At 41.8% G+C, this 72,089-nt stretch overlaps 1 protein-coding gene and 1 long non-coding RNA gene across 2 annotated transcripts; one reads left to right on the forward strand and one right to left on the reverse strand.

The window, feature by feature from the left end:
- The first annotated feature begins 9,474 nt into the window (after positions 1-9,474).
- On the forward strand, positions 9,475-53,549 carry KCTD8 (potassium channel tetramerization domain containing 8). Its single transcript, XM_083630646.1, has 2 exons — positions 9,475-10,411; positions 51,624-53,549. Exons 1-2 carry the CDS (start codon positions 9,517-9,519, stop codon positions 52,082-52,084), a joined length of 1,356 nt encoding a protein of 451 aa, XP_083486772.1. The 5' UTR covers positions 9,475-9,516; the 3' UTR covers positions 52,085-53,549.
- Positions 41,496-42,156, reverse strand: LOC310770378. The gene is made up of 2 exons (XR_014552126.1): positions 42,037-42,156; positions 41,496-41,870 (listed from the first exon to the last, which is right to left on the reverse strand). It is a non-coding gene; the product is annotated as an uncharacterized lncRNA (long non-coding RNA).
- Positions 53,550-72,089: the final 18,540 nt, after the last annotated feature.

Raw genomic sequence — 72,089 nt, forward strand, 5'->3', positions numbered from 1 at the left:
TGCTGCTGATCCCAGTCTTTGGAAGTGGCTTTTATCGGTCAAGATGGTCTGTCATTCTGCAGCTCGTCAGCGTATTTGCATGTAGCCCAAAGTTTTGTCAAGGCCAATAGCTAGCATCGTAAATCCGTTGAGGGAACAGCAAGATCAGGACAGTGTAACGTGTCGTTTGGGGCATCCTTTATTTACAGCCATTTACCGGCTTATCATCTTCAACTGGATTTCACCCTCCATGATATCCATCCTCCCATTTGATCGGCCCATTTGACTGGGGTGGCTGCATCAGGTTGCCTTTTAATTGTGGCTCTTCCATCTTAATTTATTTCTCCCGTCTGAAACCTTAGACCGAAGTAATCTCTGCATTCTGCCCTCCATGCATGTTTTGTTTGTAGGGGGTTTGTCGCTCGCTCGACAATTACTCTTGCTCAGATTAGGATGAAACCTGAGCCGAAATGCAGCTCTGTGCCATATCTGTGTGCAGCCACACGGAGCCAGCTTCATTCTTGCCAGTTAATACTAGCACATCCATCACCAGGTGAAGAAATGCTCCCATTTACTGCTGTGACACCTCCGACCTTTTCATATGCCTTTCTCATTTATGCACTCATTTCACAGTTCAGCTGCTCCCTTTGAAGAAAGCGGGATACAAAATGCTCCCATGCCACGAAGTCCCTTTCAAATCCGGCCCATTACCGAATCAGCAATTATCACTTTCTCCACTGTCTTCCCCAGCAAAGAGCAAGGAAGCTGATGCTCACTCAAGGTGATTAAGGCCCAAGATATAGTCAAACCTGGTGCTCAAATGCCACCACATTCAGCTGTGCAATTTTAAGGATGCCCCTGAATATCCCACACAATAATAATAATAATAATAATAATAATAATAATAATAATAAAATTTTTTATTTATACCCGAGATGAGAGTCACCATTGGCACTGAGTGTCTCAGTGACTTGGGCTATTTCTGGCTAACCATTTTCGAATTGACAGCTCTGCCATATCAATAAAGTAGAAGGACCAGTGGAAAACAATGGCAGTGGATTTTATGTTCTCACCTTGATGGACAGTGCATCAAGAATGACTGCCAAGATTCCATCAGCATGTTAAGGAATAATGCATAGATGTGCATCTAATAAATTTCCAAAAATTCTTAATATTGCTGACACATTTATTAAAATATTGTCTTATTTTTCATCTACTGCTAGTGACTGCTTCATCTATGGCTAAATGACCATCTGATTATAGTTAGCTCATGCATGTGCATCAGGTTTTAATAATAATAATAATAATAATAATAATAATAATAATAATAATAATAATAATATTTATATCCCGCCCATCTGGCTGGGTTTCCCCAGCACCCTGGGTGGCTCCCAACTGAATATTAAAAACATGATAAAACATCAAACATTAAAAACTTCCCCAAACAGGGCTGCTTTCAGATGTCTTCTAAAAGTCAGATAGTTGTGGCTTCAACACATCCAGAGAAGTCTTGATTGACCGTCAGGCGTTAAAAGCTTGAAAATGTGCTACCACAGTGCATTTTCACCAAATATCAATCTATAGAGTGTTGTGAGTTTGAAGTTGGTTGCTCTGGATGACCTCCTCGGATCCTTACCATCACTGACTTTAAGATTTCTGTGAATGAGTCCTCTGTCATTGTAGGTTACTGAAGGAAACTTGATCAGAGCACTGGAGTTCTTAATAACTGGTGACTGGGAGTGGCCGCCAAGGCCATATAACACTGGTTCTGAAAGACCTACATTGGCTCCCAGTATGTTTCCAAGCATAATTCAAGATGTTGGTGCTGACCTTTAAAGCCCTAAACAGCCTCGGCCCAGTATACCTGAAGGAACGTCTCTACCCACATCGTTCAGCCTGGACTGAGGTCCAGCTCTGAGGGCCTTCTGGCAGTTCCCTCACTGCAAGATGTGAGGTTACAGACAACCAGGCAGAGGGCCTTCTCGGCAGTGGCATCCACCCTGTGGAACACCCTCTCACCAGATGTCAAGGAAATCAACAACTATCTGACTTTTAGAAGACATCTGAAGGCAGCCCTGTTTAGGGAAGTTTTTAATGTTTGATCTTTTATTGTGTTTTTAATATCCTGTTGGAAGCCACCCAGAGTGGCTGGGGAGGCCACTGGGGATATAAATAATAAGTTGTTGTTGTTGTTGTTTGTTAGGCTTTGTTAGGGAAATACATTGTTGATTTTATATAGTTGGCTCACAAGGACTAAAGAATGGGCAGAGAGACCGGGTGGGATTTCACGAAGTCTTATTCAGAGTAGACCTATTGAAATTAATGGACCTTAGAATTGTTCAGTGCCTAGCCTTGTATTTCAATGGGTCTGTTCTGAGTAAAACTTAGTTAAATATCATTCATGGTTCAGGAAAGGAGGATGGCTCTTCTCCTCACTGAGGAATGTGGTAATCCAGGGAAAGGACCGCATAGGAGGCAGCGAAGAACCTTAGGTGCCACTAGCAACAGGAGCCACATAGAGGTTATCCAACTGCGTCCAACCCAACAAGAGAGGTTATTGCCCTTAGGGGCATGTATGACCAAGATGGTACATTGCCTGATTGCTTTATCCATCAAACAATTGATCTGATCCTTTCACAGCTAGGATCCCCTAAATATTTTTCCCCCATCAGCATTTTAATTATTCATCTAATTTGTCCAACCCTTCGCCCCCGCCCTGCTTTTTTTAGTTTACTAAATTTATCCCACTTTTCCTTGAGACATATTGCCAACTGACCTTTTGCCACTTGTCTTATTTCATTAGGATTGTTACTTATAGCTTTCGCCAACACGACTTTGTCTTGTGCTATTCTGACTTCATTCAGAACGTTATTTCACATCCACTTCACTCATAATATTATTTTCCGCCTCCAAAGCATCATTGCTGAGGTAATGTGTATGTGTTACTTGATTCGCTTTGCACACTCTAAAGTGTTGATAACGCTGATAATAATAATTCCAGTAAATTAAATGATGTGGTTGATATCACAACTAGTCTAGTCCACTCAATCCAAACAAATGGGATTTCTTATTCTACAGTATATACAGCCACTCCCAGTATCTAATGAGTAAACTCATCTACAATCTTTTTCTGGCTGTAATCTGATCATTTAATAGCCAAATTTATGTAATCTTCTAGCATGTTTTAAGTATAACCATACTACTTTTCTTTTTATTACAAATCAGCTGCAACTTCTTTTCATTTTTTTATGTAGCATTTTAACAGTGTTCCGTTACAGAGCTTGGAATCTTGGATATTAATGTTTATAAACCCCATATGAATCAATTATACGGCACGTTTTCACTTTTAAGATTGCATTTCCTTTTAATGTCTCCTTCACAAGCTCTTTTACATTTCCATTATTTTTATGTATCTATTTATAGAGATGCCACTCCATAAAGATTTGAGAATCCTTGGTAGGAGAGGGGGAGTCCTACTATGCCAATACATAGGTAAACAGCCTTATTTATCATGGAACGAGTTAGCTTTCTAAAAATGAAGTGATCTCATAGTGCAGGAAAAACGCTGAGCCGCTCATTGATTGATGTGGGTTCTAAAAATACATTTCCCCCCACTAAACATGCCAAACTTTGAAAGGTTGGCAAGAATCAAAGAAGTCATTCAGAACACAGAGCGAGAGAGCATTGTTGGGTGATTGGAAGTGTTTCTCGCATATTTTATCCTCACCTATGAATGGTTTCCCACTACTTTTTTTTTTTAATACTTTGGAAATCAGTTCTCATGATTCCTTGGGGGAAGACCAGTATAAGCTAAACAAGTTATAGCTTAGGGCCCTACTCTCTTGGGGGCTCCCCCCCCAAAAAAGGAAAAAAACAACTGGATGTAGATTTCCAAAATATATGATAAAAAACAAATAAAATAAAACCTACATACAGCAACAGTGTTTTGTTTTGTGTAGGCTCCTATGATGTAAGTAATGGGCCCCGCCTGCTAGCCTATTAGGTCCATAAATTAAAGGTAAAGGGACCCCTGACCTTTAGGTCCAGTCGTGGCCGACTCTGGAGTTGCGGCGCTCATCTCGCTTTATTGGCCGAGGGAGCCAGCATACAACTTCCAGGTCATGTGGCCAGCATGACTAAGCCGCTTCTGGCGAAGCAGAGCAGCGTACGGAAACACCGTTTACCTTCCCGCCGGAGCGGTACCTATTTATCTACTTGCACTTTGACGTGCTTTCGAACTGCTAGGTTGCCAGGAGCAGGGATCGAGCAACAGGAGCTCACCCCGTCGCGGGGATTAGCCTATGGACCTAATAGGCTAGCAGGCGGGGCCCATTACCATATAGCATATATTCAACACAAAAACCAGTGACAATTGGTTGTTGACAAAGGACAGCTGGACATATAAAGGGCCCCATTACCTTCAGTAGCTTAGGGCCTCATCAAACCTAAATCCAGCCCTGGGCAAGACATGTGCTTTAAATGCCAGTTCCCAGCCCATGACGTCCACACACGCTGCCCAGGCTTGCATTCCAGTGGAGGTCACTTTGGTGCTGCTAATTAATTGCTTTTGCTAACAATTTTCTTGGGTTACAAAAGTACATACATCACCTCTATTTTCAGATCATAAAGTCCTTTCTATGGATCAGTTATATTTGGTGTGACACTTTAATGTGCAGCGGTTTGACTCCACCTCCAGAGCCGCACTCCGTAGCCTCTTGAGACAGACAGATGCCAACGACTCCCTCCAACTTAAGATGTTAGGGACTGAAGCTGGAATGTGCGATATAACAAGCTTCTTTCACCTCCTCCCTATGCCAGGAGGACCACTGATCCCAAGGAAGGACACATACATGCAGACAGAAGTCACTAGACACTGACATCTCCAGTTGAATTAGGAAGTGAGGAATCCATGACCTTCTAGATATCGCAAGACTACAGCTCCCAGCATCCCTGACCACTGGCAATGCTGGTTGTGACCTATGGAAGCTGGAGTCCATGACATCTGAATAATGACAGGTTCCTCACCACTGAGTTAAGAATCTCAGGCGAAGACAAAAGATCCTGAGGTGCAATTGCAAGTTATTACTGAGCTAAATTGACCAATAGTTTGACTCATTCCGAGTGTCATGTTCACAAGACTCTGGGGTAAATCTCCTCTTGCAAATTTCTCTGTATTGCCTTTTCCTGTCATGTTTCTGATGCCAGTTTCCTCACTGGCAACCATGGACTGGATGCTAAAGTTAGATTTGCATTATTATGAGGAAGACGCCACTGAATTCTGCATTTACATATGTTAGCTTATTAAGCTGCTCCGTAGAGCTTGTCACCTTTAACCTTATTCATGTATTGCAGCACTAACGTTAATTTATCCTTATGATGCATTTGGGAGACTGCTGCTTTTAAATGCAGCACCTTGCAATATGAAGATGTTTTACATTCTGATTACATTGCTTCACTGCAGTATTACGATGGGGGGGAGTAGTCATTGCTTACAATTCCTTTTCATACATAACTGTACTTGGACAAAACCTATTGTGTTTATAATACCCATTTTTTATAAAATCTCTGTGTGTGTGTGTGTTTGTGTGTAAGAGAGAGAAAGAGAGTATACATATAAATATAAACACATAATCTTCTAAAGGACAGTTCTAGTTGGTATCATTTGTAATAATGGGGTCTTCCTACCAATAGCATTTCACTATGAAGCAGCCCGGTGGACAGTTGCCCATTTCCCCTTCTTGGGCAAGGGTCTTGACTGGGTGCATCCAGGCACTCTTGGAGGAAACGGGTTTTCTAAATCCATTTCAATTGGTGTAGAGGTGGAGGTTTTTGCACAGAAACTGCTTTGGTAGCCCTGTACGATGACCTCTGTCAGAAGAGAGGAGAAACGCATCCCTGTTAATTCTCTTTGACCTCCTAGATGCTTGCAATAGCATCACAGGTATCCTTCTGGAGCAGCTATCCGAATTGTGGGTGGGTGGCACTGCTTTGCGGTGGTTCCGGTCCTACTTGGATTATATCGTTTCCAGAGGGTGATGCTGGCGGGAGTGCTTTTCAACCCCATGGAGCCTTCTCAGGAGTTTTGGGATACATTGTCAGCAATATGCTGATGACACACCGCCTCCTTGGACTGGATGAGAGTCAACAAACTGAAGTTCAATCCAGTTAAGAATGAGGCTCTGTTAGTGGCTGGTTCCCTAAACTGGATCGATGGAAAGTTGCCTGCTCTTGATGAGGTTACACTCCCTCTGAAGGAGCACGTGCATAGCTTGGGCATTCTTCTGGATCCTTTGCTCTCACTTGAGGCTTCCACCAGCTCTGACTGTTGGCCACGTTGTGCCCCTATCTGGAAATGGATAGCCTAACTTCTGTTGTCTATGTTCTGGCAAACCTCTAGGTTAGATTACTGCAATGCATTGTATGTAGCGCTGCCTCTGGAGATAGTTCGTAAACTTTGGATAGCGCAGAATTTGGTGGCGAGGTTGCTCATCAGCGCAAGATGGTTTGTGCATATTACAGCGGTCCTGGCCCGACTGCAATGGCTCCCAATTAGTTTCCTGGCCCAATTCAAAGTGCCAGTTTTGACCTATAAAGCTTTACACCAATATAGCTGACTCTTGCAATAACAGTAGCCGTATAATACCTTATCTTACACATAAGTGAATGGGAATAATTTGTGCTCCATTGTTGCATGGAGTGTGGGCAGTACAGGAAAGAGTAAATTATTTCTGTTTTAGAATGCAGCTATAAATGCAGGGCACCCAGAGCCAAGGCAGATAAATGGCTGGGAGAGCTATAGAATGCAGCTTTGTGGAAAATATAATAATAGATTCTGCAAGTATAGCCCCCTGTGGAGAAATATACAACCTGAATAATATATTTTTGAGGAAAGAAAAAGTTTTGAATGGGGATATGTTGATACTTGGAAGCCACTGAAGATACAAGTTCTACTATGTGCAAACTCAAGATAAATCAAGATAAACTGGAACTTAAAGTTCTAAAAGCAATGGTTCTACACCACCTCAAAGGGTATAAAATCACCCAGTAACGCAATATCTCCCTTGAGTATTGATATATTGCAATGAAATTTGATATACACTTTTACATTTTTTTGGTTTGCAGTTCCGTCTTCAGCTTGAACTCCACACCTATATTTAAAAGAGGGGGAAGGAATATGCAGAAGATACCACAGTGTGATATCTGCCTTGATGAATGAGCTATCAGAATTAAAGTTGCCATGAAGTCAGTATAAAAGTTTTCACTTCAAGTTTGGATATCACGTCAATCATGCCTTTGGGTCAGGAAAACTGTAAAACATTTTAAAACAGTACTTTCCCTTGAACACTGAAAAATACCAGTGAAAATTCCAATGTATATAATTGCAACATAATCAAATGAAATTCCTCCAGCACCTCCCTGCCTCTATTTTCCAGTGTGGGGAAAATATGCAAAAATCGGTGTCATGTTATTATACGAGATTTAGCCTATACTTTAATTGCCACAGAAATAAAACTTAGCTACCTCTGCATCCTTATTGGTTTTGTGTTGCAACTGTGCCCAACTCTATCAATGAACTTCCAGAAGGCAGTGCATCCATCTTCAGTCACTTGGTTCTCATGCATCAGCTAGTTCTGGCCATTAAGATTTATATACTGATTCATTCATTAACATAACCAAATGGACGGCAACTTTTTATTCCATGGACAGAAACTGTTCCAGTGTCTGCAAGTATAAGGCCTGTACTTGCAGGGCTATATATCTGCTGAGAATCTAATATGGTAATATGTATCACTTTCTCAAAGATGCATTTGTACTTGGCACAACACTCCTCCGATGTCCTTCCATGACGTCGTCATCATTGTCAACTCCTAGACACTGGCAAAATTCTATTGTGGCTGAAGGGAGGTATTAATGTTTCAATTTCAGTTCAAATTTCCTGCCAATAACTGAATGGGATTCCCCCTCCCCAAAACCAGCAAATGCCAACACTGCATGACTATTGAGGGGGTGGGGCAAGTATCTGCACAGAATTGCACCCAACATCAAATACCACTTGATGCCCCAGCTCTGGTCGGAAACCTTAGTTTAATAGTTCTTCTTCCTTGCAAAGTGCTCTAAATATTGTATACCAGTTGCATCCTAAGTGGTGCGTTTAACCCTCCCCTCGCCGGCCACTTTCACGCCCTGAAACATTTTCCCCAGCTGCTATTGGCTAAACCCTGGTCCAAAGCATGGACAGAGTCAAAACACTCAGGGGTGCGCGCGCATGCGCAGTAAGAGGTTGCCATCCTAAACCTTCCATTCTTACTAACATGGGGCTCAGCGGACCTTATATTTCCGTGTAAACATGCTTAGATTCGGGTTGCAGGTGAACCCTCCTGGGCCCGGCCCCTGATCTGGAGGAGCAGCTCCGCAATGTGTTTCTCCTTCACCTCTCACTCATAAACCGAGAGGTGGGGTGGGGGGACCCTAAACAAGCCCCCAAAGCCACCTCTTTCCCCTTCCCAGCGCCCCGCTCCCTCATCCCAGCAACGAACCGCGCCTGCCCACTCCTCCCGCCACTCCGCGCTTCCCAAGAAACACGACAGCTGTTCTCTTCGCAACGTCCCGGCCGCTTCTTTCGCGTGTGTTTTTTTGCAGGCTGGGCTTGACGTCAGCGCGCCTTTCTCGAGTTGCCGTCGCGGCGGGTTGGGAGTTGGTGAGGCAGAGAGCGAGAGAGAGAGAGCGGACGACGCTGTTGCCTCACAAGAAGCTGCTTCCCGCGCTGCGCTCTCTCTCTCCCCCCCCCCCCCACGCCGCCCCGCGCTGCTGCTCGGTCCGGAAGGCGCCGCTGGTGGCACGCCGCTGCGCCAGAACCCGCGGAGTGGTGCATTTAGCTGACGGCAGAGGAGCGGGAGGAGTCCTTCTCCTCCTGCTCCTCCTCAGAGGGAGCCGAGGCGCCGGCAAGAGGGGAGAGCGGGGCGCGGGATGTCCGGGAGTGAGGCGCTCCCTCCTGAGGAGAAGATTCTCCTCAAGAGAAGATTCGAGCCCTCTAAGTGGGAAGTGGGGGGATAAAGGGGTCTTCTTCCTCCTCCTCCTCCACCACTCCTTCAGCGCTGAACGAAACGGGACCTGTCTTGTTGTGGGGAGCCAACGAAGGAACCCGCTTCTCTCAGAAAGGAAGAAGCCGCTTCTCCAAGAAAGGCGTCCCTGTGAGGAGCAAAAAGGCGGGATAAGCGCTCGAGAAGCCCCTTTCGTGAGAGGGAATCGCCCGAGGCGCATAGAGAGAGCAGGGGGGAGGCGCGCGCGCGCGCGCAATCGAGGTTGTGCCACCGAGTGGCCTCTTGGCCAACTGAGGAGAAAGCAGCCCGGCCGCTCGGGCGCGCGAAGGGGGAGACGAGCGCGCACGTGGCCCCGGAGGAAGGCGAGTGGGTTGGGCGAGCCCGCCCGCCTTCCGCGGCTGCTGCGCGCGCGGCGTCCGGAGGCACTCGCGGAGCGGCGGGCGCCGCCGTCCCTTCCCGCTCTGCGCGCGGCTCGCTGAGGTAAAGCGCCTCAGCCATGGCCCTCAAGGACGGCGGCGGAGGGGTGAGCGGCGGCGGCGGCGGCGCCACCATCCTGCCCATCAGCGACATGGTGTCGTCGTGCTCCTCTCCGTCGGCGCCGGGGTCGGTGGGCGCCTTCCCTGAGGTGGTGGAGCTGAACGTGGGCGGGCAGGTGTACGTGACCAAGCACGCGACGCTGCTGAGCGTGCCGGACAGCACCTTGGCGCGCATGTTCTCGCCGCGGCGGAGCGCCCCGCGGGAGCTGCCCCGGGACAGCCGCGCGCGCTTCTTCATCGACCGCGACGGCTTCCTCTTCAGGTACGTGCTGGATTACCTGCGCGACAAGCAGCTGGCGCTGCCCGAGCACTTCCCGGAGAAGGAGCGGCTGCTCCGCGAAGCCGAGTACTTCCAGCTGGCCGAGCTGGTCAAGCTGCTGTCGCCCAAGGTGGCCAAGCAGAGCTCGCTCAACGACGAGGGCTGCCAGAGCGACCTGGAGGAGGCCAACTCGCCCGGCAGCGGCGAGCTCCTGGTGGCGCAGCAGCAGCGCAGCGCCGGGGAGAAGCGCGCCGGCTTCATCACCGTGGGCTACCGCGGCTCGTACACCACGGTGCGCGAGAACCAGGCCGACGCCAAGTTCCGCCGCGTGGCGCGCATCATGGTGTGCGGCCGCATCGCCCTGGCCAAGGAGATCTTCGGCGAGACGCTCAACGAGAGCCGAGACCCGGACCGCCCGCCCGAGAAGTACACGTCGCGCTTCTACCTGAAGTTCACCTACCTGGAGCAGGCCTTCGACCGCCTCTCCGAAGCCGGCTTCCACATGGTGGCTTGCAACTCCACCGGCACCGCCGCCTTCATCAACCAGTACCGAGAGGACAAGATCTGGAGCAGCTACACCGAGTACATCTTCTACAGTAAGTCCCCCATGCTCTTCCTTCCCCGGTGGTGAGAAGCTGAAGGTGGAGGCTTAACGCTTAATAATAATAATAATAATAATTTTATTATTAAGACTTGCCTGGAGAGCTCAGTTGGTTAGAGCATGGTGCTGATCACCAAGGTTGCAGTTTTGATCCCCTTATGGGGCAGCTGCGTTTTCCTGCATTGCAGGGGGTCGGACTAGATGATGCTTAGAGCCCCTTCCAACTCTACAATTGTTGTTGTTTAGTCATTTAGTTGTGTCCAATTCTTCATGACCCCCTGGACCAGAGCACGCCAGGCACTCCTGTCTTCCACTGCCTCCCGCAGTTTGGTCAAACTCATGCTGGTAGCTTCGAGAACACTGTCCAACCATCTCGTCCTCTGTTGTCCCCTTCTCCTTGTGCCCTCCATCTTTCCCAACATCAGGGTCTTTTCCAGGGAGTCTTCTCTTCTCATGAGGTGGCCAAAGTATTGGAGCCTCAGCTTCACGATCTGTCCTTCCAGTGAGCACTCAGGGCTGATTTCCTTCAGAATGGAGAGGTTTGATCTTCTTGCAGTCCATGGGACTCTCAAGTGTCTCCTCCAACACCATAATTCAAAAGCATCAATTCTTCGGCGATCAGCCTTCTTTATGGTCCAGCTCTCTTCCATACATCACTACTGGGAAAACCATAGCTTTAACACTCCACAATTATATGACTCTATTTATACCTTGCCCATCTGGCTGGGTTTCCCCAGCCACTCCAGGGTTCACAAAAGTGATTTATAAACTTTTTTTTTAAGGCTCCACAGTGAGAGATGGAGCTAAATCGGTCTCTAAACATGTGCAGAGTGCATTTTCGTCTCCCTCCTAAAGGACAAGGGGCAAGGATGGAAGAACAGGGGGAACCTGCCAGCTTTCCATGCAGTCCTGCATTCTCTTTCGAAGAGTTTCCAACCAGATGCTGCTGGGAACCCCCAAAGCCAGGTTCGATCCCTGACAGTGCTGGCTTTAGTTGCTGGGATATGCAGGTTAGGGTGTTGCTAGGTAATTGAAAATATTTTCTTTATTTCATCGCTTCAAAGATGTAGTTGGTCCCTTTTAGAATTCTGCATTAATTTTCCCAGTGCTGCGGGCACTCGTGTAGAAATGTCTCATTGCAAAGAATCTCATCTTGTAAAGCCCACTTAGGCTCATACATACTGCAGAGGAAGAGAAATTTCCATGTGGAAAGTAGCTAAATAAGTTACAACTTATCCATTAACTACCACTGCACCAAGTATACCACAAATCTTTATCCCTATACGTAGTATTTAAATGTGTGTGGCAGGAAAAAGTAGAGCCCCTAAGCCCTCAGTTTCCAATGTGTAATCTATTTCGACTTGAAACAGAACATAGTCCTGGAAACCCAGCCAGATGGGTGGGGTATAAATCATAAAATTATTATTATTATTATTATTATTATTATTATTATTATTAACACTTTTTGAACAAATTCATTGAGATTTGCATACCATTTATACATTGGGCGCCTGTGCAGTGAAATACCAGTAGGAGGGCAAATTTGACTTTTTCAGGATGAGAAAGCTCTTCCCTGATGAGTTTAAGGACTCCTGACATTGTTTCATCCCAAGGCAGATACACATATTCATGTTCATCACCCACCAGCTCGCTATTCTTGATAACTCAAAGCCAAATATGTGAACTGTTTTCCTGGGAAAGTATTCCTTAACTTGAAACTGGGTGATACAAAAAAGTTCCACATGTGGTGATATATACCATCACTTTGTACTTGAGTGTGTGAATATGCATGTGTGAAGTGGAACTCAACCCGTATTTTTAGTACTCCAAGAAGTTGTCTTCTTGATGCAAGTTGTTCTTGATCATTTTACTTAGAACCAGTAACTTAAATCAAGAGGATCAAGTTGAAACTTACTGTGGTGGCACCAAGTCACTATCAGCTTATTAATATTATGGTTGTTGCAGTTGTCAGTCTTTGGAAATGGGTGAATGGGTTCTTAAATTTAAGGTTCTAATATTTTTCCATGCAAAAAGTTTGGAGCTCCCCGTCTCTGCCTGTCGAAACTATTTGAAGCCCCCCAAAACCACAGCCTTTCTCGCTTTTTAAAGAAAGGTTTAGAGAGTGATGCTGTTTGACTTTGAAGGTTTCACAGAGTTTGTTGAAGGAAGCTTTGCACAAGATTAAAGCAGGCAATGCTAGAAGTAAGGAAGGGTTTTTAATATTTCATCACTACATTTCCTTCCATTCTCATTAACTACAAAGTAAACAGACTCCATCTGGACACATTTCAGTGGAGGACAGAACAGCAAGAAGAGTCTCAGTTTTCCAAAGGCTACTGAAAAGATAAACCTCAAAAAGAAAAAAAAAAGCAAGAAGCTTCTCAGTAGGAAAAATTCTTTAAATAACTCTCTCTTAGGTTCGGTGTGCATAAGCGTACTGTACAAACTTCAAGACATCTGGAAATGAAAAAAATAAACTGTAGCTGCATACTGCTGGACGGCATCCTTAAATCTCACAAAGTACATGTGTTGAACGATAAGTAGGAAGTGATTTGAACTAAAGAAAAGCATAACTGGATTCCATATGCGAACGTCTGTTTGGCAGATTTTCCCTTCCCAAGTCTCAGTAAGCTTTAGATCTTTAAAAAAATGTTTGAAAGGGTTTGAGTTAAGTCCTGTATATGAGAGACAGAGTGGAGTGAGTGTAATTTTTCCTATTCACTGGCTTTTGTGGAGGTGCCTGTGTGTTTATGCTTTTGCAAAGGAGGGAACTACGGATAGAGGAAATTGGAGCACTCTAGTGCAGTGGCTTTGTGACTAGGAAATGACTGCAATTTAGCACTTTTAAACAAATCAAACAAAATATAATGGGAAGTCATTTATGGATTTTTACTGATTGGCATATTAAGCAGCAGCTGAGGACAACTCATGCACCCATTAGGCTTTTTGAAATTGCTGCCAGCTTCCTACCTGTGACCATGTGCAGGAGAAAACATGTTGCAGGTCATTACACATCTGCCCCTTTTTTTGCAGTGATATTGAAAAGGCTCCTCACATTTCATGTGGCGGCAGCTGCTGGTTGCAGTGATTTAAGGATACCACCCTGAGCATGGTGGTCATGCGAATCAACTTTGAGGGCCAAACTAGACACAAAGTTAATTGTATGAATGTAGTTAACATGCACTTTAAAATATTAGTATGTAAACAGCAGTCACAGGGAACTTGAGGTAGCATTGCAACCACAGGGAGTGGACAGGGAGAGTTTAACCCTTTCACGGTTCCCACAAAATACCCCCAGCTGCTACTTGTACTGGAAGGTAAAGGTAAAGGGACCCCTGACCATTAGGTCCAGTCATGGCTGACTCTGGGGTTGCAGCGCTCATCTTGCTTTATTGGCCGAGGGAGCCGGCATACAGCTTCCAGGTCATGTGGCCAGCATGACTAAGCCGCTTCTGGCGAACCAGAACAGCTCAAGGAAACATCATTTACCTTCCCGCCAGAGCGGTACCTATTTATCTACTTGCACTTTGACATGCTTTCGAACTGCTAGGTTGGCAGGAGCAGGGACCAAGCAACGGGAGCTCATCTGGTTCCATCTCCTTGATGTCCAAAGGGTTCCCTGCAAATATGGACTGCAAACATTAAACGAGCAGACTCTCCCTGTTACCTCCAATTATTATCAGTTTGCTTTGTGTCTCATGAAAACAGCTCCACAGAGGTAGGCCAATGGAAGATGGTGGCACGATGATGCTATTTGTTTTTTGCCACTTGTTCCCAAAATCTGCATGCTTACAAATCAGTCTCCAAATCTATTATTCCAGCTTTTTTTATAGGTGTAAAAATAACTATCAGAATAATCTTTGTGTTTCAGAGTCCTGTTGAACACTGAGAGTGCAATTACTAAGTTTTTTCTCAACTTTGACTTCTGCTCTAACATACTATCTAGACTTAATTAATCTCTTCCTTACTACCTCCTGTATCAGGAACAATATTTACAAGGACTTCTACCTGCCATATTAAGCTACTTGTAAATCCTGGCAAGTCAGAGTCTCTGTGGGTGATTGGTTCTTGCATCTGAGAACTTGGCCAACAGCCTGCCCTGGAGGGAATTGTACTCACTATGAAGGAGTAGGCTGGCAGCCTGGGTTTGCTCCTGGATCCAGCTTTGTAACGGAGGCCCAAGAGATTTCAGTGAGGCTGGTTTACTAGCTTCAGTTAGTACCACAGCTGTAATCATTCCTGAATCAGGAAAGGTTAACCACAGTAATTCAGACATTGGTAACTTCAAGATTGGATTACTGAAGTGCAGTCTGATGATGATGATGATGATGATGATGATGATGATTATATTTATTCCCCGCCCATTTGGCTGGGTTTCTCCAGCCACTCTGGGCGGCTTCCAACAGAATATTAAAATACAATAACCTATTAAACATTAAAAGCTTTCCTAAACAGGGCTGCCTTCAGATGTCTTCTAAAAGTCTGGTAGTTGTTTTTCTCTTTGACATCTGGCGGGAGGGCGTTCCACAGGGCGGGTGCCACTACTGAGAAGGCGCTCTGCCTGGTTCCCTGTAACTTGGCTTCTCGCAGCGATGGAACCACCAGGAGGCCCTTGGCGCTGGACCTCGGTGTCCGGGCAGAACGATGGGGGTGGAGACGCTCCTTCAGAATGTTCTACTGATTTTATCTATGTTTTGTTGATAATTTATTTTTGTCAGTATTTTTATTCATTTTCAAATTTGTGGCTACTGTTCTATTTACTAAAATGGTTCAGTTTTATTTTGTATAGCACTTTGAGTTGGGGGCGGTGGTGGTCTGTAAGTCTTTCTAAATAAATAATCAATGGGGAAAGCCCTGCTGGGTAGCTCACTGATATCAGAGACTCTTTTGGTGGGAACATTGGACATAGCCATCTTTGTTGTGGTGCCTTAGCTCTGGGTTACCCTCCCTCAACAGATTGGTCTTATGGTTCTGCTTATGGCATTCTGTTCTGCGCTGGAGACTTAAAAAAATAAAAATCCAACAGGGTTTTGGATATGTGGCTTTGCTGACCCTAATATTACTTTGTGTACCCAGAGTCCTTCTGCTGTAATATTTGTATGTGTTTGCTTTTTGTTTCTTTGATTATTTTTGTACTTTGGGGTTGTCTTAGACTTGTGAACCACCTTGAGTGTCTCATATTGAGGCAGAAGTTTGGGATAGAAATGGTTTTAATAAATAAAATTCTCCCAGCAACTATAGTGCCTTTGGTTACCACTCTGTGTTTCATGGGCAGTTGTTTTAAACCGAGCCTCTGTCTATGACTAGCAACCTTTTGGATGCTATGCTGGAGTCTGCAGGGGACGGGACAGGACACGTATCTAACACTGAGGCAGCTTACTGAACCAGACTTGCTTAGTTTCAGTTGCAGGCCTGCATTATGGGCAGTGAAACCATTATCTGAGTTACATGCTCTGTATTAATGTGTCAGTTAAGGACATAAGAAGAGCTTGCTGCCAATGTCCCATCTAATTCAGCATCCCATTCTCACAGTTGTTGACACAGCTCTTCAGCTAATGTGTTTACAAGGTCAGGGTTTCTTTTTTTAATGGTAAGAGGGGTGGTCAAATTCAGTTTGCTTCTCCACAAAAGATTATTTGCACATGGCTATTAATGTCCTTCTTCATTTGAAAAACCCACTAGATCTTAATGGAGTTCACATTTAACACGTGAAAGATTCTTGGGGTATCTGTTCTGCGCTACTGTGCTAAGCTTAGGTTTATTCTTGCAATAAATGCATTAAAAATATAACTTTTTAAAAAAAATCTGTCCAAATAATGTTGCTTAGTTTTCCATCTGGAGTTACAATTCTCTGCTCTCTCTGCATTGGTGGTTGCGGAAATTGTCACAGCCAAGCAAAAGTATTTTATCATCAGCCCTTTTGGGACATGAGCTCATCATATTCTTTTCTTAATATATACCTATAAAACATATGACACCTGTCCCAAAACTGTTGGAGGGCAGACTGTTAACATAAATGCATCACTGGAAGAGATGAAATATTTTCTTTCTGAATCTGTTGACTTTATAATACCGCTGAATATCCTGAAGAAGTGAATCACATTGATAGCACATTGATTATTGGATGTAACTTAAAGTTTATTTAAAAATTAAAAGAGAAAGTGTCAGGACAGACTTTTCATAAGTCTACCTTTGTCAAACAGTAGCATCAAAACTGTTCTATAATCACAAAGTTTGTTTGTTTGTTTATAACCTGATATTAAGGGACAAACCCTCTGAAGGTGGCCAGCAAAAATATAATCAAGCAACCATATATATATAAAAGTTCAAGTTACCTGCAAACAAGTTGTAAAGCAAGTTACTTATGCATGGCTTAGAGAGAACTGCATTTAAGCAGTATATAAATTATCAAAATAAATAAAAAATAAAACAGCAGCAATTAAAACATGAAAGCCAGCATAAGGCCAGAAGTCAAATGCCAAATCAAATAAAAGAGTGTTTACAATCCAATTAAAAGTCATTAGTGAGAGTGCCATAAGAACTCCCTCTCCAGGTAACTATGAGGCCACTACTGAAAAGTTCTTGTCCATGGTACCTGGCAACCTGATAGCTCTTAGCATTGGGGACAGAGTCTCTGAGTTCATCTCCAGGCCTGTGCTGGAGGCAATCCTTCTGGACCCCAACTATTTAAGGCCATTAAGAACTATAAACTAGCAGTTGAAAGTGAGCCCAGAAGCAAACACAGCCCAGAAGCAACTGGTACATTAGTATTACATAGTTCAAACTCTCATCTGCCACAAGCATCTTGGCTGCTGCAATCTGTACCAGTGGAAGTTTTCAAATTGACTTGCATGATCTAAAGTATTATAGGAATCTAGCATGGATGTAACCAGGGTGTGTATGACTGAAGCTAATAGTTAATCGTAGGAAGTCCTGAAGATACATATCTGAACTCTGCTCTATCCTCGGCATCTTACTACTTAGGGAAGTTGCTTTCTTACAATACGGTTTGTGAAAAAAGTATTCAGCTGTTTGGACTGCTCTTGCATTCATTCTAGAACAGGAGCCTTCAACTTGTTCAGACCAGGGAGCTTCCCTAAGACAAAACATGCAGCATGGGAACTATTTTGTACCATACTTGTCTCAGGGCTCAGCAACACTTCCACTTGTCTCATGCCTAGAAAGCATGGGTGTGAGTGGTTTTATGCTGGACCCACACTTTCTAGGCATGAAAAACCCACACTTTAGCTTTAAACAAGGGCACATGCCAATCCAGACAAAACCTGATTGATGTTCTGATAGAGCTTATGAGGCAAGCAAAGTCTAGATGAGCCCTCAGTTCCTCTGCTCTTTTCTTCTGTTCTTTCCGACTTTCTCCTCTCTCTGTATTCTTTCATTCTCTTTCTTTTATGGCAACTCCCCCTGGGAGGGGGGGAAGCGAACATGAAACTCCCCTAGGTTGCATCATGTCCATGTTGTATTCCTGATCCACTTGTTTAAAACCAGGGTTCTAGACATTCATGGACAGGCTTGCAGGGTCTACTTTTTTTACTAGAAGCCAGGTGCAGAACAGTGTTGAAGGAGGCAGAGCCAGATGCAAAATGGCGCCTCAACTCATGTATTGAACCATGTGTTCCTTCCAATCAGGGATTCTAACTGCCTAAATTGGGTGGACCAGTTTTGCGCGTTATTTACCTAGGGGCTGCCTCTGTCGTGTGTGCAATTTGAATACAAATTGCCTTTCTGAGGGGATAGGCACTGCAGTTAGGGAGTTATGGTGAATGAAAATAGTTTTGAGTCTCCTTGGAAACTAGAGTTGTTAGGCACAAAACTACAGATCATCGCCCCTTTTCATTTATATTGTGAGCTTGGGGGGAACGTAACATTTTGAATAGGCAACTTGCTCAAGTCTGCCTGGCACTTCTGGAAGTCTGAAGCGGCCCTGAGGCTTCAGGAGCAGCTTAATTTTGTTTGGGGTGCTTCAATGCATACCTGTTTAGCACCTTGGAAGACCCCCAAAATCTCTCTGAAGTGGCTTGATTCAGCTCAGGGGTTTGTATGAGCACAATGCACTTTCTAATGCATATACTTACAGGCCTCACCTAAGGTGACTATAGACAAGTAAAGATGGGGAGGTTGGTTTGTTGATTAAATGTGTGCCAAAATGGAGGCAATAAAGTTTGCCTTGTACTATTCTGGTTTTTTTTTTGTTGGTTGGTCTACTCTTAATTACTGATTCACTCTGTTCCTACAGAGTAAAGCATTAGTTCTACCTAACTCTTTATATAATACTGCAGCATTTTGTAAAAACTTCTAGTTTTGTTTTATGGTTCATATTTTGACTGTCAAAAGTCAAGTCATATCAATAACATATAGGTTTCCAAATAAATATATGCAACGTTATCCATAAAACAATTAGCATTCTTTTGGGGGGTGAGTTGGAGCATGTTGTTTCCAAATGGTGTTGTTGTTGTTTTTAATTTTAGTGATAGTGTCACCTGTATTCTAGTGGAAAAGCGTGTGCATGTTTACACACTTTAGCTAATGGGGTCTAAACCACTGAGCCTAGGGCTTGCCGATCAGAAGGTCGGCGGTTCAAATCCCCGTGACAGGGTGAGCTCCCGTTGCTTGGTCCCTGCTCCTGCCAACCAAGCAGTTTGAAAGCATGTCAAAGTTGAAGTAGATAAATAGGTACCGCTCCAGCGGGAAGGTTTCCGTGTGCTGCTCTGGTTCACCAGAAGCAGCTTAGTCATGTTGGCCACATGACCTGGAAGCTGTATGCCGGCTCCCTTGGCCAATAAAGCAAGATGAGTGCCACAACCCCAGAGTCGTCCGCGACTGGACCTAACGGTCAGGGGTCCCTTTACCTTTTAACAATATATCACTATAATAGCACAAAGTCTCATTTCTTGGCTCCAAGGAACAGAAGAACATGGGGCTTCTCTCATCACCCTCTGCCAAAGGGCAATAACTCATTTGACATGACAAGGGTGGTGTTGACCCCATTACTATTCCACTGTTAATACAGTACTGGATACCTTCAGACAGCAATACATTGCCATGGGTTTATCACTTCTGTTTTTGCACAGAGCAGGAAGTAACGCTGAACTACAGTTCAGAAGTGGAAACAAAGTAAAATTTCAGTGCATCTTTTCAGAATTATCTGCAGGGTAAAATATCATGCACATTTCTAAGTGCTGGATAAAAAAAAGTATTTCAAATACCTAGGTGTCACTATTCCCCCTTTTCAGTTCTGAAAATTACTGTGATTAGGTTTATTGGAAATACACAGCTTTTTCTGGCAGTTACAGCTTTTTCACTTAATATGTCCCATGTAGCAATCTTGAAGAGTGCGTGAGAGAAGCCTAGTAGATGGAAGCAAGCAGCAAATATTAAATTCTACTGACTCAAATTCTCAGAATAATATCAAGATATTTAACTTTAAAAAAAAAAAAGTGCTAGAAACTAGTTTTGTTTTCAAATAATGCTAGTGTGGCTACTCAGAGCTTATCCAAAAACATTTTATTGTTGCTTTCAGAGTGACAAAATAACATGGTTAAATTTTACAAAGAGTTTTACATAATTTTCAGGGTAGATATTTCATTGTAGCACAGCTCTCTTTGAATTAATGAAGGGGTCAAATGTGAGCCCATGGCTGAATACCTGAATTACTCTCCTGAGACACATCTATCTGCCTTATTCTCCACTCGGAAGTGGTTAGGGTTTGAGTTGTGCCCCAAGACAAATGTTTCTATTGACTATGAGATAGAAAATATGTAAAAAATTTATAATGTAGCAGTATTTACACCGAAGAAAGTAATATGACCATGATTTCCATCCTTTTAAAGCCCCCTTGATTTCAAATGCTAATTGATCTTCTAATGATCTTAAATGACCTTTAAAACTTAGATTTTGCCCGATGTGGATCTTGAAAATACATTAACTACCAGCTTATTTTGGTACGAATATGAGTTAGATAATCATTGATGTGGAAACTGTATTCCTTCCATCATTTAAAATACATGGTTGGATGTGATTATCATTATTGCTTTTTGTTGGGAACATACACTCTACCCATGCTCAGAAGCAGTCTTGTTTTAATATTTCGCATGTTTAGAATGCGAGGCGCCCCTTACTTAGATGGCAACATATTTGGATTATTTTCATTAGAGCTAAAATGCAAATCAATTAATAAAACTTTCAGTTTAACATGTTGTGTTAAAAGCTGTTCATGTTCATGTCAAGCTCCAAAACGCTGCAAAATTACAGCTGTTAAAGATGACACCTTTAACAGACATGTTATTTAGGCAATATAGATATGATATGGTATGGTATCCTATCCCATGGTTAGTTCCAGCTTCACCACTACCTTGGAAGATGGATGGCTGTCAGTGGTGGACCTAACCCAGATCTTCAACCTCGCCTCTCCTACACTGCCAAGTTTCATATCAAACATTTTCTAGATATAAACTATAGAACCTACTTCTGCCCCCGCCCCCAGTTTCTCAAGATAATGCCAGAATGCAGTTCTGCTTACTACCCTTAACACAGGACCACAAGTGTGGCCCTATAATATTTAGTTTTTCACATGCACACTGGGCATCTTAGACTTGAAGGATGAAAGAATGCCTCACATCCAGCAAAAGAGGTCTGAGTGTGTGAACTTACTCCTTGCTTCCTCAAGAAAAGATGAACACACTAAACAAGGCAGAGCGTTCAACCCCAATTCTGTGTGGTTGTCTGCTCTTCGTTGACACTTTGTTGGCATAATTCATGTTGGAGAATCTTCCTGAGTGAGTGAAAATGGTGCTAGTATTGCCCTTCCTGGTACTGCTCAAAACTTTTTTAAAAAATGTCAGTACCAGTTTTTCTTTCCCATCTTCTCACTGCTATCTGACTCTCCTGCCTTATAGACCAAGTGGGCAGCAAGGAAGAGGGAGAGCTATTGTGAGAGGGAATTAAAGATGAGTGATGGTGGGTGATCCTGGCAGTGTAGAACCACCACAGGATGGAATTGTCTGTAGCTTGTGCTATATTTGTTCCACACTTGCTCTCCCATTTCATTTAGGCAATAGGGACAAGCCGCACTTGCTTGCTGCTGGGAAGTTGGAGTAAATCACAAGTGTCGCAACAATTATGTAGTTCAGAATGGTTATTGGGCAGCCATGCCAACTTCAGGTACAAAGCTTGACTGAACTATACAAAGTGCAACCATCAACACATGAAATCTGGTGCTTTTTATGTGTGTAAAAAATTCAGTTCCAAGTACACTTTTTAGGGAGTGAGCCAGCCAGACTTCTGTGACTTACTTCCTTGTAATTACCATCTAATTGCCCTGCATATATTTGAATTAATATACATATTTGGCAACATTCTCTTAGCAAAATGTTTTACAATCTATTCTGCTCCTAGCCTGAAAACTTTCACAGCAAAAAATATATCTCTGGACCTAAATATTATTTTTAAAAATTGTACTATGCTTAACAGAATAAAACCTACTTGCACTACTGCTAAAAAAAAGTAACCTAGAAGACCAGGAGAGGGATTTTAGCATCATAGTAATGAGCTCCTTAGAATGTTCTGAATAGATGGGATACACTTATTGATACTGCTCTATAAAGATGTCTGAATTTATGCTGTGATGCTTCCTTTAGTGGAAAAGCTACAGGGCTTATATCATCATTGTAAAAGAGGTCTTTGCTCAACAAGAAACAGATGCTGCAGAGTAAACATCATGCATAGTAATAAGGTTTCATTGCTGGAAATTCAGTAACTGATACTACTCTTACCTTCTGGCACCTTAAAGATTCCAACCCCCCCCCCCCCTTTGATCACTTCATGGGGAATCTGTTGATAAAAAGCTGCAGTGACTCGATTGAGGAAATGCTAAAGATATTTGAAATGTATGAACTATATTGTTACTTGGATCAGACTGCATGTCGGATTCCCGCCCCCGCCCCCCGCATGACAAAGGCTTCACTTGTTTAATATTAGCATGTGAGTCCAGAAGAATTTTGCAAACTTTGCAGCGCTTGGCTGTTCCCAATCAGTGGCAAAAGAGATTGAAGGAAAGAAGCTGCATGGCTGGAACACACTATTTTTTTCATGTGTTACCAGGGTAGCTTCTTGGATTGAGAACTTTGAGCAGTTCCTTGTTGGCTGTTGTGAAGCTCTGAATAGTATGAATCTTAATGAAGGCAGCCTATGATGCATGCAGCTGGTTTGTGCCTGGGGACTAATTCTTGACAATACGGCAGAATAATCTGCCCTAATCAGTCTTTTGCCATGAAGCCGCTAGGTAGCCTTACACAAGCAACTAACTCTCAGTCGCTCCCTCCTGATAGCGTTGCAGAATAGTGCCTAGAGACAATTTTTTAGCTTCACAGCATTCCCACCTCATCACGCTTTCCAGGATAAGGCTATGGAGCCTGAACAGAGATCGTTCCTCCACTGTCTCCCTCTGCCCTAATTTTCACCATAACATTCCATGGATAAACTGGGCTGAAACTCAGGGGGAGAGCATATACTCTGCATGCAAGAATCCCAGATAAATTCCCTGGCAGCTCCCTAGGTGTCAGAAACGGGCTAGATGAGAAGTGGTGGAAACCGTAGGACCGAGAGCCTTGCCCCCTGGGGAAAGCCGAAGTAGAAGAATTGGATTCTTGATCCTGGTGGTGGACAAATGGACACACCCGAGAGGAGGGGAAGAGCTGGGAAGTACTGGAGATTGGGAGCTTGGAGGATGAGGAAAAGGAGGAAACAGGCAGGTGCCCCAGCACAGAGCAAAGACAAGGATCAGCAGCTTCACCACAGAGCCACCCTGACAGTTTTTCTGTGGACAGGATGCAAGCCTCCCCCCCAAAAAAATCCCCCCCAAGGCGTCTGATTCCTTTCACAGAGCAGAGAACAAGGCAGAAACAGAGAAGGGTCCATTGGGGCTCCTTGCCAGTGGTGTCCAAACTTTTTTCAAAGAGGGCCAGATTTGATGAAGTGAGGGCCGTGAGGGCTGATGACCAAAGTTGATTACCTTTTTTTAGGATTGAAGTTGTTGAGTTTTTAGCATTTTACCCCAAAGTTGTTGAGGTGTTTTTTAGGATTTTACCCCAGGAAATAAACTGCCACAGGGGCTGGATTAAACTGACCAGCGGGCCAAATTAGGCCCCCAAAGTGGACTTTGGACATGCCTGCACAGAGGGAGGAGCCTGACACATAGGGAATGGGGTGAAGTGGGAAGTACAAGCAAGCCCAAGCAACAAGGTTGGAGCATACTGCCGAGGTCTCTGTATGTTCTCTGTTCTGCTTCCTTACTAAAGAAACTTAACTGCAAGTTAGCTGGTGTTTCCCTGACTTTCTCTGATCTGTAAATGAGCTGTTCTCCTTTTTCAGTTCCCTGACACCAATTAGGGCTGGGAAATACTCCTGCGTGAAACTGCAGAGAGCGACTATGTGAAGCATAGAGATCTAGGAAGACCATGGTTTGACTTTTTGTAAGGTGCCTTCCTGTGTTTCTATGCTTTCAATATCCCCTAGGTTATATAGGCATGTAGGTCCATGCCAGGCCATTTGTGGCTTTTCCTTTTTTTAAATAAATAAATGCATACATAGATACATACATACATACATAAATTTAAAGTTATGCATTTCTGCATACTTAGGGAGTTCCCCAAGTATGTAGAACTGTAAACCATCCCTTGTTTTTGGATATCCCACTTGGCACATCTCAGTTTGGTACTGGAGGGAATGAAAGTTAGCTTTTTGGATTGGATTACAATACAAAATAAAAACGCTGATTTTTCTCCTTTCATTTCATTTTTTAAAAAGGGAATTTTCTGAAAATCAGTTAAACAACTTGTACATGTAGTTCACTTAGGCTTTCCTTTTCTTTTTTGAGACTGGAGAAGCTATTATACTGTTGTACCTTGGAAATCGAACAGAATCCATTCTGGAAGTCTGTTTGACCTCGAAAACCAAATCGCAGCTTCTGATTGGCTGCAGGAAGTTCCTGCAGCAAGTCAGAAGCCACGGAAGCCCCATCGGACATTCGGGTTCCAAAAGAACGTTCGCAAATTGAAACAATCACTTCCGGGTTTATGGTGTTTGGGAGCCAAAACGTCCGAGTTCCAGGGCATTCGACAACCAAGGTATGACTGTAGTAGCTATGGTAAACAACGTAACTATAGAGTGGTTTTGGGGAGCCATGTTCAGTGCAAATAGGATTAGAAATTTACAAAATCTTCCAGGGTTATAAAGAACTCACAAGTGTATTGAAATATGTACTCTTTTGGAAATTGTTTAATAATTAACAATAATTTTCAATTATTTAATTAATTTAAGGATTGTTATTCCACTCTTGGGAAAAGAAATTGCCATAGCAGTTTACATAAAACAGGAAAAGCAATAATACAATTGTGGCATACAGATAGCATATTTCTAAACAAAAATGGCAGTGGCAAAACAGCATAAGAAACTTCAGAGATAATGAATAAGGAAATCCTGGTTTCCACATTCCTGTTCCACTCAGCAGTGCTTTACTCTCCTATTTGGCGATTTGTTGTTACCTAAATCCTAGCTTATCAAGTTTTGTTCTTAAAGAAAAAGTAGCTACGGATCTTTCCATAGCAAGCCAAGAGACAAACGTTGTAAAACTCTTGTCAGGACTGTGCCGTTTAAGCCATTTGATTGTACATCACCATGTATTTGATTGATTAATCCATGTAAAAAACTCAGTGCACCTAGAAAGCTAAGCCATCAGGAAGAGAGCTAAGTTCTAGTGCCTTTACAATGCAGAGTACACATAGTTCACAGAAGTGGTTGAGTTGTCATACTGCTACTTTCTGTCTCAGATTTTTCTTTAGTCATTCTTTTTTCTGCGTAGTTTTACAGAGTGGTTTTGATCTACACTAGATGGCAGTACACCGGTAGGATGGTTTGGTAATCTAGAATGGTTTAATAACCAGCTTTCTCAAGGTTAAGGGAGAAATCATCTCATTTACTCTTTTCCTTTGCATACAGAGAACTGAAGAACTGCAGTTTGGTCTTGACTATAATGAAAGGAGGTAAATCAGAAGTACACTGCAAATGATCTTTCTCTCTCATGCTTATGAGAACTAGTCACATTCCTTCCAGAGAGACTCGATTCAGACTCGATTACTGTACTCTCTTCTTTTTTTGCCAAATACAAATTCACGGGCATTTGAGTAGTGCATTTCTGATGCTTTACCTTCTCAGCTTCCCTTGTGCATCAAACCAAGGGTCTGTTTAGTCTGGTATCCTCCTCTCTGACCTTTAGCCAGCTCATCCCTGGGTCAGAAGCCTCAGACTGACCATATTGCTGGAAAAAAGCCAGGTCCCATGAAGATTGCAATTCCTCTTTCTTTTCTTTCTCAGAAGCCCAGACGAAATTCAGCTTGTACAATTTGCTCATTTCTTAATAAGCAAATAATAAAGCAAATAGCAATAGTTGTTTCATGCGTTGGTGCTATTGTATCTAAACCAGCTTATCATTACTGGAAAGATTTGAAAGAACATTGTGGGTTTTACTTTAAGAAAGAGATATGCCTTAAATGCTCTCTGCTCTCAAAGTTTTATTATTCATTAGATGCAGTTCTGAACCTCAAAAGCTACTTAGCATAGGTTGCATAGAAGTTGAAATTGCAACTGACTCAAATATTACAGCCACCAAAGAAAGTCCAATAGAAATACGTGGGGGGGGGGGTGTGAGAGAGAGAGAAGGGAGAGGAAAAAATATATCCAAGTTTTTAACAAAGTGGAGAATCATATGGAGAACTTCTGCATCAGTGGCTGCAAATGTTGATGCTCAAACTCTTCATGTTATCATCCGCGTCCATGTAATGAATAACCTAAAAGCAAAAGATTTCTAGAACTTTCCATGTGGCTTTTCTAACGTTTGATCCAACACTTAGAACTTCTTGAAAGGATGGTCACCAGTAATCTATTTTACTGAGGAAGAACAAACTGAAGGGCCTTCCTTAAATAAGACCATATTTTAAAATACTATCTACCAGTTTGCATTATTTTCTTTGATCCTTAAGAGTACAGTGGTACCTCGGGTTAAGAACTTAATTCGTTCCGGAGGTCTGCTCTTAACCTGAAACTGTTCTTAACCTGAGGTACCACTTTAGCTAATGGGGCCTCCCACTGCTGCTGCACCGCCAGAGCACGATTTCTGTTCTCATCCTGAAGCAAAGTTCTTAACCTGAGGTAGCATTTCTGGGTTAGCGGAGTCTGTAACCTGAAGCGTGTAACCCGAGGTACCACTGTAAATATGTTTTTACTCATTGAGCTACAGGGCTAAATTAGACATTTTTAAAATGAGAAATTGGCTGGGAAAAGTTGAAGTTACACACAAGCTGATTTTCACTGCATGAGAACAAATATACATATGTTAGGCAGGTTTCTAGCCTTCTCAGGCTGCTTTTCAGTTAAACAACAACACTGTTGAGGAACTTGGTCTCACATTTAATTTGGCCCCTGGATAACCTTACCATCTGTGTTGGCAAAGTATCTTACATAATTCTGGGATGAATCCCATGGTGCCTTGGCAATTAGTGGCCAGGTTTCTCAGATGGCACTTTTAATCTAGTGTCTGCCATAAGCTGAAAAATATCCCAATTGCTTGGACCTGGCACACACCAAGTGCCATCCGTTTATACTTGAAGGCTTTCTCAATTTCTGGTCATAAATAAATGCCTACAGTTTATACATAGTGCTTATTCTAGTCTTGTAATTTGTGCGCCTTTTAAACTCCTAATGGATTTTAAATTACAGTGGTACCACGGGTTAAAGATGCTTCAGGTTACAGACTCTGCTAAGCCAGAAATAGTACCTCGGGTTAAGAACTTTGCTTCAGGATGAGAACAGAAATCGTGCTCCAGCGGTGCAGCAGCAGTGGGAGGCCCCATTAGCTAAAGTGGTATCTCAGGTTAAGAACAGTTTAAGGTTAAGAACGGACCTCCAGAACGAATTAAGTTCATAATCCGAGGTACCACTGTATACCGTTACATGCCACCCCAATCTCTGAGTGGTGTGAGATTCCAGGGGTTCCAGACACTATCTCAGGCTTCGTGTTTCCTTCAGGAATAAGGCACAGTGGAGACTGTGGTGTCTTTATGATATATGGTTTATTTGCACATATATACAACCTTAGCCTGCAATAGTGGGGTTCTCAGCATTAACACACCAAGCGCGTCTTCCATAGCCACAGCCTCAGACAGAAACTGTCAATGTCCTCCTTACAGTATGGTTAACAGAGCTCAGTACATTTCTCCAAATATGATTTGATCAGCACAGAATAGAGCAGAATTATTATTTCAAAGTTACTAGGTAGTTTCTTTTTTTATCCTTTAATTGATTATGCTCTACATTTGCCCTTCTGTTACTTGCAATCAGCATTGTCCATTTATAAAGAATAGTGAATTTCCAAGCTAAATCAAGCCACAATTTCAATACCTGCTGCGAGTTTTCAGAACACTGGACCCCAGCTGTGCTTATTAATATTGCATTGTTTATTAGGAAAGTAACTTGGTGATTTCTCTCTCTCTCAAGCTAAAGGCCAAGGTTGCACCCCACTGAGATTGTAATGGTGTATTTCCTTCTACAAAAGTATTGGTCTAATTATTTTTAACTGTATGAAGGAAACCCATTTGACTGCATGTAGTACAATTGAGGTCTTCTACTTCTTCAAACTATAAGATGTCAAATACTTTTCTTAGAGAAACAGTCATGAATTTTAATAGGAGAAAGAAGAGAAATAATGAGTTAAAAATACAGGTTTATATGCGTAGATCAATATTTTTTATTATTAACTATTGTATACCTTTTCCTTTTAAGTGTGCATTGCATATAGGCATTTTAATTTTAATCTGCAGTGTCACTTGGGAGTAGGAATTGGGCAATCATAATGAGTAGTCAGGACCAGAACTGCAGAATCACAGGAGCATAGGAAGGTGCTTTTCATCCAGGGGTCAGCAAACTTTTTCAGCAGGGGGCTGGTCCACTGTCCCTCAGACCTTGTGGGGGGCTGGACTATATTTTTTGGGGGGGGATGATGCAAGAGTACCATGAGCCCCAGTGGCTTCTTACCTGTGTCTTGCAAGCAGCAGGGGCTGGCGGTGGCAGGGACACCGACAGCGGCAGAGGGACTATGAGCAGCACGTGAAAGAGCTCCGGAGAGGGGCTGCTTAAAATGGTGGCCGCTCGAGCGCTGCTGCCGCTGGCACCAACAAAGCTCAGCCCCCTTCCCTCCTCTAGACAGGGCAGAGAGAAGCCGGGAGGGAGGAGGCGCCACTGCTGTGAGAGGGAGAGGGAGAGAGAGGGAAAGAACGTGCAAGCTGGCGATCCTCGTGGCGATTCCCGGACCATCTGTGGGCCAGATCCAGAAGGCAATTGGGCCTGATCCGGCCCACATTTGCCAACCCATGGGTGAGGCCATTGGCCCATCTAGGTCAGTACTGTTGACACGGGGCAGCAATGGCAGCAGTGGCTCTTCAGGTTTCATGCAGGTACCTGTCCCAGCTCTGCCTGCAAACGCCAGGGGTTGAACCCTGGATCTTTTGCTTGCAGAGTATGTGTTCTGCCACTGAGCTACAAGTCTTTGTCTCAGAGTTTGAGGGGTGTGTTTCTTGTCATTCTAAGTCAGTCTTGCAACTGGGTGTTTGGCTTGGGCAAGTAGCAAGTGCCCTTAAATGAGATTTAGGTACCTGAGTAGAAAACTGCTACTGTCCAATAAGGCCATGCAATCTCTCGTTCAGGCACACACTTTCTTTCACTACTACTTACTTTGTGCTCACAATGTAACCTGGGAATAAGCCCCATGCAATTTAATGGGACTTACTTTTGGGCCAACCTGTATAGAGTTGCATCTAACTATTCGTTTTGAATATAAAAATGTATGCCCCCATTTCAGCATGTACTTCATTTTTCTTCACAAAAAATACTCACAGAATGTTAATTCTTAACACATACTGTTCTCTTACATTGCATAAGTAAAACTTTTCAAAACTCTCACTTGAAAACCCTGATGCTTTAGTTTGATTACATATTCCCTTAGTTGCAGATATTCAGATCATGAAAGATTAATGTTATCTGGCAATATTTTTAGATCTAAAGTTAAACAAAATGTTCATGGCTTAACAATACTTTATAAGTATGAAAAAGCACTGGTTTGCATGACTAAAGTGCTCCTATATATTATTTAAATAAAATTCTGGATCACCTTTTACAGACCCTGTAGGTGATTTATCATTTCCTTATATCTATCCCATATTTCTAGCAATGATTTCATAAAATTTGGGATCTTATAATTCTTCTTTCTACCTTTATTATTTAGTCGTAAAATGTCTTGTAACTTTTGAAGTACGATGTTCTAACTTTTTGTAACACCCAGTTTTAAGTGATTCATCGACCAACTCTATAATCCAGGGTAAACAATTGATGTGATAATATAATCTAAGACTAGGAAAATTCAAGTTGCATCTTTTAACTCTGCGTGGTAATATTGTTTCCTAATTTGATACTGTTTTTCCTGCCCACAAAAAACTGGCAAATAATTGTTGCCCTTCCCCATTTAAAAAATGGTACAATTCTTCTGATTTAATAGCTAAACTTTCAAATAAAAAATAGAATAGGAATAACTACATTTACGTAGCTGACAGCCTTCCTGAAAGTATTTATTATGAAAATATTTAAACATTGTGCCTTTTTTGGTAGAAATATAACCAAAGTTGTATAGATAATTGCAATTGCACAGAAGAATCAAGTAGCCTGGTTCAGATGATCATCAAAAGCCATCATTTGGGTGATAATGAGCCACCTGCAGTGACCCTTCTTGCATTCTTGCTTTTCTGCACATGAAGAGAAGGGTGAAAGTTGCATTTCTCACTTTTGACTATATCACAGTTGGATCAAACTTTGGATTGGTACACTGGCTTGTTTTCTCATTGGGGTTACAACATGCAACAGTTACACAAATTTGCAATTAATGGGAACCTGTTTTCATGAAAACTGAATGAGAAAGCTACAACTTCCCTTCTATCAAGAGCAAACAGTGAGAGTGTAAATATTTATTTAAAATATTTATAAGCTGGACCATGCCCACCTTTTAATTTATATATATGGTAAAAACATATTTTGTTGAGAAAACTTTTCATCTTTCCTCATTCCTGAACTTATTTGAAAGCTCAGCTTTTTAAAAAGCAGCTGTTAGCTTTCATTTGTATCCAGAATTAGGACAGCAGCCTGTGTTAGTAACAAAAAGGTCTCTTTTACTACTATCTTGGAAATTTTGCTTGCCTGGGGTCTTTTGGAGCAAAGTGAATTTAAATTATTACTGTAAAGTAATTCTGTAGAAAATGGATAAGGCAGTGTATTTCAGAATGCCATGCAGAATAACTCCACTTTGCAGTGCCCAAGAAGAAGCATGAGCTTTTTGATTTCACACATTTTTACAAGATGCCTTCCTCAGCTAAGTATTAATGGGTGCTATAAAATGATACTGGCACAAAAGTTGAAAGTCCTGAGCAGTTGTCCTGAATTGATGTTGCTCCTTGTATAATAAATTCTATACGTTAAGGAGATGACTACATTCAGGAAGCAGAACCAAACTTCTTTTTTTTTTTTTTGGCTTGGAGAAATTATGTTGGAGAAGCAACAAGGAAGGAAGGCCAATAAAATATTCCTGGCCAATCGGCAGTACAATACAGATGAGCAGTTGATTACATGTATATATTGGTAAATTGCCATCTGAAACGTTGCCATCTGAATCCAAGTTCTTGGGTTTTGGTTGTAGCAGGAAGGTGTGGCAAGACAGGATGAGAGTTATGTTTCTCAAAGTGGTTAGAATGCCAAATTTGGACTTGAACTCTGGAGACTTTGGAACAGTTCCTTTATTTCTCTCACCCTGCAGGGTTATGTGGGGGTGGGGGAAAGAAATGAATAAGATTAGATACACTCCAGATACTCCTTAGAGAAAGGGTGTAATGCATACCCTATATAATAAGTAAAATGATAAAATTACTTCAGCCTATTTGCTATTTAAAGTTTTCTACTTCTGGCGGAATAGAGTTGGACTATGTGGTTTTAAGCAGTAACCATAGGTAATACTCCATCCATAGATACAGACTGGACCTATCTGGAAACAAGCAATTCGGCAGCTAAGGGGCATTGAGATTTCTGCTGTCATTGTTAGAGCTTAGCAATAGATTTTTTTATTGATTGATTGATTGATTGATTTGCATACCACCCTCTTGCAAAACTTCAGGGCAATGTACATAAAACATTTAAAAGCAATTTTTTAAAAAATCATTGAAATGACTGGATACTCAAGAAACATTTTAAACAACTGCATAGGCTTGTTCACAAAAAGAAGTCTCCTGAACATCAAAAGTGAGAGTGCCTTCCAAATTTCTGCTGGAAATGCTCCACAACTTGGGAGCAGCAGCACTGAATGCCAAACTTCTGGCTGAGGTCAGTTGGGTCTTGGTTACATGGAGGCAACTAACAACATTCCTCCATATAATATAAGCTGGGATATTAAAGCTCAGATGGTCCTTAAGGTATCCTGGAACCAAAATGTTCAGGGCTTTGTATATTAGCTCTTCTGAAAGTTATAGCATAGGTGCCAGGGAGAAGCAGCGTCCCCTGTTGTCTCTTGATATAGGTCATCCATCAGGGTGACTAAAGCTATTTCAGTCCCAAAACCAGGCCCAAACCCAGACTGAAGTGGATCCAGATAATTAGTGCCACCCAGGAACACTCAAACCAGGGTATTTTTTATTATTAATGTTTGCAAAACATTGAATGCTTTTTATGTTGTTGGAAATCATCTGAATGTGATTTGTGGCACAGAAATGCAACTGTAAATGGCTTAATTTCATAAAAGCAACACTTCACTGTAGAAGCTCCCTAAACTCGAGCCAGACTTTCTGGATCCAGTTTTCAGCACAAAATAGCCTCACACACTTGACAATTTGCTGCACCTAAAACATAGAAATAATACTATTTCTAAAAAATGCGGGCTAAAACTGTATTTACATGAAAAAGAAACCATTGAGACAGTGTGAGGAATCCCGCAACTGAAATAAAAGACAGAATGGAAGAAGTGAGGATAAAATAGGAAATAAACTGTTGTGAATCAATTATTTATAGCTTTCTTTCTTGCAGCTAAAAACCTTCTGGTTGAAAAACACTGACAGTTTTAGGTAGCTGATAAGAAAGCAAAGGTAGAGAAATATTAATATCCAACAGCTTTATGTATTGGATCCAGAACAATAATGTTTATATTCAGCATTTTATAATTGGTGACGGAAAAGAATGTGTAAGACTTCTATACAGTGCATATTTGAGCTGCAGTCACTGCCTGGAATTGGGTTTTTTAAAAAATAAAATTAAAATTGAGAGTATTCATGGACTAATGAGTATATAAAAATAATTTCCCCATTGGGAAGTTTGCGTCTGTTGGTGGGTTACTTAGTTATTCATTCCTGTGCCTCCCATGTGTCATGAGAGTGTGTCAGAAATTTTAAAAGCAACACTAAGGTTGCTCTGCCAGTTCCAAGCTGGCGTATAGCTCATTGGGGGTTTCAGGTTGTTGTAGCATGAGTCAAAACTATGGACATTGCTTGGAATTGTGGAAGACAGTGAATCAGGGAGCCATTAACAGCTCTCTGACAGCTTCCTCTAGACACATGTCAAGCTTCCGCTTTAAATTCTTCTGTCAGGTGTGCGTGCAGGCGCCAGGCCCTGTGAGCAATAGGACTTTGCAGGACTGGGGCCTCCCTAAGTTTGTTCTGGAGAGGCAAGGCGCGGCCTCACAGGTGAGGCCGATTAGTAACTCACAGCACCTGGTGGCAAGAGCTAGAAAGGGATATAAGGTCAGCATTTTCCCTTTGGCTCTTTGCCACAGCAACACGCTTCCTGCCTTGCTGCATTTCGCTTCTTCCTTCCTTATCCTTGAACCTCGGCTTCTTGACTCCCCGCTTCTTGATCCTCGGACCCTTGACTTCGTGGCTCCTTGCTTCCTGATCCTCGGACTCTTGGCTTCCTGACTCCTGGCTTCTGGACCCCCATTCCTGCTCCCACCCTGCCCCCTGCCGTGACTTGGATTGCCCATGAACCGGACCGTGACACCTTCTCACTTGTTCAAGTCAGCTTGCCCACAAGACTAATATGTGCAAGAGCTACATGATGATAACTTAGACACTAATATACTTTAGTAAATTTTGTGTGATTACATGGCATCGTATACCAGATTCACTCACAAGGCAGCAGGATAGCCTCGAAAGTTGTTAGCCATGAGACAGTGGCCAATGACAAGTTTGTTTTTGCCAGACCAAGGCACCCTGAAGATTCTGTTCTTTTACCTAGTGTCCCTGAGTTCGTTCTAGAGTTGATATATTGAGCTGGAAGGAATCGGAGCTAGAGGGCTATCTTAGCTGGAGCCCAAATAAAGACTGTGTTGAAACTTGAAGCATAGCAAGTAGGTAGACATCTCTGTGGATCAGACAAGGGCAGAAAGCCAACCTTGTATGAGTTATAGTAGTCCTGGCTATTCCAGAGGCATCATCATGCCTACCAAGTGAAGAGAGCAATGTTGCATACACTTCTACCTTTATATGCCCAAAGTGGATTCAATAGACCAGGGCCCACCTGTTGACACATTTGCAACTTGGTGAAACTGTTGTGCGCACTGTAACCATGCACACAACCATACACGCATGCACAGCAACTATACACAGCCACCTTGCCTACCTTGTCCAGCAATTAGTTCAGAGAGGAATGACATGAATCGCCCACATCCTCTAGTTTGGAGCTCTACGGATAGAGCAATGTGAAAATGAAACCACCTGGGATATAGGCATCTAACAAAACCAGAAACTTCTGATAAAATTCATCTGTTCTATATACGCTCTGCATATTTTTTCCATAGGAACTTGTGCGTAAGCAGCAGCACAAGAATGTGTCTTACCTACCCGCAAACATAACACCTTAAAGAATAAAAACAAAGCATTAGTAATTTCAGTGCATATGAAAATTCATACTGCTCACAATTTTCTTTTCGGATAAGAATATATTTATTTATGGTGTAAGTATTTGAAAATTTAACCTTGGATGTCAGTGGCAAACCTTCCAGTTGCCTCATCAGGTGTTACATGTACCTGAAATTTCTCCATTTCAGCAGTATTATATAAACAATTTATGATGATCTTGTTATTGATTCCTATGCAGGTGCAGAATGTGAATTTTCAATTCTAAAGCTCCATAACAATGAATTTAATTTGCATATTCTGTCTGGTGTAAAGTTAGTTTTTTTCCATAGACATATTTACTAGTTGCCTCAAAGCTGAAAAGTGAAAAAAGATAAACCAGGCAAGATTAATATATAATTTCACATGAATTCACATTTCACATGATAACTCTTATACTTTTTATGTGTATAACACATTATCCAGAGATGCAATACAGAGTTAAGCAAGTCTGGAGACAGTTATACACATGCTTAACGTGCCCATTTCAATTAATGGAATTTAAAAGTGCCTAACTTTGTCTAAACATCTGCTTATTGCAGTAGACTTAAAGAAGACATGAATAATTGGGAGATTAGTCTCTTGAATTGACACAGACTCCCAAGTCATAAAAATTTAGCCTATAAAAAACACACATAGGAAATACTACTATTTCAAACTAAAAATATTAGGCATTAACAACAACAACAAAAGAGTTCCTTGAAAGAATTGTCATGGTTAAAAGCAAAACTGAACTTGCAAGAGGCCCTCCCTCTCCAAGATGTAAGGAGGCAGGAATTTGGGTGAGCTGGCACTGCTTGGGTTCATGGAGGCTCATGTACACTATGCTAAACCATGGTTAAGCATTAGGTATGAACTGGGTCATTCCTAGTTTGCACAGCACAGTAAGCCAAACTGTGGCTTGCTCTGACTACAGAAATGTGTGGGCTCCTGGAGAGGAACTACCAACCTGCGTTGCTCCTTTCTGGTCCTTTTTACTGCCACACTGCATTGAGTAAAGGAAAGGTTTGGCTTAGCACATTGTCTGAATTTTTGGTTAATTTCTCAGCTCACTAACCCTGCGCCAATGTTTGTTGTCATTCCCATATTGCAGCGCTTTCCAGATTGTGTGTTGCGACACGTTAGTGTGTCGGCTGCAGTGTGCAGGTGTGTTACGCAAACTCTCCCTGCACTCCTCCCAGGGCTGGAAAGGAGTTAGTTTAATCTCTGGTTTGCTAGGAAAACAGAATTACTGTGTCGCAAATTGGTGTATATCTAAAAAGTGTCACCAACATGAAAAGTTTGGAAAGCTCTGCCATGTTGTTTCTCTTTTTCAAACTTGTTTCATTTACCTTTGTTTTTTTGTTTTGTTTTGTATACTGCCCTTCATCTGTAGATCTTAGGGCGGTTCACATCACAACATCAAATACAATATAAAAATGCATGATAAAACAAAAACCACAAACCAATAACCCCCCTCCCTTCCACAAACAGCAATGCAGTGTAGACTGATTAAATTACTCTGTCAACTGTTTTTACCATTTTCATGTTCCTTCATTGTCCTTTCCTTCACTGCAAGCTAATAGTACAAAATATCATATTCTAGGCTTTCTTGAGTCATCATAAATTTGCTTTTGCCAGTTTTTATTTCTTAGTTTGCTCTGCTTAAACCCTGCTGTTCTTTAGATCATGCATTGTTTTATGTCATACGTAATCTATTAAAAAATTTTGGGGTGGATTTCCTTCACTTTCCCTTATGAATTAATTTGTAATACTGTTTCAAAACTGCTGAGCATGGAGAAGCATAATGCAAATTGGTAAATACAGCTCAGATCAGCTAGAACTCTTAACGCTGGTGGGTTTCAAACCAAACTATCTGGATTATTCCCCTGAAAATAAGAATCTCACCACGTGAAGTCAAGTGAAGTGTAGAATCTGATAAAAATTTCATCTCCTGTTTAACAAAGTAATTGGTGTCTGCTGTAAAACCATATTTTATAAAATTAGGAAAAAGTTAGATGATGTTAACAATGCTTTCTTTCTTGCCCAGCCCCCTCCAGGAATGACCAAAAAATGGGGGGGGGGCTGTCTGAACCCAGTAAAATTTTGTTTCCACCTTACTCCACTCATTAATTTTACTTGGCATTCGTGCATTATGTTTGCAGGTTGTTGTTGTTGTTTTACTCACAGAACTGTTTCAAAACTTTTGGTTTCTTGTAAAAGTAACAGTCTTGTGGCATGTTAACCACTGACAAATTATCATGGCATAAGCTTTTGAGTTAATTGTTATTTTTTGTGAGTGGGTGGCATTATAAACAGTGAGGTCTGTTGGAAACAAAATGCAGAAAACTTCGGCATCAGATTATTCCCTTAGACCAAAATAATCCATGACACAGACCTGCTGCTATTGATAAAGCCAGTTAACACATGCAGTGTGATAAAATCCATTGTACCAATTCTACCTGTATTGAACCTCTTGATATATTCTAACTCAGTGGTTTCACAGTGCATGCTCCCTTGAAGTTCCTTTGTTTAAGGATGGTAGCTTTAAGTTCTTGGAGGCTGAAACATTTATCTATGGCTTCTCTATGTTGCCAGTGTTGAGACTGACCTGTTTGCCCTATGTAGAATGCAGAGGGCATTGATAGCAGATGGTGGCGTATGGTACCTTGAGAGATGCGTATTGTTGCTTGATGAAGGAAGTGAATGAACCCCTGATGCTTTGGGTGGCATTTTTAAGTCCTGTAATACTGCTGTCAGAGTAAATATGGGGACAGAGTTAGCATCTGGGTCTGCCCCAGGGTCTGTGCCTGTATCCATGTTGGATTTTTTTTGGGGGGGGTGTCTGTAAGCAAGTGCAGGCCTGCCACCCAAGGCCTGTGTGTGAGAAGTGTCTTTGTCCAGGATGGACTGTAGATAATAGATGATACAGTTTTAAGTGAGAGTGGCCTGTCATTTGCTTATCTGGTGCTGTCCTGTAGTACATTGTTATTGGCCTTTTGTTCTGGTTTTCTCCATTTTGTTGAGTAAGTATAATAATCTAAAGAATGCTTGATGTAACTTGTTTAAGTGTGAGTCTCTGTCCGATGAATCTGAATGGATGCAGTTGCTGGAAAGGTACTCATAACTACATACTTCCAGCTTTCACCCAGAAACATCACAAATTCCACAAGCCCTGGCTATAACCACATAAGTGAAGAATCGGATCAAAGCCAGATTGGTAGGAAGTGGCTAGCAAACACTGCTGCCATGATAATTGAAAGTGGAACTGCAATTCCCCTGGGAGTGATGGGTCGCAATGATGTGATTACATGGGAAAGTTAATATAAACAAACTAGCATCAAAGTGTATTTTACGATCCTGGTTTGCTTAAACCACGGTTTCCCAAACTTGGGTCTCCAGCTGTTGTTGGACTACGACTCCCACCATCCTTAACTAGCAGGACCAGTGGTCAGGGATGATGGGAATTGTAGTCCAAAAACATCTGAAGATCCAAAGTCTGGAAAAAATTAGCTTAAACTAACTTTGGTTTGAATAAACCTAACTCTCTGAGTTTGGTCATTTTAAGGAATTGTGCTTTCATTCTCACCTGTCAAAAAATAGATGAAATTTTAGAATCCAATCTAGACAAGAAATTATTACTTAGTGAAGACAGGGCTGGAATAGCATGGTGGAAACAGAAGGACTGTTTCACAAAAAATGGAAAGAATAGTCAATAACAGAATTACAGGAGCCATCAAAAATTCAAAGAAATATAAGCCTTTGAAGAATTAGTACAGTATAACAATAAATATAGATTAATACTTTCAGTACAATAATTCTCCAAATTTTAATTAATCTGGGGAGCATTGAAGGCTGTGATCAAAGAGGTATTAATACAAAAGACTTCTTTATTAAGGAAGAACAGAAAGAAAAAGGTGCAAGATATTACTTTGCAAATATGCCAGTTGGAGGAAGAACATAAAAGGATATGCTGAAAGGCTGTATATAGAAAATTGGAAGCAGTGTGGAACCAATTAGATATATCTAAATTGCTTCCAGGTAAAAAACAACAACTCTTATGTTTTCTAAAACTGTGTAGTTGAAAAAGGCAACAAACTGGATAGACTATTAGCAGCATAATTAAGAAAGAAGCAACAGCAACATTTCGTGAGGTACGTAGATTATAGTTGTACACCCGAGAGATATAGTAAGTAAATTCAAAAAGATTTTCATTAAACTTTATTCATCTGAGAATGCTTGTGAGGAAAGTATTAAATCTTTTATGTGGAAGGTATATTTACCTCATTTATTGAAGGACAAAGCTGAGAGTCTTGAAGCTCTGATAGCAATGGAACAAACACTGAATGAGCTAAAAAAGGGGGGGGCAATAAAACTCCAGGACTTGGAAGTATTTACGGATTAAAATTATAAAATCATATTTTACTCTGTAGCTTCCCCACTATTAAAAAAAAATGACATTTATCAAAATGTGTTCCGTAAAACATAAGAAGAGGTCAAAGTTATAGTTGACCCCAAACAGGGCAAAGATTTTTCTAAACTTGAGTCTTGCAAGCTTGAAGCATAGAAGTAAGGAACCTCCAACCCATGGGCTTCAATTTAGCCTGCAATGCTATACAGTGGTACCTCTGGTTAAGAACTTAATTCATTCCAGCGGTCTGTTCTTAACCTGAAACCGTTCTTAACCTGAGGTATCACTTTAGCTAATGGGGCCTCCCACTGCCACCGCGCAATTTCTGTTCTCATCCTGAGGTAAAGTTCTTAAAACCGAGGTACTACTTACGGGTTAGCGGAGTCTGTAACCCGAAGTGTTTGTAACCCGAGGTACCACTGTAATTCAAAATCCACACCTACATGCCCCCTGCACTTGTGGGGTAGGTATGCAGCACTGGAAACTGCCTAGTGCAGCTGAGGGAGAACTTTCACCGGGATCTGCCTATTGCAGAGCAATCCTTACCCCCAGTCTGCCATGCTTGTCTCTGTGTGGCAGAGATCTCCTTCCATTTGGCTCTGCAGCAAAGGTGGAGCTGGCCAGCCAGGGATCCATGGGATCCAGCTACTGGCAGTGTGACTGACCCACAAGAGAGAATAACCTCTTCCCACCCTGGCCAGCATAAGGAGCAGAACTTTGGACGGGGAGGTGGCCCCCCCACTGGATGGAGATTCAGCCCTACTATTGCCAGATGGGAATTAAGACTAGAGGAGCAATCCTACCGCCTCCTACTGCTAAGTAATTTAAGCCCATTAATTTCAGTGGGTCTACCCTGAGTGTGATGCAATGGAGTATCAACCTTTATAAGTATTATGTGAAAGTATGGGTGGCAGAGTTCTCCTCCCATTTGAATGAGGTTCAATTGCTCAATGGGACCCTCCCCTCACTCTCTTCCACCTGCACCCACTAAATCTGTTCAGGAGAGTTGGGGGAAAACACAGAACAGGTTAGGAGGGCATGTGGGGTAAGGAAAGTCTCATTGCGCTAGCAGACCTCGTTCCCCATATGAATATGCCACTTAGCACTACATTGAATTCTACTTTCTGTTTTTGTCATACATACATACATACATACATATATACATACGTGTGTGTATCTCTTCCTTGAAAAAAATGAATCATTCATAAGTACTTACCACATTTAAAGAACATCAACACCAAGGCAGAATCCTTTTAGAGGCTACATTTTCATTTCATTTTAAGGATTAAGAGATTCCATTTCAGGCCATCTGCTTCTTGTCTCCCTGATTTTCAGTGTACATATTAAGACTTGTCCCTCCCTTGTAATTAGGCTTCTATAACCAATTTTGTTTTCCGTAGATAGAGACATAGCCTGGCTCAAAATAATTCTGATTTTTCAAGGGCAATTCATACATTTTCCTTTGTAAAATGCAAAGGAACTCTATTAATATAAACTTTTATAAGCTTTTATCTGTCAGCTGTTTCTACAATCAAGACGCCTTTTTCTTTTGATCTGCTCTGCTGAAAATGCTCTTCCGACATTCTAGCACAAGCAATACATTCTTTTACATTCGGGAAATGTTCATGGTTCAGCTTACTGAGTTAATGGGGAATTTGTTCTAGACTGGTGAAAAGGTTCCTTAGCCTCTGAGACTTTCGTACATAGGTGAGCATTTGAAATTGAAATATTTAATTTCATTTTCAAGTCCAGAAATTTCACGTGCATGCTTGGACCAAAACTCAGTGTAATATATTTGCAGCTTTTGTAAGTTTAAAAAGTATTAGGTTCTCCAGTCTCCTACAAGGGTGTGTAAAAGGGTAGTGTAATTCATAGTATTAGTGAGAAATAGTCTTCAGAAATACAGATGTTTTAAAGCAAGACGTGGTATTTGGGGGGAGTTTTATATTGTAAATTTATTTCCCCCCCCCATTGTTTTCTGTGCATATGGCTATGGGTCTATTTCTATGTTATATTCATTCTTAGGTTAGGCTTGAAAAAAATATTATTTATTTAGAGCAGCCATTTCCTTAGAAGGTTTTTATGTTTGGAGGAAGGCTTGCCTCTCCCCAGTAGTATCATCAGATAAAACATTATTCATATTCAATGTGCAGTCATACACATATTTACCTGGAATTAAGCCCCACTGAACTTAGTGGGACTCACTTCTGAAAAGACATGTATAGAACTGCAACCACACAGAGCTCCCATGCTTTTGGAATAAAGAAGAAATGGTTCTCTATCAGAAGGAACATCTATATAAATATCTGCTTGCAGTAGCCTAATTCTTAGTACAGTGCAACAGATGAATCCAATGGGTACCTTGTACTTTCAAAAGATGTTGTTGTTGTCCATGGCATTGGTATACAAATTTATCAACAGCAACTCGCAGATTTCTTTCACTAAAGTTACGTATGCTGCTTGGAAGTTTTATTGCATTCAAATGGTGTCGACATTTTGTGAAATAAATAAAAAAATAAAATTGGAATCAAAGTTGCCAACTTTTTTTCCTGATAAGGCTTATGTACCTTTAACAACAGCATACCAGAAAGACATTTAGAACTGGTTACAGATAGGTAGCCGTGTTGGTCTGCCATAGTCAAAACAAAACAAAAAAAAATTCCTTCCAGTAGCACCTTAAAGACCAACTAAGTTAGTTCTTGGTATGAGCTTTCGTGTGCATGCACACTTCTTCAGATACACTGAAACAGAAGTTGCCAGATCCTTCTATATAGTGAGAAGGTGGGGAGGGGTATTACTCAGAAGGGTGGTGGGAATGGGTGATTGGCAGATAGCTGTGATGAGCCTGTTGACGACTCTTAACGACTGCAATAGGTCTTACAGGAAAAAGCAAGGGGTGAGAAGGTGAAAAATGGCTTTGTCATGTATAATGAGATAAGAATCCAATGTCTTTGTTCAGACCAGGTCTCTCCATGGTTTTAAGTTTGGTAATGAGTTGCAATTCAGCAGCTTCCCTTTCCAGTCTATTTCTGAAATTCCTTTGTAGTAATACAGCTACTTTGAGATCTTGTATAGAATGTCCTGGGAGATTGAAGTGTTCTCCTACTGGTTTCTCTGTCTTGTGATTCTTGATGTCCGATTTATGTCCGTTTATTCTTTGGCGTAAGGTTTCCAAATACCCCTCCCCACCTTCTCACTATATAGAAGGATCTGGCAACTTCTGTTTCAGTGTATCTGAAGAAGTGTGCATGCACACGAAAGCTCATACCAAGAACTAACTTAGTTGGTCTTTAAGGTGCTACTGGAAGGAAAAAATTTAGAACTGGGATACTTTTAGAAAGAAATTTTGAACTGGGAGAAACTGTTTCACACAGCTGTTAAAAGCTTTGGAATCATGCCAGGAAAAGAGGATCTTCATATATGCTTAATATGTTAATTTTAATACATTAAATGGGTAGGAGCAACAGAACAGCACAGTGGGCAGGGAGGGGAGATCATTCCATTGGGCAAGCCAAAATGATGGTGCATAAGGAGAACTGTCTCCTCAGCTCTAGGCTGAATTTCATCCCATATGTTTAAAAGGTAGAATTACTTTCATATGCCCTTTTAAGCACCTTCCTTTCTTTCAAAGGCCGTAAGATGCAAAATGTAAAGCTCTAATAGGCATTTCCTTGTCTTAATAAGAAGTTGGTTTGGACTGGCTTTATACAATTTGCCTGTACTCATAGTGGGGTCTATCATAAATAAAAATCCTCTGATGACTCTTGAGGCTGGCATTTTCCCCCAGGTTCTCATCAGTCCGAAATGAAGATAAGTGTAAAGCTCCATTTTGCTTTTCCTGCTGGTTGTTGCACAGAGATGCTTCCTATGGTTAGTCTTGAGACAGTCTACCATCTCCTGAATTCTGCACTGCCTCTTTAAAATGCTTTTAACACCTTTCTAGCAGCAGAGAGTAAGAGTGGTTTGAATCACTCCTGACTTCTACCGTAAAGTGCAATTTGTTCTCAGTGCTATTGTGGACTCATGAGAGTTTAGCAAAGGAATATGATACACTGCTTGTCCCTGTTTCTACTTACTGTTGAGTGGGGGAGAAGTGGTACCAAAGAGGTTTAAGCGAATGGGTGAACATCATTGTGTGTGCTGTTCAGCTTTTACAGTAGCTAAAGGCCTTTAACACACTTTGCTGTACCTATAATCAAGGCCATATCATACAAGCTTTAAAATATAACAATTTGATTCCCTGTCGGCTGCATAAATGAAATAGAATATGGGTGCTGCAAGCTTTAATCAATAGATGGACCTAAGTAGGAGTGGAGAACCTCTGGCCCATGAGTCTAATAAGGTCTGCCAGGTCTTTGAGATTGATCCACCCATTTTGGACTAACCGTTCCCTGGCCTGGTATCAGGCGCAGGATAGTTCAAGATGTGGCTTGAAGCTTGCAACTAAACGAAAAATATTTCAGAGTGTATTGCTAAATGTGCTGCTTATTGGATGACTAGTATTGGGGGCTCGTTGGAGCCAAGCCTGGGCAGACCCTCCAAAGTCTCTCTGATTAAGCCAGGCACTTCCAGATTAAGCAGAAGCCCTGTAGCATCTTCTCTTCAGCAGCCCACATGTTTTTGTGTTCTCTCTAAGCCATACTGTATCATGAAAAACAGCTCACATTGGGACATTGCCAATCTAATATACTAGTTCATTTTCCACTTTTGAGTTCAGTTTCTCTTCAACAGCAATTTAATATTGTTTTCTAGAAGCCTTACTACGAAATCATATCTAAAAGTTCAATTCACATTATCATTGAACTAATAAGAATTGGACAGTTTAAATAAATAATCACACGTAGTATTAAATATAACTATGCCATCAAATGAAGATGCTTAGTATGTTTCCTATATATCTTCTGAATGTGTTATTCACTGATTAATTGGGAATCATGCTGACTGGTGCTGATGAGACTTTGGGTCTAACACCTTCTGGAGATAGAACCTCACCCTGCCTCCAGCAATATATGGTTGTTTCACATCAGTCAGATGATTTCCATTGCAATTTGTCTCTTTCCTGATTTATGGCTGGGAGAGAGGGAGGGAGCCTATTAAATCAAATGGACTTCTGGTACACGTTTATTGGGATATTGATGTTTTATCACCAATTAGACTGTGTTCCTCATCTCATTATCCTGTTAGCTTCGCTTTTTTAATCACTTTACCGTATTGGATGGAGAAAGGTTTCTCTGGCATTTTAATTTTTTTGTGTGTGGTTTGGAGAGAGAGGGGAGCAAGGAAGCAGGGAAAGCATGCATAAAAGAAGGAATAATTAACCTTAGAACGAGATGTTGGACATGTGAACCATTTAAAGGCAGAGTTTGCCAATGTGGTTCCCTCCAGTTGTTGTTGGACTACAACTCCCCTTATCCTTATCCACTAGACATGCAGGGAGGGGCTGACAGGAATAGCCATCTGAAAGATGCCACTCTGGATATCCCAGATTTAAAATATAGGTCTAGTAAATGCTAAGCAGCTATAAGCAGTTTTACATGTGTTGTGCAGTAGAAGAGTGTCTTGTGGCATAAGAGAAGTTTTGTTTGCATTATGTGAGCATCACACTTTGCTTAATTTGAGTACATGATAATTTAGACCCAGACTGCACAAATGGCTGACTACATTGCCCCTGGTCTGCACCACTTCAGATTACAAGTGAAGGGTTATATTACTCAGCGCTCCACTATATAGAAAACAAGATATCAATGAGGAGAGTTTGAGCATATCCTTCTTCCTGATTGTGCTGTATTTCAGTATCTGTCTGCCCCTTTGTTTCAATGGAGGATCACTCAAGCATACAGCACTAATTGTTGTCTCCAGTCATGCTGTCCCAAAATAATTTGACTATGTGATCACCCGTGTGGCCAGATCAGCCTAAAGACAAGAATTGGGACTTGAAACAGCTTTAATTGCCTACTCCATCTTTGTTTATATGAGTACAGATGGCAATATTAAGATCATTTGACTTTTACTATAGCTGGCACAACATACCTGAAACTGTGAAGAACTTCTATGAATCCAGTGTGAGTGGCCATTCGGTGATTAAAAAACCCCAGTGTTATTAGTATGCTAATGATGATACCTACTTTGTTTCTCTCTAATACATCAAAATTAAGGGTGAACAGATTATTCTGGAAGTAGAAAGGAGGAAGTAGAAAGTAGGCAAACTTCCTTCTTTCAATCAGATCACAAGAAAAGCACAAGAGACCTTACAATGGCATGGTCCTTGGTTTACCAACAAGAGTAGACTTGAGACTGAGTATGGAGAACATGTCGGTAGCAGCAACATAATGCACTTATGGAGTGAGCCATTCACCTGTCCTTTGCTGAATCAGGGTGGTTGTCTTTATAGTCAGCTTTTCTCCATAAGTGGTTAAAAATACATATATTCTTGATATCTCTGTACCTTATGGCAACACCAGTATTCTTCATTATTTTAAAATCAAGGTAAGATTACTTTTTCTCAATGGCAATTGTTTACATATTCAGGCTGTTTTAGGATTTTCAGTTTATCGTAGAACTAAAACTTAAAAAGGAAGGGGAAAAAAATACCCAAATGGTATGGAATGAAGATCCTTTCGAGAAGAAGGAATATTTTCCTGAATGAGTTTCCATTAATTCTAAATGGCTGCTTAGAAGTACTCAGCTGAGGAGTGCTGCTTTACTGCCCTGGCAGTATATCTGTGGCAATATTCCCAGGCAATTATAACTTTCCACTGGCCTGACCTCCAATGTGACTGTCCAAGCTGTGAGAGGAAAATAAGGCCAAGTAAATGGAATCGGACTTAACAAAACTAGAGTGAAGTCAGTTTTTGCCTGTTTCTTTTAGTCCAATTTGCTTGGGATAATTAAAGCAGTAGCAATAACCATTCAATCTGTTTTCATTAGTAGAAGGATTAAATGTGGTCGTTGGAGGGGGGGAAAGCTGGTTCTCTTTGTGTATGAAGATCTGAGATACTCATATACAAGTTCTATTGGAATGTGCTGTGTTCTTTAAGGATGGAATTTCCGCTGCTTCCCCTGTTTTTGCATGTTATTTTCATCCAATGCCCATGGAATCTGCTACCGTAAATAATGCTATATCTGTGCCTTCTCATGCACAATTATAAATCTGATTTTTTTCCCCAGCTCATGGGAAAACAAACATTCACAAACCCTTTTTTATAAAAAAAAAAACCCCCAGAAAATTTATTATTATAAATGTGTTTTCAGGTGCTGAGTGACTGCACCTCAGGCTGAACTAGTTCCTACCCCACCCCATCCTTATTTATATCTGATTATGTGTTCAGTGCTCATGTTCAATATGAAATGTGCCCCATACTGAGCTTAATGTGGTTCACTCGAGCATGCTGCTGTTAAATCAACTAGAATGTGTCTCTAAGGGTGTGTTTTCTAGGCTACATCTTGAGTGGGGCGGGGCGGGGGAGCTAACGCTGTCAGGATCACATCCCTGATTAGTGCTCCACTTAATAGTTTTGTTCTGGGACAGCCAAAGGGTATTTGCTTTCTCCCTGTGACGTTGGAAGAGACATCACACAACAAATATTGCCCGTGCCCTCTGGAGCTAGTCCATTGGCTGAAAAGAGCTTTATTCTGCCATTTAAGTTGCAAGTCCAAGCCCTCTTCCACCCCGCCCCTCAAGGCAGTGGATCTGCTTTTGAGTTTGCCATGAGTGAGCTGCTGCGAGGAATGTGGAATGAGAGTTTGGAGACACATGAAATGATGGTTGGCTGCCATGCAGTAAATGCTTCTGAACACGATGGCCTGGGTGGTGATCAGTCACCACGGAGAGATAGTTTCCAGCGGCAATGTCTCTACAGGGGCTCTAATTTGTGCTCCAATCCTTGGACCGGGCTCCTATCTGGAAAACTGATAAATAGGAAGTAAAGAGAAACTAGGGATTTTTCTCCATAGTAAGAGTTTCTATTGAATTCTTATGGTGTAAGTTGTGTCAATAGGTGGGTACTGTTGTGTAGATAGGGAGAGGAGAAATTCAGGAGCAAAGGTGGCGTCTTATGCTGAAAGCAATAGAGATTTATTTACAAGGTTATTCAGAACTGCTGCTGTGCAAAACACCCTCTCAGCCAACTGTCCCCCTCCTTATCACAACTTGCCAGCGATAGCTGTGTTTAGCCCTTTATTTTGAGCCCACAGTAGAGCATTAACTTCCTAGACTAGGTGTGCCCAAGTCAAATCACTCAGGTCCACATTTATATTTATTAGCTCAATTGCTCCTTCAACCTCACAATTTCAGCTCAGTTTCCCTTCTCTTTATTTGCCACAGCACAATATAATGGCATAGTATTTTTTAAAAAACAAACAAACACAATGATCCTATTTTCTCTTAGCATTCTTTACTTCTCTTACTAGCAGAAAGTGCCTGGTGTTGCTCAGGAATTCTACGAAACCAAAGAATAAAATAAAAAATTGCAGTTTTTGAAAACCATGGTTAAAATCCATGCAGTTTTGGAAAGCTCAACCCACCATTTTGATTCAGAATGGTGTCCAATAGTATCCAAACATAGACAGGAACCTGTTCCTTCATCTCAGAAGCCAGCATGCAAAAATTGTTTATGATATCACAAGAGGTGCCCAAATGCATAGAGATCAGACAAAGAGACAAGCAATACTCCAAAAGGCATGGTAGATTTTACTTCCTGATATTACAGTATTAATGACCCTGGTGTCTAGGAGCCTGCTGTATGGATATGAGTTCTGTTCAGACCTTTGGTGCCGCAGTTGGGGGTAGTGACAGCATTCATGATTCTACTCTTATATCCAGGCATTGAAATCCCCACACATATAATGTGAACAGGGTTTATATTACGCACAGCAGAGCTATGATACAGTAAATGGGGGTGAGCTGATGGATTAAAGCCTGATTTAAAGTTGTGTTCTTCAAATTGGGAACATACTTCATTTGATTTGTAACCAAGATTGGTGATGACCACCATGCGGAATGCCAAAAAGGAGTGCTTATTTACTATATTTTTTATCTCTTCCTCCAAAGAGCTCAGGGTCACGTACATTATTCTCCTTGCCCTTCAGAACCCTGTGAGGCATTTTAGTGGTTGAGGCTGAATGAAGCTCATGCAGTAACCTTTGTGGCTGAGTGATGATTTGAACTCTAGGGCTCCTACAGACATCCCCGCCCACCCAACATTTGTGGTGATTTCTGCTTATAATACTATTAGTGCAGTCATATTTGATCCTACCTTTTGGGCCTGCAAAGGGACGCGGGTGGCGCTGTGGGTTAAACCACAGAGCCTAGGACTTGCCAATCAGAAGGTCGGCGGTTCGAATCCCCACGACAGGGTGAGCTCCTGGTGCTCGGTCCCAGCTCCTGCCAACCTAGCAGTTTGAAAGCATGTCAAAGTGCAAATAGATAAATAGGTACCGCTCTGACTGGAAGGTAAACGGCGTTTCCGTGCGCTGCTCTGGTTCACCAGAAGTGGATTTGTCATTCTGGCCACATGACCCGGAAGCTGTACGCCGGCTCCCTCGGCCAATAAAGCGAGATGAGCGCCGCAACCCCAGAGTCGGACACGACTGGACCTAATGTCAGGGGTCCCTTTACCTTTACCTTTGGGCCTGCAAAGGTTTTTGTGCGGTCACACAGCTTCATGCCCAATCAGTTCATATCCTGAAATTTCCTGTTGAAATTCCGTAACTTTTTATGCCACAGATGTTCTGATTTATTTTTGTCCTGCTTTTATTGTATTAGAGCCCCACCAGACAGCAATAATGCAGTAGCATTGGGAAGCATCACAGAAAATACTAAAGCAGAATAAAGCCACCACAAATGCACTATTATTGTGGCAGAATACTGTACATCCACAATAAAACACCAGTCTGGAAAGGTCCTTAGTCTCTCAAGTCTAAGTCTAAAACTGTAATCACTGCACCACAACTGGGAAATCTCTCTCACTTATCATAAAAGTTGTGTGGGTCAGTCTAGCTCAGTTCCCTTGTTAAATCAGGAAGAATCCACGATTCCCAGAAGTTTGGAAGCATTGCTTTAGATGAATGGCTTATCACTTAGAGACATGGAGTCCTGTTCTGAATGATAAATGGCTTCATTCATTTCAAGTCACTACATAACCAGTCACACACCATTGAGCTCAATGCTATTAAAGGGTAATTTCCCTTATGGGAATTGCACTCACCACAACATAATTCTACACAGCAAAATCCTTTTATCCCCAAGTAGATAAAGGAATTTGAAATCAAAGGCATCTTCCAGTTTCAACTACAATCACACAGCTGGCCCTCATTTTAAAATACTCACAGTCCCAAGAACATAATCATATGCCTGGAAAACTTTAGCATTTACACAAAACTGCCAAATCTAATTATGAAAGTCATCTGTTTTCCACTCAAGGAAGTGAGATGGCACCACCACCAATGCTAATACCACCAGAGAACTGTAATTATTCTGAGAAACAGCTTTTTTGTTGTTGTTGCCCACTTAACATTATTTGTAGTCAAACCTAATGAAATAAATCAAGACAGTATTTTGCCTTTGTTAGCCCTGGACAGACTCATCACTATGTTTGATTTTCTCAGTTTCGCTTTGTTTTTATTCTCAAACCTATTAAAGAGCTAATTATCACTACAGCAACATTTGTCTTGTGACCTACATTATAGAAAGGGTTACTTTGAGGTTTCTCTTACAACTCCCAGTTATTCTGTGCAGTCCTCTTTCAATCATATGCCTTCCGAGTGGAAACCCCTGCGTGTTCATCCAGAGTTGAACAAGTTTCAAAAGATGTAGCGAACTCCAGGTATTTAGGACACCCTCGTTCCCTGTAGAAGGATGTATGGAGGGGTCCCCATAGGGCTCCGTGGACTGACACTTCTTCCCACTCTCCAGTCGTATCACCTGGCAGGTAACAGGAGGTCTGTACTGGCCTCCCATGTCCCCAGCCGGTTCTCCCCCTCTGTGTTGCTCAAGTTGTTCAAGATCTAGATCGCAGCAGCTCTGCACTTCTCCTACAGAGAAGGCAGACTGGGTGGGAATACAGAAAGCATGCGTAGACCTCCCACTTCCTGGAATGTTCTTCCTCATGATGCTTCTGCACAGGCTGAGGTAGGGAGAGGGAAGAAACTGGGCTCTTTTGAGCCTCACTGAATTTAGTAGGGCTTTCTTGTGAGTATACATGCATTTGCTTGCACTGCTTACTGAAAAACACCCTCCCCATCATTCTCACATAGTACCCAATCTCCCATTTCAGCATAAGGTAGCCAGCAAGTCTTCTCACCTCCATTCCCACCCCTCCTCAGCAAAGCTCTCTCTACCTTTCTAGCAAAGGGAGGGAGCAAGGGCAAGCAAGCGAAAAGATAGCCCAGGCATCCCCAAACTCGGCCCTCCAGATGTTTTGGGACTACAATTCCCATCATCCCTGACCACTGGTCCTGTTAGCTAGGGATCATGGGAGTTGTAGTCCCAAAACATCTGGAGGGCTGAGTTTGGGGGTGCCTGAGATAGTCTCAAATAAATCAACCAACCAACCAACCAACCTACCAACCCTTCCTTTTTGATATGGAGGAAAGCTATTTAGGGGGAACCAACAGCATAAACACCACCAGAAAATAAAAACAAAACCTCTTCCACCTCTTTTTTCACTGGTGGTGGAGTGTGTGAAGGAAGAAAGAAGTGCTTTCCAGTTCTTCGCTTACTTTACTTTACTTTACTTTGCTTGTCTATCCTCCTGGATTGTTAGCAGGCTCTAAGAGATACTGGTGAAACTGAGTTTGCTGGTTTTTGTGAGGGCTTATCATCATTTCTTCTTGGTTAGGAGGGAGGAGGGAGAGAGCAAACAAAGCTGGTGATACAGTGCCTGCAAATTATCTGCAAATTATCTGTGAAGTATCAGTTCAGCTGAGCTACCCCCTGGGAAGCTGTCAAAGTCTTCACCTTTTGTTCACTGCTATATAAGGATGCTATTTCCACAGCGGTATTCAACAATATGGTGATTTATCGCACAACCCTAGTAGCTAGTGGTCAGCCTCAGATATGGTTGGAGGAAAGGGGTTATCTGGACCCATCTTAGTCTGACTTCAGGCCTAAGTTCAGAGCCAAAGGGGCCTTGATGCACTGAGTGCTGAAATGTAGGACTGTTACCAGAGAGAGGCATTAGTTCAAGGAAGGATCAGAGAGATGAGTATTCAAAGTCTCACCGTCACAGTGCTCACTGGGTGACTAACCACTTTGAGAGCTGCTATAAAAACAACACTGGGAGCAGTGCTATTTTTCTACAAAAAGATGTGCAGGAACTCACCACGAACACCTCCCTTGTTCTCTTATAATGGCAATGGCGCCCACCTGAGAGGTGCCAGAACTCTATTCCAGTGATTTCCGGCTGGGGACAAAGCCCTGATTGGAAGGAGAACTGTGTTCACTCTGAACTCTTTGGCTAAAGGCAGGGAAATTTTTTAATATATAATGGGCAGTCAACGTTAAATTTTACCCAGAGTAGACAAATCAAAATTAATCAACAGGCTGAGTTAGGCCCATTAATTTCAGTGGATATACTGTGAATACCACTCAATGTAATATTAAGGAGTATGGTTTCCCCCCCTAAATCTTCACCCTTCTTTTTCGTGCAACAAGCCTACAAGTTAGCTCACAGTAGGAAAACACAAGTCAGTCTGTAAACAGTCCAATTGTTTATGGATTATTTATTTAGTTAATTCATTGCCTACTCATACTTTCTCTCCCCCTCTCCTTTTATTAGGACCACCACAGAGGACAGTGTCTCCCAAACAAGACCACGAAGATAAGAAGCACGAAAAAGTTGCAGACAAAGGAAGTGAGAGTGGGACGTCCTGCAATGAGTTGTCCACCTCTAGTTGTGACAGCCACTCTGAGGCCAGCACTCCCCAAGAAAACGCCGCCAGCACTCAGCAGTCTACAGGGCACCAGCCAAATACTCTAACGTTGGACCGGCCCTCTAAGAAAGGAGGAGCACAGTGGATGCCTCCACCAGACAAACGCAGGAACAGCGAACTTTTTCAGACACTCATTAGCAAGTCCAGAGAAACAAACCTGTCCAAAAGGAAGGTATGTGAGAAGCTAAGTGTTGAAGAAGAGATGAAAAAGTGTATTCAGGATTTTAAACAAATCCATATTCCGGATTATTTTCCTGAACGGAAACGCCCATGGCAATCTGAACTGTTACAAAAATATGGGCTATAGTTTTTTCAGTATTTTATGACTTGTCGGTGGTGCATTTGATGTATATTAAGTTGCCAGTTTCTACTGATGTAGTTCTTTTTGATCTACTCATTGGAGTGATTCCTGCTGCTTATTTCTTTCTGTGAACTGGATGTTGGGTAGGACAGTAGGACATGGGTTGACTTTTTTTTTCCTTTTTCAAAAAGGAAGTAATAAAACGAAACTAAAGCATTATGGATTCTTTTATAATGGTTTAAAACGTGCATGATCAGGAAATTTTGGTCTTCAAACTTCTCATTTGTGAAAGAAATATATCATGAGAGCATTCATCATCCACAATAGCAGTGATACAAAATTCCACTGGATGAAGAAGAATGGGGCTTATGATAACAGAATTAAACATGAACACTATTTAAAATGTTAATGCAATAAAGCAAATGTCTATTTTGCATGAGCACAATAGTTGACAAGTAGATCACAAAAGAGCAAGAGGTTTGTCTCCTTGGATAAATATTTTGTTCAATGCCAAGACGATCAATGTAAAATGTCTTTGGAATTGAACTTTGTGAGGATTTGTGTGTGGCTGTCTGTTCGTTTTGTAAGGATGGTGTAAATATGCCCTATACTGTTCTACGATTGCACCAACACTCATCTATTAATGTTTGTCAGGACTATTTCTGTGAAATGCAAAACCAGATTGTGAAAACTGGTTTCATGGTCTGAAAAGTTTCTGTTTTCATGTTAGCCAACAAAGCTGGAAAAATAAAAAAACCTAAACATATTTATTAAAAGGGGCCTACTGTTAAGATTTTTTTGATTTATTACTCTTATGTTATTATTAGTCTTTTGTCTGCATCTTCAAGTAATTTTAAGGAGAGTGTCTGCAGTGTTCTCATTATGCTCCTACTCTGCTTCCAAATTGCAAGCAACACATTTCAGAAAATGAATAATGCTTGGGGTATGTGAGTTTTAATTAAAATGTTCAATAGTGATTCAACGTGATGGGGGGAAAACAATATTATTGATTACTGCTCAGTACAGTAGCGATAAAATCTCAACCAAGAGCACACAATGAGAATTTGAGTTGACAAGGAAAATAATACTTCTGACAACTGTTGTGAAATTACTGTTAAAATACTAAATTTAAGATGTCGTTAACAAGGTATACCAGACCAAAGGAACTATTTTCCCAGTACACAAAAGCTAATATTCATCCATAATGACACAAAAATAATCTGATCAAAAGCAGGCGTGCTTGGGATGAATGAAGAATTTGTGGAGATTTATGAAATATTGTTGAGTATTAGATTTTTATATATACCAGCAATTTGTCTTCTTTTGTCTGATGCTGTTCTTTACAGTAGTAACAGCATCTCGGCTAATTTGACAAAGTGTATCACATCTGTAAGGGTTGCTTGGTGCCCCAGGTCTATACTGAATAATCTTCAGGCTTTCAAAACTTGTAACTCAATTCATTCACTGAAAAAAATTGTTTCAAAGCGCGCTGTTTCTATTTGGGTCAGTTCACACATCACAGTGACTCCCATGTGCTTATTTCAGGAACATGTTTGTTGGTCAGTGTTGTTTGTGTGATTTCCAGGGACTGATTATGCAGGAACCTATCTACACAGAGATGCTAGAAATCATGAGCTAGCTGCATGCTGGTGGTCCTGTTTGGTCTCAAGCTGGTTGGGTGGGTCCACTATGATGTGTGAACTAGCCTATTCATTTTATTCATTTACTTCTGATATTTTTGCACCACCTTTCCAGATAAGGTGATGGGAGGGAAAACTTTATGTAGAAAAAGCTCCTCATTTGTTAAGGCAGATGTGATTGAAGTGTGTGTGTGTGTGTGTGTGTGTAGGCAAGTGAGCACAGGATGGTGGAAAATAGGTCTTTGCAATGTGAGAATAAGGATGGTGGAGCAGCTTCCCTCATGCCTCTTTTAAGGCAGAAGGTTTTGGGTTTTTTGCTAGTGTTGGGCACAACCTCACAACCCACCTGGAGCTAGTGGTGATCACAATGCAAATGGCTGCTAGTCCAAAGAACCAGCAGTGATTGGTGTTGTCAAGCTGAGATGGATGCTGAGATTGACATAATGGTGTGTGTGTGTGTGACCATGATGCCCAACCTCCATTGTGGCCTCAAGGCATTTTTTCCTCCAACTTTGTGTGGCTGTTCAGTCACTAGGAAAATAAAATTCTCAAAGCACCCCATCGTAGAAAACAGAAGAAAGCAATGAAAAATGAAGCACGCGGTTAATTTTCTTCCCCTTCCCATTTTTCTAAGCTTTCATGGGATCATTCTTTAAAGTGGACAGTTCATTTAATAAATATATATATATATTAGTAGCTTTTCCACTAAAATAAGTTCTCAAAAAGTGACTTTACAACGTGTTAAAAACCCAAAGAACCTGACATAAAGCTATGAGAAAACAACTAAAGAGACATCTACGAAAATAGCACAATGAAGATGCTTTGCATATAGAAATGTTTCTTCTTGGCAGCAGAAAGAAAAATGGCAAACAGTCTTGGCAAGCAGTTCTGGGGGAGGGACACCAAAGAACAGGATTACAGTACACTCTGTGTTCAAACCAATATCTGTCACCTCTGAAAGAGAATCAGGAGGTTTCTCTCGGGACTTGGGAAAAGATGTACAGGAAGTAGCATTCTGGAAGGTAGGAGTGGGAAACATGCACAACTCTTGGTATTATTGGAGTCCTATCCAGCAGGGTAAATGGTCAAGGGTTATGGGGGCAGCAGTCCATCAAATTCTGGAGGGATGCAGGTTCCCATTTCTGCCCTAAGATATGCAAGGAATCCAGCCTTTAAAGGTGACAACCAGCACCCAGAAGCTAAGCAACAGCAAGTAACAACTCTGTTCTCCAAGGGAACAGTCACAGCATTCTGCAGAATATAGAAGCATTTCTGCTACCACCCTGAAAATAAATAAATACAAACACTTACAATTCTAATCATAGAAATGTATGTTTGCCTTATTAAAACCACTTCACACAGTTAATATTCCCAAAAGGAGATGAAAAGTCTGCTTCTGTATCAAACTATATTGCAATCCATCAATCTGTATACCTGTAGGTCCTCTGAAGTAGCAATGCTTGATCTTCTAATCTTTTCTCCTTCCTAGCAGCCTTATCTATTGCTCTGAGCCTTATGCTCCTACATCATTTCCTAACCACTGGGATATTTATGGAAGTCTCTGGCATCCAATCGTGTCATGGAGGAATTTCAAACAGCAAGCCAACAGACTGCTTCCAAAACGCCACACATGTCTCTTTCAGCTGCTTTTCCTGTCCCGATGAAACCAGGGTGTTTTGTTCATTTCGGCAGCGGATACTGCCAAATAGTAAGCCATCGCTCTGCATCAGAAGATGAAACCTGCCCCATGAGGGCTTGCTGAGGTCTTTAAAAAACCCATTTCCACTGGATTTGCTTTGCGCTAAAATTCACACCCACAAAAATGCTGTTTGATGTGAAAGCCCTGCTTTTGTTGCTTGCAGTGAAGAGACCCAAGTCCTCCAATGCTCAGGGAAGCAGTGCCCAGCTCTTGCCAACGTTGACAGCACGGTAAGCTCCGAGTCAGAAAATCATCTATATAATTAAGGGTTGGGTTTTGAAACTTGCATCTTTTTATCTCAATGAACAGCAAGAGTCTGCTCAGGACATTAGTATCCCATTATTGGTTCATAATGTGTTGCCATCACTCTTTCCCAGCTTAAATTACCTTTATAATGGCTACTGACTTCCAGCAGCTTAACCCATTGCAACGTGGCACAAGGGAAGCACTGTCTATGGGATGCAGCATTTTTAAAAATGCCTCCTAGCAGGCATAAAGCCCCAAATAGGTCATACAATATTGAGCTTACTTTGAAGGCAAAGTCTGCACCCATTGCAACAGATGTTTTCTTTCCTGGTGGCCAGCGAGTACAAACACAGTACTTATATTATAAATTTATTGTTTGTTATGGGATGTATCTGTGCTTTTACTCTGTGCCAGCCTCAGCTTAACCTACCTAACAGTCGTGTCATAAGGATAAAATGAGGCTGAGAACCATGGAGGAATGGTGGAATGTAAATGCAAAAAATAAAATTTGCCCAGTATAATACTTGTCTGTTCATGAAAAGATATTGCTTGCATGTAAAGGTAAAGGACCCCTGACAGCTAAGTCCAGTCGTGAACGACTCTGGGGTTGTGGTGCTCATCTCACTTTACTGGCCGAGGGAGCCGACGTTTGTTTTTCCGGGTCATGTGGCCAGCATGACTAAGCCACTTCTGGCAAAACCAGAGCAGCGCACGGAAACGCCGTTTACCTTCCTGCAGGAGCGATACCTATTTATCTACTTGTACTTTGACGTGCTTTCGAACTGCTAGGTTGGCAGGAGTTGGTACCGAGCAATGGGAGCTCACCCTGTTGCAGGGATTCAAACCGCCAACCTTCCAATTGGCAAGCCCTAGGCTCAGTGGTTTAGACCACAGTGCCACCCGCGTCCCTATTGCTTGCATCTATTGAAGAGCTATTACTAAGAGAGTACCTGATGCACATTCACACACACACAACCCCAGCTGTCATTAATAGCATTTGTCAAGCAAAACACCAAATGATTGCACTTGAAGACAACCAGTTATTGTATGTCCATGTTGAAAATAAGTTATGCGCTCTTTGGTCTCAACTATGCACAAAGAAGCCTAAAGTAGTTGGCTCTTTGCACACGCAGAGATGTGCTATGATAAGGGATTGCTAAAATCTAGATAATTTTACATGGTCAGATAACAAGCCATTATGTTCCATAGTCAAGATCATGGGTGGGCAAAACGAAGGCCCAGGGGCCGGATCTGGCACAATTGCCTTCTAAATCTGGCCCACAGACGGTCTGGGAATCAGCATGTTTTTACATGAGTAGAATGTGTCCTTTTATTTAAAATGCATCTCTGGGTTATTTGTGGGGCATAGGAATTCATTCATTATTATTATTTTTTCAAAAAATAGTCCGGCCCCCCACAAGGTCTGAGGGACAGTGGACCAACCCCCTGCTGAAAAAGTTTGCTGACCCCTGGTCAAGAGTGAAGCCCATAGGAGATCATCTATGGAATGTTAGGGGTGACTGTGCAGAAACCTGTCAAGGAAGCATTATTAGGTCACAGAAAGTCAATTGACACTTTCTTACTCTCTAAAAGGCAGTCTCCTAGGTTTGACTTCCTACCTGGTCTGTGTAGCGGGGAGACCTGATATTTGCACATTTTTTGTTCTTCTTGTATACATTTGACCCTTAGTTGCCCAATAGGCGGATATGATGTTTATGCAGAACTGCCTACTCAAGGCTGATAGCAGTTCTCCAAGCTGGCAATTTCCCCTCGACTTGCTCAGATTAAACTTCTGTTTGTTCTCGTCCATCCCAGAACTGCCCTTGGGCATTGGTTCAGCTCCTTAGCAGCCTTCTTGGAACCCACAGATGAAAATGAAAGCTAGAACTGAGTGTCATCCATCCACCCTTGGCAACGCCACAGCCCAGACTCTTAAATTATTTCTCCTAGTGGTTTCATGTAGATATTGAATAGCATCTGGGACAACACAAAGCCCTGTGGAACCCCAACATCATGAACACCCCAACAGATCCAGCTTCTCCAGTAGGTTTTCAGAGAAGCCCCAAAGTCCATCTTGGGTTCAGCACAGAACAAGACATCTCTCTCTAGCTTTCGTCTCCCTCACACAACAGCTCTGGCTATTGTTCTTCTACCTACCAGTCAGGTGTGATGGGTGAGGGAAAGACTCACCCATTTGCTCTTTTGAGATGCAGATGTGGGGTACTTGAGCTGCATGTTTTTGTTTTCTTAACATTTGGGGAAATGTAATTAAAAAACGCATTTGAAATATATCAAAAGGCGATAAATTCCAGTTACACAGAGCCAACCAGCCCTCCTCCCCAATAACCTAATCTCACAATCTGATTGGGAGCTAAACTGTTCTACCTTAGGGATTTTCTAGCTCCAATATTTGTGTTAAGCACCAGAGTGCTAAGTTTGGAGATAAAGCCTACCTACTCTTTAAGAGTGAAATGCAACCTTTCTTCCCACCTCAGTACTTAAGTGGTAGGGACCCCTGACCATTAGGTCCAGTCGTGGCCGACTCTGAGGTTGCGGCGCTCATCTCGCTTTATTGGTTGAGGGAGCTTCCGGGTCATGTGGCCAGCATGACTAAGCCACTTCTGGCAAACCAGAGCAGCACACGGAAACACCATTTACCTTCCCACCAGAGTGGTACCTATTTATCTACTTGCACTTAGACATGCTTTTGAACTGCTAGGTTGGCAGAAGCAGGGACCGAGCAATGGGAGCTCACCCCGTCGCGGGGATTCGAACCACCAACTTTTTGATTGGCAAGTCCTAGGCTCTGTGGTTTAACCCACAGCGCCACCAGCACCTGATCCTTTGCGCAGAATAATTGTACAAAGTTAATTCAGCATTTCCAGCCACCCCTAGCCTGCTGCTAGAGTAGGACTGCGATGAAAAATGCTGACTTTTACTTTTCCCAGAATAATCTGTACAAAGTAAAGTCAACCTACACCAGCAGTGGGGCGAGGAAGGCTGGAAATGCTTTTTTAAATATATATATATATATATATATATATATATATATATATATATATATATATTTTAAACCTTACAAAAAAGAAGAAGAAAAAGAAGAAGAAGCAAAAGAAAAAAAATACAATACAATACAATGTATAAACAATACACAACACAACATTAACACACTAGACTAAACGAAACAAAGCAAAAACAATTTAAAAACATACATCATACCATTTCAATGCCCTATCTTTCATTCCCTCATTTCATCGACCTCCTCTCACCTCCCTTTTGTATTCCACTTCTGTTAATTGTTTCAGCAATTCCTTTCCATCTTTCTCTATTTTCTGTCATATAATTTTCTTAACTTATTTTAACCTTATTTTCCATTAATACTATAATACTTATTTGTACTTAACTCCTTATAACATTTCTACTAAAGCCCTATAATTTCATTCCAACATTTTTCTAACACTCATTAATTTTACAGTATTTCTATAAATAAACTTTAAACTTTTTCCAATCTTCTTCCACCGTCTCTTCTCCCTGGTCTCGGATTCTGCCAGTCCTTTCCGTCAATTCCATATAGTCCATCAACCTGGTGATCTTCTGTCCGAGGCTCTTAACTCTTTTCCAAGTCCCTTCTGCAGATCTTCTTCATATTTATACATGCACTTTACTTTGTCTTCTGCTGATCTTGTTCTTAATTTCCTTCCTTTGATACTGAAGAGTAGATCTCGGGGAAGCTCCGACTTAGCAATGTTTTTATTCCTTCTTGACAGGTCGGCCAAATCTCCGTAGTTAAAACTAAAATCCAAAAGATATTTCAGGACGTGTTTCAAAATCCCTCCAAATCTGAAGGTCCCCACAACTCCAATCTCCTCCTGACCCAAGTCCAGGTCCCAAAGGTCAGTACATCCCTGCATGGGGGGATCTATCCAACTTTCCTTCTCCAGTCCAAGCGGGGCTCCAATCCTCAAAATCTGACTTTCTCTAAATTCAGTCATAGAAGGCAACAACTTATATTCATCAAATTGCCTCTGTAAGGCTGGGGCTCTCTCCCTCTCCACTTGTATTACTTTAGGTTCAACAACAACAACTCTCTCCCTCGCCTTCTCCACAGTTTGCCATGTCAAAGTAGATTCCTGTATTGATTCCTGAATAGTTTCTGTACAGATGTTCACTTTTTGTCCTAAGTTAGTCACTTTTTGTCCCAAGTTATCAATTTTGATAGTCATCACATCCGTCTTCTTATGGAGCTGTTCCAATGAATCACTTATCTTGCATAATGCAATCACTAAGGCTTCTTCTGTCGACATTCTTGCCGATCCAAGGTCAATCCCTGGTTCTCACGATTTTTTATGATTCCCCCAGCTCAACTCTTGTAACAGTTTCAAAGGCTCCCTCTAGAGGGAAACATTTTCTATTTGTATCAATCCTTTTAAGTACGGTTCAAGCGATAAAATTAGTTTCAATTTTCAGTTACTTTTACTCCTTTTTAAACGCAGAGGGAAACAATGGAAACAATGTATTTCTCTTATTTAACTGTCAACAAATGTTTTATTCACAGTCAATGAACTTTCCCAAAACGTCAGACTTACTAGCAGCCCGTTTCCAGGTTCAGAGCGGTGATAATTTAACTTTCTTCACTCTCTCTCCTGCAGGCTTATGCGGTCCAAAATTTCCCCCCTCTTCTCCTGCCTCCAAGGGGGGTTTAACGATTTTAGCCGATGGAAGTTTAACCCTTTACAGAGGACTTTCCAAGACTTTAGCTTGCAGCCTCTTTGCTTCAGTCTATTTACAAAAGGGGAAGGCGGACTTCCTGTTTGAAACCTCCCCGTTTTGGTGCCAAATTAAGACGTTTAGGAATCCAATTTTCCGTTCTACTCACGGGTAGTTGTTTTAAGATCAAGTTGTCCACAGGAAAAAGTCAGCGCTCTCCGGCAACAGCAATGCGGCTTCACTCCGTGAAAGAAGCAGTCAATTCGAAGCACCGTGCCACTCACCCCACCTCGCTCCGGATCCCCGAAACCGGGTTTCCCCATGAGTAGGGGAGGCGCAAAAGGTGCCAGCCGAATCCCACGTTCACAGGCTTCTCCCGCCTGTGATTTTTGGTGAGTCCCCGCCTTCGCCGTGGCGGCCAGACCCTGATTTCCACGAAGCAAATTCCTCCCAATCAGAGGAATTCAGCCATTGCTGGAGGCGCCAACCCGGAAGTGGAAATGCTAATTGCGAGTGTTTCCATTTGTGTTTGTGTGTGGGTGCACTCTGGCCCAAAACTCAAATTGTGTGGAGACCTCTTCAAAGTGTTTTATTTCTAAAACGTTTTAAGATTTAATAATAAATATATAAAATTTTGAAAGTATTGCTCATGGGTTTGCTAATCCCATTAAAGCTAACCCAAGCTTGGATTTTTTTTCTGTACCTTGCATCCTAAGGAGAAAGACTCTGGATGTGTTTTATCGCCAGACAAAAGTTATTACATTAAAGTTTGATTGCGGAGTCCTTACAAGAAGATGTGCAACTTGGAAGGCTGCCAACGATGCCTGCCCTTCATAGCAGCAAATAGAGAATTCAGGTGTTCATGATGGCCCCAAAGTGAGTCAAATGAGGCCTCCATGGGTGCAAAATTGTTTTCATTTCTGTGACGGTAGTAGTGCATTGAGAATCAGGTTTATTATTAAAAGGAAGAGAAATAACTTTTCCTTGTATAAAGTCTTTTTGTCAGTATTTTTTTTTTTAATCCAGCATTAAATATGCTTTTGCCAGCAATTTCTTTGACACATGCAATTATTTCAGCATGGAAAACTATCTCAGCTTTCATATTTCCTATTATGTTAGGCAACAAGGAACTGTCTGAAAGTGCCCATTTCCTCTCTCTTTTTTTTAACATCAAGTAATTAATTATATTTTAGATTCAGATAACAGTATCAGTGAAGAATTGCCCAGCTAGTGCTGTGTATTGGAATAACCAGAATGCAAAATGAAAATGACACAGACACAGGAAAAACCACAAACAATCAATTTTTCTAAAATAGCAAATGATTGTTTTGCAGAAACACTGATCTGGAATTTAAATTATATTTCAGATGAGATATCCAAATCATCACATTACAAATATATATATAAAGACTAGACTTGGAAGAGCATCCAGGGAAACACGAGCCCTCTTTTCAGTGGATGATGGATTTATTTTTAATTCTTTGTAATTAACACAAGATTATGATTTGATATGAATCTGATTATTGCTTCCCTCTGTTTTAGAAGTTTGAACAAGTCATGGCTGGGGAACCTTTGGTTCTCCAGATGTTGCTGGAATGCTACTCTCATCATCCCTTGGCCATTGGCCAAGCTGCCTAGGGCTGATGGGAGTTGGAATTCAACAACATCTGACGGACCACAGTTTCCCCATCCTTGGTATAAGTCCTCCGATGGGCTTGTCGTGTACATTGACGTACGTTTCCCAGTACATTTTCAAGCACAAGTGTTGGTGCTGCCCTAAATGGTCTTGGCCTGGTATCCCTGAAGGAGCGTCTCCACCCCCATCATTCAGCCTAGACACTGAGGTCCAGCTCCAAGGGCCTTCTGGTGGTTCCCTGTTTGTGAGAAGTGAGGGTACAGGGAACCAGGCACAGGGCTTTCGCAGTAGTGGGGCCTGAGGAATGTCGTCCCATCAGACGTCAAGGAGATAGGCAGCCCTATGTAGGGAAGTTTTTAATGTTTGGTGCTTTATTATGCTTTTATATTTGTTGGAAGCTGCTGGGACAACCCAGACAGGTGGGCAGGGTACAAATAATAAAATTGTTGTTGCTGTTGTGGCTTCTTTCAGTTTTGGTCTAAATACAGGGGCAAAATACATAGGTTGAAATGTGCCATTTAAACAGTCATCACAGCAAATCCATCCTCTATGGTATGAGTTCAGCTCACACTCTGCATTGTGGTCATGGGGTTGATGAAGTGTTCCCCATGAGACAGACACCAGCTTCTTGAAATGAAATAAGTCTTCATTCCTGGGGTACATTAATACATCTCAAGAAACACCAAGAGCCATCTTAAGGGCTGTAGCAGATTTAGGAAGGAACACTGAAACACAGGAAGCTGTCTTATGACAAGTCAGGTCATTGGTCCATTTAGTTACAGTGGTACCTCGGGTTACATACACTTCAGGTTACATACGCTTCAGGTTACATACGCTTCAGGTTACAGACTCCGCTAACCCAGAAATAGTGCTTCAGGTTAAGAACTTTGCTTCAGGATGAGAACAGAAATCGTGATCCAGCGGCGCAGCAGCAGCAGGAGGCCCCGTTAGCTAAAGTGGTGCTTCAGGTTAAGAACAGTTTCAGGATAAGTACGGACCTCCGGAATGAATTAAGTACTTAACCTGAGGTACCACTGTACTGTCTATGCAGACTGGTGGCAGCTCTCCAATGGGGGACATGCCCAGCCCTACCTTGAGATGCTGAGAAGAGAACCTAGGACCTTCTGTATGCAAATCAGATTACCTACGAATGCCCCTCCTCCAAATACTATCTTCCAATTCACCAGTAGGATTGGCTGTACAGTACGATTGCTTATTATTGGAGGCTGGGAGGCTTGTTAGTTCCATGGCTTCTAGCTAATACCCAGTCCCTTGGACAGTGGCAGATCTACATTTTTGAGGCCCTGAAGCTTGAACTGTCATGGGGGCCCCTTGTCAACCAGCAACAAGGCCTGAGTAACCACTGTTCTCTTCTTCAGTGGTGTTGTTTACCTTTACAACACCTGTGCTACCAACTCTCAAACTTTGGGATTGTTGAAATATGTTGTTGTTGTTTAGTCGTTTAGTCGTGTCCGACTCTTCGTGAAACCATGGACCAGAGCACGCCAGGCCCTCCTGTCTTCCATTGCCTCCCGCAGTTTGGTAAGACTCATGTTTGTAGCTTTGAGAACACTGTCCAACCATCTCGTCCTCTGTCGTCCCCTTCTCCTTGTGCCCTCAATCTTTCCCAACATCAGGGTCTTTTCCAGGGAGTCTTCTCTTCTCATGAGGTGGCCAAAGTATTGGAGCCTCTGCTTCAGGATCTGTCCTTCCAGTGAGCACTCAGGGCTGATTTCCTTGAGAATGGATCGGTTTGATCTTCTTGCAGTCCATGGGACTCTCAAGAGTCTCCTCCAGCACCATAATTCAAAAGCATCAATTCTTTGGGGATCAGCCTTCTTGATGGTCCAGCTCTCACTTCCATACATCACTACTGGGAAAACCATAGCTTTAACTATACGGACCTTTGTTGGCAAGGTGATGTCTCTGCTTTTTAAGATACTGTGTTGAAATATATACAACAAAAAAATGATCAGTTTGAATCATGCCACTCAAATCGGGTCTGCTAAAGTCCCTTCTGGGGCCCCTCTGGAGTTAGGGGCCCTTATGCTTTAGCTTCATTGGTTTCATAGTAGATGCCCTTGTAGCTGCCCCATGGCTTCTTGGTTAGGGGGAGGAGAGAATCCCCAGTACCACCAGAGCTGGCATGTTAAGCAGGTCTTGCCCAGGATGTCTGATCCTTTCTCTCATAAGCCTGCCTTCAACCACATATGGTTGAAATGTTGGGTGATAACGCCGAGGCCGATGCCTCCCCCGCAACGCAGAGTCACCCGGGATTCATCACTTCGGTGTCCTGTCACACTGATGTGACCCATATCCAAGGACATGAGCACACGACTAAAAGGTAAAGGGACCCCGACCATTAGGTCCAGTCGTGACCAACTCTGGAGTTGCGGCGCTCATCTCGCTTTGTTGGCCGATGAAGCTGGCATACAGTTTCCGGGTCATGTGGCCAGCATGACTAAGCCGCTTCTGGCGAACCAGAGCAGCGCACGGAAACACCGTTTACTTTCCCGCCGGAGCGATACCTATTGATCTACTTGCACTCTGACGTGCTTTCAAACTGCTAGGTTGGCAGGAGCAGGGACCAAGCAACGGGAGCTCACCCCGTAGCGGGGATTCGAACCGCCGACCTTCTGATCGGCAAGTCCTAGGCTCTGTGGTTTAACCCACAGCGCCACTCACGTCCCTTGAGCACACGACTAGCAAAGTCCAAACAGAAGTTGAGCCATGAGGTGTAACATCTAAGCCTAATTTATTGTGCACAAAATCACACATAAAAGCACAAAGAAAACATGGCTTCTCCCTCTGTCTTTCGTCCTCGGAGAGAGAACTGCAAAAACAATAGCTATACAGAGCGGAAACAGCATATCTCCCTTTCCTCCCACAAGACTCCAATAATCAGTGCTGGAATGTAAACAGACATGTGGCATGTAACAATCCCACATATCTGCAGCACGGGAGGAATGGAATTCTCAACATGAAATTGTGCAAGTCAAATGTGCATAACATGCATTGGGAGGATGGCTGAAATAATGTTTACGATGTTCTCTGAACACTCAAAAAAAGACCCTAGAAGGGCTAAGCGCCATTGTTCTCCTGGTATCCATGGGCAATGCTTTTGCCTCTAATAAGAAAATTTGCCATCTGGGATTCAGCACAGCTAGAAAAGGGCTGGAAGACACCAATTAAACCTGAACTAATCTCCTAAGACCAGCGGGCTTCAAATTAACCCTTTGCCTCCATGCTTGCCCTGATGTGGCACTGCGCTGCCCCCCCCCACCTCCATCCAAACAGACCCAACTATTTCATGCCAAAGCAAAGAAACACAGAGCAAAAGGAACCCACACAGCTGTATTATGAGTCCACTAAATCCTTCCCTGCAGAAGGAAGATAAATAAGAGAGCTGGAGAAAACAAAAAGTAATTCAGGCAGAGGGCTCAGGAAGCTTAAATACTATCTTGGCTGCGCTCAGCAGTCCTTGTTGGAATCAATTCACATAACACCTCAGGCCGTAACCTCTGGTGAACCAAATATGCTCCAAACAAGCAATAGCTAACAGTTTTAATTTCTCTCCCAAGCAAGGCAAACAACGGCTGGTTCGTGCACGTCATATATTTAAAATACACCCAAAACTAAGATACTATCAAGAATGTATAACTTGCTGTTGAAATGGAATACTCAGGATGAAACGGTTAAATCTGCTATGATTAAATGGGCACAAGATGTTGGACATAACATTATGTTTGCTGACTGGGAACAGTTGTGGACCACAGGTATGAAATTTACGGCATGTAATGCCTTAAGAGAAAATATTATGAAAATGATATATAGGTGGTACATGACCCCAGTCAAGCTTGCAAAAATTTACCATTTGCCCGATAATAAATGTTGGAAATGTAAAGAAAATGAAGGTACATTTTTTCACCTTTGGTGGACGTGCCCTAGGATTAAGGCATTCTGGGAAATGATTTATAATGAATTGAAAAAGGTATTTAAATATACCTTTGTGAAGAAACCAGAGGCCTTTCTCTTGGGCATGGTCGGCCAATTGGTGTTAAAAAAGGATAGAACTTTCTTTATGTATGCTACAACAGCAGCAAGAATACTCATCGCAAAGTATTGGAAGACGCAAGATCTACCCACTCTGGAAGAATGACAGACGAAGTTGATTGACTTTATGGGATTGGCAGAATTGACTGGCAGAATCCGTGACCAGGGAGAAGAATCGGCAGAAGAAGAATGGAAGAAATTCAAAGACTATTTGCAAAAATATTGTAATATTAAGGAATATTGAGTGATGTTGGATTGAAATTAAGGGGTTATCAGCTGTAATGGTATAAAAGAATATGAAAAAATAGTTCTTTTTTTGTATATAAGTAAAAGTATAAGTTACAATAATTTAAGAAGATGGATAGAAAATAAGGCTTTTAGCTGTAATGCTATGAGATAAGGATTTGCTGGATGAACAATTTGAACTGGAATACAAGAAAGGGAGGCATGAGGAGGTCAGGGAAATATGTTATTGAAAAATAAGTTATGAAATTTATGTGTTTTTAATATTTTTTCTTTTTAATTTTTTCCCTTTTTTTCTTTGTTTGTATAAAATGGAAAATCTTAATAAATATCTTCTTTATATATATATATATATATATATATATATATATATATATATATATATAAAATACATTCCCCACCACTAGCAAAGAATCCTGGGAAATGTAGTTTCACACCACAGAGCTACAATTTCCAGCACCATTAAACTACAGCTCCCATGATCCTTTTTTGGTGGGGAGGAGGAGAACGTGCTTTAGATGCACGGGGTGTGCACAGAGGTCACAAAAGAGCATGCCCTCCAAGTGTCCCGATTTTACAGGGACAGTCCCTGAATTACCAAAGCCTTCCTGGTAACGTCCCTATGATTTGATCATGGAATGTCTCTCTGAGCAGCATATTACCACTCCTTCCTTGGAGGTTTCTAAGCAGAAGTTGGATGGGCATCTGTCATGGATGCTTTAGTTGAGATTCTTGCGTTGCAGGAGGTTGGACAAGATAACCCTCAGGGTCCCTTCCAACTCTACAATTCCATGATTCTATGGTATAGAATAATTCAATAAAACAAACTATTGTAGGTTTGGTGACACAAGTAGTGGCACCAACAGCTTGACCATCAGAGGTAGAGGGAAGATCCGAGATGAGAGTCACCATTGGCACTGAGTGTCTCAATGACTTGGGCCATTTCTGGCTAACCATTTGTGAATCGACAGCTCTGCCATATCCATAAAGTAGAAGGACCAGTGGAAAACGATGGCAGTGGATTTTATGCTCTCACCTTGATGGACAGTGCATCAAGAATGACTGCCAAGATTCCATCAGCATTTTAAAGAATAATGCATAGATGTGCATCTAATAAATTTCCAAAAATTCTTAATATTGCTGACACTTTTATTAAAATACTGTCTTATTTTTCATCTACTGCTAATGACTGTTTCATCTACAGTTAAATGACCATCTGATTATAGTTAGCTCATGCATGTGCATCGGTGTTTTTTTTAACAACAACAACAACAATTTATTATTTATATCCCGCCCATCTGGCTGAATTTCTCTAGCCACTCTGGGTGGCTTCCAACAAAATATTAAAAATACATTAAAACATCAGTCATTAAAAACATCCCTAAAAAGGGCTGCCTTCAGATGTCTTCTAAACATCTGATAGTTGTTTGTTTCTTTGACATCTGATGGGAGGGCGGTCCACAGGGCGGGCACCACTACCGAGAAGGCCCTCTGCCTGGTTCCCTGTAGCTTCACTTCTCGCAGTGAGGGAACCGCCAGAAGACCCTCAGAGGAGGACCTCAATGTCTGGGCAGAACGATGGGGATGGAGGCACTCCTTCACTTAATTCTGAACCTTTTATTCCTGGAAGCTGTGCGTTGTACCCATCTAAACCAAATACCCAGAGTAGAATAAACAATATCAGTGCACTTTATTGAGGTACATTGATTTCAATCAATGTGAAGTGAGAGCTGGACCATAAAGAAGGCTGATCGCCAAAAAATTGATGCTTTTGAATTATGGTGCTGGAGGAGACTCTTGAGAGTCCCATGGACTGCAAGAAGATCAAACCTATCCATTCTGAAGGAAATCAGCCCTGAGTGCTCACTGGAAGGACAGATCCTGAAGCTGAGGCTCCAATACTTTGGCCACCTCATGAGAAGAGAAGACTCCCTGGAAAAGACCCTGATGTTGGGAAAGATGGAGGGCACAAGGACAAGGGGACGACAGAGGACAAGATGGTTGGATAGTGTTCTCGAAGCTACCAGCATGAGTTTGACCAAACTGCGGGAGGCAGTGGAAGACAAGAGTGCCTGGCGTGCTCTGGTCCATGGGGTCACGAAGAGTTGGACACAACTAAACGACTAAGCAACAACTCTATGACTTCGTTGGATACCACCCAGCATGTTTGAAGCAACTCATAAGTAAAGCACTGTGTGTGAGGTGACATAACGTTTCAGCTTGCGTCCATTCATCAGTATGATGAACATGGATGTATGACACGGATATCGCTAATCAAAAGACAAAAAAAGCATCGGCAAACTATATCTGCTATGTAGGGATGCCCATTCCTGATCTGTAAGAATTTAATTGTGTTAATCACCTGCAGATTAGGGAGATAGCTCATTGAAGCAGATGAGCTCCTGCCATGGAATTCTTAAATGGACACAATCCCTATTCCTATTCCCCCCCCACCCCCATCACTTTTGAAGCCATAATCCTTTAGAGACTTTAGGACAATCCAGTACAGTTTTCAGTACAGGTTGAGACATTTTTAGAATGCCTAAATGTCAGTCTAGTAATTATTCCATGTTCCTTGACTTTTTGATTCTTCCAGTGTACCTGTTTTATTTCCCCGCTGCCCTGAATAAATTATTGAACTGCACTTTTACTGTGTAATTGAAGGTTTTCCATTGCCTTGTGCTATTACTGCTTTTACTGTACATTTAGAGAAGTTCAATTTTCAATTTCATATTGGACAGTGATTGTTCCCTGGGATGTATTTGGGGGTTTTCCTTCCTACTTTCTGACTTTTCAAAAATAGAGGTCGTCGCTGACAAGAAACTCTTCTCTTGAAAGTTGATGCAAAGCCTGCTTTGTACTGTTAGGACCATAAGCAACTAGTTTAATGTGGGCATGCCAAAAGTTGTTATCTAGATCCTGACCAACATTTTGTGGTATATGTTATGTACTGAAGTTCTCACCCTGGGCCAGCAGGGGGATACTGTAGATAGTTTTCACTCAGGTCCACATATGCAAATAAGGGTTTGAAAGTGACATTCAGGGATTGGATAGTTACAGAAAATGGTTACTGTTGCGTTCTAGTGGAGCTCTATATAAGCAGGCTGGCTGAACCCTTCAGTTCAGTTCTGTTCTGGCCTGTGAATAAACAAGAGCTGTTTGAAGAATTGCTGTGTCGTCTGATATGCTCACCCACAACTTAACAGTATATATGGTTTATCAGTCTAAAACACTTGCAAGACCCCTAAAACCCCATTTATTTCAAACAGCTGTTGAAGCTGAAACTGTGCATCATTATTTGAAAGTATACCCCACTGAGTTCAACAGGTTTTGGGTTTTTGTTTTACTTCCAAGTAGGGATGGAAAGATCTGTACATTTCTGTTCTTTCAGTTTCTCATTTTTCCATTCAATTCTCCACATTTTTCAGCAATTTGTGATTTATTTTTTAAAAACCATTATGAAAATCCACCGGCATTTTGGTGCAAATTTCTCCTAATATACCCATTTTTATTTGCAGTTTTGACTGATGTATGCATAAAATTGTATTTTGTTTTCACTAATATCTTCATTTTCACGCACACTTTCCCCAGTATATGCATTCTTGTAAACACTGGTTGTTTGGAGCTCTGCATAACAAAGTTTGAATATGTGCAAATTTTGAAAGATGGCTGTCTTTCAGTTCACATATTGTTTCGGAAACTGAAGTTGATAGACTCAGCTTTAAATGCACATGCACGGGGAACCAGACCTGTGAAACTATCCTCTCTGTGAAAAAATCATATACAGTGTGTGTGTGTGTGTGTGTGTGTGTGTGTGTATAAATTTTTACTACATTTATCTTCCACCTTTCCTCCACGGAACAGATGCAGTTTGTCTAAGCTTCTTGGGATACATATCTATCCTATTTATTTATTTAGATTTACCATATAAACTCTCCTGCCAACCTAGCAGTTTGAAAGCACGTCAAAGTGCAAGTAGATAAATAGGTACCGCTCCGGCGGGAAGGTAAACGGCGTTTTCGTGTGCTGCTCTGGTTCGCCAGAAGTGGCTTAGTCATGCCGGCCACATGACCCGGAAGCTGTACGTCGGCTCCCTCGGCCAATAAAGCGAGATGAGCGCCGCAACCCCAGAGTCGGTCACGACTGGACCTAATGGTCAGGGGTCCCTTTACCTTTACCTTACCGTATAAACTGTTCTGTTAATTGGCAATGGTATAAACAAAGATTCAATGCTCTTTTTAAAATGCTTTTATTTCTTTAAAAAACGAAAGGATTGGATTCTCTACATCTTTTCAATAGATACAGAGATGTCATTTTTATTTTTATTTTTAAAAAGTCACATAACCTACAATATCACTTCTGTTCCCAAGACAATGATTTGGTTCCTCAGTGCTCTAGATAGCAAGCACAAAGGTAAGCACATTCAGTTCCATTGATTTCAGGCTAAAAGTTAAGTCTATGCTCAACCATTGAAATCTATGAAACTTTAAAGTGCTTAACTGTTGCTGGATCATATGTAAGTGCGAAAGATGGCATTTGCCAACAAAGCATTTTAGCTAGCTCTTAATTTTAGGCCTTCTAAATCCTACTCCAAATTTCATAAAATGAAATTTTATCCTAAACATTTATAAACAAAAGTTTTATCCACCTCTCTGGGATGCTAGAAATTTTCTAGTTTTTTTTATTTTTAAAAAAGGTAATTATCTACTTTTGGGTCTATCTTTGCATATATCAGAGTAAAGGGATCATTACTTTGCCTGTGGCTCATTTACTATATAATCTCATTTCAGTCCCAACCTTCAGTGAATGGTAATGGATATTGATCACTTGTTTTAACAGTGGAGTAAGAGATTCAATTTAACAATGGCGTAATATCTTTATAATGGCTGGACTCTGAACAGAAGGTGTTCATTATTTCGCAGGCAGCACAGAGCAATTTGGAGGCTACCTGTATTTCTATATTTGCAATAACTGTTCGATTTAGAAACAAGAAATGCATACATACATACATACATATATACATACAGGACCCAGTCTATTCATTTGATTGTAAAATGTTTTTACTGTTTTCATATTCTTCTATGAAATATTCTTCTATATTGTATTTTTACACTGTTGTAACCCACCCAGGACCTTATGGTGAAGGGCAGATAAGAAATATAATTTAATAAATAATAAAAAATTTAATAAGTATAAATGTACTATTAACAGCAACATTTTACTAAAAAAGATCTGAATGTAGAGATGTTTAACCAATGTCTATTAACCAAATGACAGCTAAATGGAAGCTCCAGACTCCACACGCCTCTGAATGCTACTTGCTGGGGAACAAACAGTGGGAAGAGGCAAACTATGGCCCGGGGGCTGGATCCGGCCCAATCACCTTCTAAATCTGGCCTGCGGACAGTCTGGGAATCAGTGTGTTTTTACATGAGTAGAATGTGTCCTTTTATTTAAAATGCATCTCTGGGTTATTTGTGGGGTCTGCCTGGTGTTTTTACATGAGTAGAATGTGTGCTTTTATTTAAAATGCATCTCTGGGTTATTTGTGTGGCCGGCTGGTGTTTTTACATGAGTAGTATTAAGTAGTGGGTTGACAAAGCAGACAACACAGAGATTTCTCCAAGAGGTTCTTTATAGTAAGCTGGAACTGAACTGAACAGCAAACAGCTCAGCCAGCTTGCTTTTATTGGCAGCCAGCTGTCAACATTGTAACAACAACCCAGGGTTTCCCGCCTAAAGTAACTGATATGGACCTGAGTGAAAACTATATACACGATACTCCTG

Source organism: Podarcis filfolensis (assembly GCF_964270895.1).
Source record: "Podarcis filfolensis genome assembly, chromosome: 9".
In the NCBI taxonomy this organism is placed as follows: Eukaryota; Metazoa; Chordata; class Lepidosauria; order Squamata; family Lacertidae; genus Podarcis; species Podarcis filfolensis.

Bases quoted from the DNA above. Each gene is read 5' to 3' on its own strand.
- KCTD8 (XM_083630646.1), top strand. From the start codon at position 9,517: ATGGCCCTCAAGGACGGCGGCGGAGGGGTGAGCGGCGGCGGCGGCGGC. The intron at 10,412-51,623 runs GTAAGTCCCCCA...TCCTTTTATTAG, and splicing joins CACCGAGTACATCTTCTACA to GACCACCACAGAGGACAGTG.